This window comes from Simochromis diagramma, unplaced genomic scaffold (genome assembly GCF_900408965.1).
Source record: "Simochromis diagramma unplaced genomic scaffold, fSimDia1.1 OVJJ01000216.1, whole genome shotgun sequence".
Lineage (NCBI taxonomy): Eukaryota > Metazoa > Chordata > Actinopteri > Cichliformes > Cichlidae > Simochromis > Simochromis diagramma.
The window spans coordinates 9,962,467-10,034,555 of NW_024386883.1; the positions used below are offsets into that span (position 1 = coordinate 9,962,467).

The following is a 72,089-nucleotide window of genomic DNA, read 5'->3' on the forward strand; positions in this document are numbered from 1 at the left end:
CCATAGTTTTTCGGGAATGTAAGAAGGGATGAGAAGGTAAAGACTCATGGCTACTGACCTGACTCTGGTCTTGCAGGATTGGGGCTTTAGCACTTGATTAGGCAGTGACTGCCAGCAAACATTCACAACAGGTCGAGAAATACTCATTTTTCCTTAATGATCAGTTGTTAACAAGTTGTTGCCAACTATTCTGCATGCTTGTGTGTCTGTAGGTCCTTGTCATATGTCATTGGGGTGGCTGTGGCTCAGGTGATAGAGCAGGTCACCTACTAACCGGAAGGTTGGTAGTTTAATCACAGTCTGCTCCAATCTGCATGCCAAATATTCTTGGGCTAGATGCTAACTCCATGTTGCTCTCCGATGCATCCACCGGAGTATGAATGAGTACTAAGTAAGCACTTGGAAACAGCATAGATAAAAAAGTGCACGGGTGCAAGTTGTGTAGAGCACTTTGACTTTTCAGATAGAGAAAAGTGCTATAAGAACCAGTCAATTGTGTGGCTAATGGAAACGGTGTTTTTTGGAAAGCAATAATGAACTTTATATTTTAAATTTTACATAAACAACATACATTTTCACCCGAAGAAATATATATCTTAGGTTAAATAACAAATAAAAATAGATATATATTTATGTGATTATTAAGAATTTTACAGAAAACACTTACTACTTTATTTTCTAGTTTTTGGTACACATCAGTAGACAATCTAACTCCTTTTTTTAAAAAAAAAAAAATTCCATTAAAAAAACCTCATAGATCTGTGCCAAAATATTAATATTTTGGATATCTTACAGGGATCAAAGCACTGAGGTGAAGTCCTAAAAAGTGAGCCATGTGCAGGCTGCATTATTAATACAGGACTCCCTGTACTCCCTTCTCTGCACTGACTGAAGCGCTTGTACCTCAGTTGATGAAAGGGCTAGCTATGATGGCACGGTGCTGTGGTACATTGCAGACGGTTGTGTAATAATCAGAGGGATTCACTTGCTGTCCTTTGCAGCTGCCACCCTGCCCAGAGAGAGAGGTGCCAACACAGAGGCCCAGCAGCCAACTGCTGCTCTGTTTCAAGTGCACTTTCCTGGAAGGAAGAGATGCTGGACTAAACCACACTGTGCTACTATGTAAAAAAAAAAGAAAAGAAAAAAATGACACATTAAATAAAAAAAAAATAAGCTTCTGTTGGGGTTATGTAAGGCTTACATGAAGCATGTTAATACAAAATGCCCTTAGTTGTTTTTTAACTTAAAGCTAACATCATCATAACACAGTGCACATACAAAAATATACATATATACTATATATTTCCCAAAGCATCAGCCATCTCCTTTGTTAGAATTATAACAATTTGCCTGGATGCTTATCCATGCAACTGACTTGAAGTATCTCGTTCAGCCATTTGATGTAGATGACAATATGTGTTAATATGTGTCCACAATGGATGAGATAAATATGTTGTGAACCTTTTTTTCTGAGCAATTTACAGATTCACAGTTGAAATAAAAATTACAGTGTTTAACCTCCTAGATCCAAAAGACCCAAACTGTTCCACAGCATGCATTTTTAATTTCTCTTTGATATTTGGGCTGATTGGGACCCGATTAATGTAAAAACAAAGAATTACCAGATTTTTTTTTAACCTGATTTTTGTTTCTAAGAAAAATGAGAGCCGCATATGAGGACATTTGTTTACAATTTCGATAGAGCAGTGGCAGTATTATGTCCTCGTAAGTGGATATCAGGCCCTTGTAGTGCAAAATTGAGTATTTTGGTCTAAATAACCCAAAATGTGATGTCCACAAATGTGGATGCCAGGTCCTAGGAGGTTAATGTTTTTTGTTTGTTTGTTTTTTACAACTGAGTGGGGAAAAAAACAAACTGGTGTCTAAGTTTCAGGACTGTTGTAATATATTGCCCTTATATTGCCACCACAGCATTGTTGAAGATGACAGAACTTGCTTTAGTGGTCATACAAATATCAATATCAATATGATAATATAATATATAAGTGACATAATTTTACAGATACAGATTGTTTTTAATACTTTTGAGTAATTTACGTTTTAATAACCTGGCAATTATATGACTTGGCTACAGGTTTTGTTAGCCAAGAAAATTATTTTTCAATGATCATTTTAACTTCTGTGATTTCCCAGACTTGAGTTTTGTTGAGCTGACAGGTGCTTTCCTTCTTTTTAAAAATATGTCAGATTATTGATTTTGGCCACTATCCAAGTTGTTCTGGTTGCTCTCATGGGTTTCTTTTTGTTTTATCACCTTAATGATAATTGAATCAATATCTCTTTAGAGCCCGTGTTGAGAGTTACAGCAAATAGCTGACAAATACAATTTGGAATCAACTCCAGATCTTACATCTGCTTCACCTGGCCACAACACTGCTTTTTTTTTAGTCAAATCTTGACTTACCTTTGAGCCTCTGAAAATGAATAAATAAAGCTCTTGTAATTCCCAAACAGTTCATGTAGTGCTTTTGTTAAATCTCTTGAATAAAACCTGAAAACTTAAAGCTCTACTTCAATCACATCCACTAAAATCCACTTACATGGTATGCAGAGTCAAAATTACAATAATGGTGTGATTGTCCAATATTGTTGGCCTTGATTGTAACTTGCAGTAAGCAACCCTGCAAAATACTGCTTATTTTGCCATTGAGTGCTGCTTGATGTCGCTGGGCCCAGTGATGTGAACCTTGCCCTGCCCCACATGAAAAATGTTCTCCCGAGCATGGTTCAGCTGGACTTGGGCAAATTAAACATGCAACCCAAGCATGGAACTGCAAACAATGAGTGCCTCTGTAGAAATTGTTTTTTTTTTTTTAATGCATAAACAATACACGACCTGATAGTGTGTCACTGTTTCTACTGTTTTGGCACAAAATGCATAAAAACATGAACCTTGTGCTCTGCAAGAGCACTTTTAAAACTGCATGCGTGCGCATTAAAGAGAGCACGAGAAAGAGACAAGGTAAGATTGTTTACTAAAAGGCAAGCTTCCAAGAAACAATGGCAGCATCTTTATGCGAGGTGTAAAGGAAAGTGCAAAATTTCCCTAAGCACAAAAAGCTGTTAGAGAACAGCTGAGAAAAAGATACTGCCAAATACTTGCAAGAGGTGAATGGTGATGGCAGTAACTGAAAGTGCTGGTACAGTCAGAGAATTACAAAAGCAAGGGCTCCATTCTTGGTGGAAAAAACCCATGTGAGATGACTGAAATGTAACAATAATCTTTAAAAACTGGATAAGAATGATCCAGATGCTCAGTGATTACTTCAATAATTCTGTTGTTATTACAGGATAATTAACCCCAATATATAAACTGTGTGAGGACGGCAGAGTATTCAAGCAGGGGCAGGGAGAAGACACTGACCACTGTACACCCCACAATAATAACAACAACAACAGCATTAATAATAATAATAATAATAATGATAATAATAATAAATGAACCTGTACACACTGATAAATGCGACCATTTTATTGTAAAATTCCACAGCTATGTGCAATTTTCTTATGAAAAGGACTTTTATCTTCACATATATAATTTATTATGCAGATCCTAACAGAATTGATCAGTGCCCATTTTATACAATAACCAAATTTACATATATGAGAGACAACTATTATACTGTATGTATGGAGAATCGTGTGAAATGTGTTTAGCCTTAGAATACCTTTTACTGGGCTCTGTGATTCCAGCGCTTATTTTCTTTTCTGCAGTTTGACAAAATACACACATTAGAAAATATCAACATGTGCTGTTCACATATATGTCTCATTTGTGGGTCCCAAAAGAAATAAAATCACATCAAAAAGAAGTACAGTGTTAAGTGTCCATGTCAATGCAAGCAAAGGATTAAGGATTCACCTGCAGATGAGCGAGTCCCAATTCTTTGAAACGTCCCTTTTAAACCTCAAACATGTTCAGCATGCACGCTACTGAGAATAAACACACTTGAGTACCTCCCACACAATTTTCTATCTCTACATTTTCTGTAGAGCACACACAAACAACAGAAATCAATCAACAAGCATCTATTATGGAAAGAAAAATATTTCATAATATATATATTTTTAACCTCAGCACACGCTCTCATCAGCATTAATAAGGTACGTCACACAGTCAAGTAATTTCCATTTTACCTTGATCGTTTTTATTAGTTTCATGTTCATTCGAGCATAGCTGATGCTTTTGGTTCTGCATCATGTCAAATTTGAACTAAAAAAAAAAAAAGAAATCCAGGGCACCTGCTAATCCATCCCGCAGGGCAGCATTTTTTATTTTTTTTAAAGAAACCCCTCATCTTTTATCATGTCTTTTCTTTTACAAAGTAGTATATGATGATATTAAAGTTAGATATTCTCTATTCAGTGTGTGTCAGTTTGGCACTTTATAAGATGTAGTCACTCCATTACACTTCTTTAAACAAACACTGATGAGGACCAGTTTACATTGCTACTGACACACTTGGAAACCCTAAAGGTGTGAGAAATAGCATATGTATACACTGAAGACAGATTCAGACTACTGGGTGGTAGCTTTGTAACACAACAGGACAACCATTTAATACAAAAGGGAAAGAACTGTAAGAAATATGACATTATCTGGTAAATACATATATTTGTATAACCAGAGATGCTTTATTTATTTCAGATGTCAAGACCAAAGCAAACCAATGAGATGGCTGGAAAAGTGAACGCAATTAATAGTCATTTAGACAAGCAAATGTTCTTCTTCTGGTGGCTTGGGAACTGTTTTTGTATATTTATATATATATTTTTCATTAAATAAAGTCTACTACTCAGAAGATGCACAACAGGTAATGCTGCAAGCCACTAATTTAACAAATATAACAGATTGACAGGCTTTTGTGAGAGTAGTGTACACTGATCACAACAAAACACAAGATAAATAAGCTCAAGCTCCATTGACACACTAAACAAAAATGTATCTTTGATATAAATGACAGCACTCTGCGTTTCTTTTCAGGGGCTATATGAGCATAAAATGCATTTTCTTTCAAGAAATAAATAAATGCCAGCAATGGATAAATAAATAAATACCCCAATTCCCCCAAATATTCTACATGGTTGGTAAAACCATAATATAATAGGTGTGATATACTTTACGTTGATATAATAGCAATGCTGAAATGACAAAATATATACCCTTTACAAAATATCCCAAGGGCTTGACCAGTTTTTTATTCATAATTTATGTACACAATCAGTGAGCTCTCCATTAGTTGCATACTGGTGCCTGCTGTAAGGGATCTGTAAAGTGGATTGTACTGTATCATACATAGCATTTACAGTTCAGAAATGTTTCATTTATTTTCTGCTCTCTATACATTCAGACATTTTATTAATGGAAGAAAAAAAAATAATACTGAAACAATACCAGACTTCTTCTCAGCCTTTTGAATATATCCTCCCACTACGAATGAGTTACATTCTCAATGTGATTCTTCTCAAAGACACAGGAAATGAAATGCTCGATAAAAAAAAAAAGGTTACATCTGTTCTTACGCTTGAATAAAAGCCTCGTTTTTTTCTTGTAATCTTAGTAGAATACCAAAGAGAATGAACTTTTAACTGCAAAGATTGCACAATGCCCTACAGCTGTCTGTAGATTAGTTGAAGTATCCTCAAAAGTAAAACTCAGGCTCTGAATATGCTGCTGCAGTTACCACTCTGACAAACTTCCATAACTAAAAACACAATAGCGTGGTGTCATGTTGCAAATATGCACTTTTACAGCAACCGGAGAAAGGGATGAAGTGCAAGCTAGTGGCTGCAAGGTAATTGACTAAACCAGTTTTCTGCCCTGGGATGATCCTCCCACCTGTAATCGTGAGGGATTCCTCAACTTAACATTTTCACTGTGTGACTTTCTGAATTTTCATAAAAAAAGAAGAGTATCCTGAATGATTATTAGTGCTTGTTTTCTTATTTTCCATAGCCAACAGTAGAAGACCATAAAATAAGTTGCTTTTTGGCCCGAAAGGTGCATGCAATAAATGTAAACCACTATGCAATAGTAAAATATATACAGTGTCTGTACAGTAGAAGTCCATAAACAGCATCACCACACTTTGACCACACTAAACAAATAAATTTGAAAAAAAAAAAAAAAAGTAATATTCTCATGTCAGTGTCTAACAGCTCTGTTAAAGTGCTTCGGATTTTGTTTTTTAGTAAGTGAACAAAGAAGTATGAACATAATTAAAAGTACAGTCAATGCAAAAGATGTTATGTATTATTACTCACCATAAACTGGTCACACTCTTTTTGTTTTGATTTAGTAATAATCATTTATAAAAACACATCGATATCACTTTGATTTCTGCAAAGCACTCTGATCTTCTTTTTAATTGTCCTCTGAAACCTATTGACTTTTTCTGATGAATACTTGATCTGACATGATCCAAACTGCTGTTATTGAATTACTAATTGGTTCTTGCGAAATGATCTTTTATCTAATAAAACAACGGGTAAACCCCCCATTGAGACGTATCTTTCAAATTTCAAATTCAAAAATAAAGTGGTGAAAATGAAACAAAACTTTGTTTGATCCCTTACACAATCCATAGTCCCTCAACACATCTATAAACCTTTTCACACCAGTTAAATGTAATGCTACAACATTTGCAATGTCTGTCAGAGTTCTTTGATAAAATAAACGAGATTTAGTTGGATTAAAACAAAAGAAATAGAAGAAATGCTATAATCAAATCTCTGGGTATTTCAGTGGGTCCCCTCCTCCATAAAGTCACTCGTTGGCGCAGAGCATATGTAGAATGTAATGGACTGTATGATAAGGCTGGATACACACCTGCGCCTAGAGATAGAGATAGGAGACCCAGTAGACCAGGTTGAAGAGAGCAAATGCAGTGGGGAAAAAGATGCGTGCATAAGAGTCTATCTTGGCGATGCGAATGTGCAACCTGCCGTGCCGCCAGGCTCCGGAGCGACAGTCCTCGAAACAACAGAAGAAGCTAGTGCAGTCCTTTCCATCCAGACATTCATAGCCGTACTCCTCGTCTCGCTCCTGCATGTGCGTGGCGTTATTCATCTGAATGGCAGTGGCCGAGCGCGGACGGATGTCCACCGTGGGTGTCTGCTTTTAACAGGACAAAATGACGCAATTAGCCACCAGAACTTGAGAAAGCTCTAATGAAGACTTCACTGACATAACAGGGGACCTCATTTGAGCTACCATTTTCTGTCTTCTTCTTCATTTTCAGTCATTAGTCAGCAGAATGTAATTTGCACCTTTAACTTGCCAATGGACCCTTTTAGCGTCAAGAAATACAAATAGACCCATAACTACCACCTGTAGTTGTAATTAGTGAGGCTTAAAATGACAAAGGGTCTATCCCCATGGAACCCATGATGCAAATTACACCTTTGGGCTAGGGTGTAATAGGCAGCTGAAGCAATCAGTTAAATTTTAGTACAGTGGTCCATACTGCTTTACTTGCCAGCTATACAAAGCTAGTGCTGGGCAATGGGCCCTCCATTTCTTATTGTGATGCTCTGCATTCAAAACATTACATTAAATAATCCTACAAAATGTCAACGAAAGCAGATGATTATTCATATTTTGTTCTGTGACATTTTAAAGATCTTTTTAACACTCAGTGATTTTGGAACAGAATGGATGTTTTTCTGAAAATTCATTTAAGAGATATGTTGTAACTGGCTTATGATGCATCATGTAGCTAAGAGAAAGCATGTGCTGGCAATTATGCAGCACAAAGCTCAGTATTTTTCCAACCTACTCTTTCTGTAACTAGATGGGTTAAAATAAACCCTCTTTTCAATCTGTGCTCACCACTGCAGGGCACACGGCTTTCATTTGTTAAGGTTTCTAAAATAGGACAGTGACATCAGTCACTTGTTGGTCCTGTCATTCTAAAGAGAGACAATTAGTATTCAAATAGACCATTTTCATTAGCCTTTATCTTCAAATGCCATGTCACCTTTGCACAAATTGGAAGTCTTGCTGTTTGGCAGATTAAATGCTTTTCTTCCTTTTGACAAAAGTTTCCTTGACCTTGCTGATAAACTAGGGTGTCAGCCTCATGCTTTAAAAGGAGTCTGTTAGTTAAGTGTACTCCAAGAATTTCGTATGCTCTCCCACTGTAAAAACTAAAGATTTAGATTATTTCTCAGATATTGTCTCCATTATGGAGAGACTATAAATAGCTAACAGGGACGATAATCTATAATTTTGCAGTCCATATTTGGAGTGCCAGTGTAGTCTATAAGTGACTGCACTTACACTCCAATTATAGTTTACAACACAAATTCATATTCTGTTTTGTGAGAATATAAACACTTTTAATGAGTTAACAACCATCTCAAAACGGCGAATGCTTTTTGTTTTCATCTGCCTCATTATTGCTTTTGTTCCTTTTCAATATAGTATATAGAAAAGGCATGTTTACTGCAAAAGAAAAAAAATAATATAAATGCAATTTTAGTTTAATACACCTCATTATCTGCTGTAAGCATGCAACCTTAAACAAGCTTAAAATACAGCTCAAAATAATGTTCATTCCCTGAAACTGAAATTGCCCAGCACTAGTGCAAAAATCTGCTGACCCTTTGAAAAGGATACATAACCACAACAAAATGACGCACAGGTTAGTTTCAGCATTTTGTCCTCTTAACGGACCATATGTGAAGTTAATGACGGGATTAGCAGAGCAGGTTATGGCTCCATTCTCAAAGGGGGATTGGTTGCACTGAAGAAAGCGCAGTGGAAGCTCAAGCAGAAGGAGCATTAACAGCATCCCGCCGCATGGCCTGGTCAAGCTGGGCAATGCTGAGTCGGTGTTAGCAAAAGATAAAAAGAAATAAAAACAACGAACCAACACAGTGGCATTTGCAGCTTTAACCGACTGAAAGGAGACAACCGCTCTGAGAAGACAAAAGATTCAGAAACACTCAGGATTAATACTGCTTATCTAGCTTAAGCTGATAATTTGTAGTAGTGTTTCCACATTGCAAGTGGTGATTTTTAACAACACATTTAGATTCCTGGAAATCTAACTAATCTTACTTTAAATTATTTAGTCTAGTAAAGTATCAGCAGTTTGTGGTTTAAGCTAAATTTAAATCTTTGCTTGCTTTCGCCTACCCTGGACGCTTGTTAGGTGTCTCTGTCTCACTGTGTGTTAATCCTTTAAATGGTTTCCAATTTAATTTAGACCTAGCACACTGCATGGGTTGTCTATTTCAGTCTGTTAAGGCTCTGCTGACTCTATAGGAAGCGTCAGGTTGAGAAGCCCAACAAACACACAGGTATAGATTAACTGGCAGAAGAAGGGAAAGAAGAGGAAGCTATTGTAGCAGCTGCTAGTTCGCTGTGGTAACAACAACAACAACGAGTGAAACAGGACAGAGGGAGCCAGAATTAAGTCCACACTGAGCCTGGAATATTACATTCTTCCTGACATGGGATGTGTGGGATGCTTATTTGAATTTTAAACACTGCAAGTATGTCTGGCTGGCTGCCTCCGCACTGTGCACTGCAGAGCGCCCTTATTAATGCTATCTGTGATACCTATTTAGTAAATGAGGAGGAGTACAGTAAGAATGCAGGTAGATAAAGAGGGAATATAGAGAGGTGTATCAGCTTTAGAACAGACAGAAAAAAGCAGTGAGGTACTGGGGGCTCAGAGAGCCAAAATGCAGCAGACACATGCAGTCAGACACAGGCAATATACCTTTGAGGAAAAGAGCCGGAGGAGCTTTTGTCCCAACAGGAGAAAAAGAATATGTGGAATTGAAAGAGAGTAACACAACAGGACAAAACAAAACAGAACAAAAACACAGAATACATGTAAACAGAGAATTAAGAAAATAACCATAAAAAATAAAGAGAAACACAAAGAAAATGTGTGATAATTACACATACTGCACTATTTAACTCAAAATGGAAAGAGAGGATATATATTGCAAGGAGACATACATATTATGAACGGACACAGGGGGAGATGTATGGTAGGATACATGTACTTTACATGCTTCTTAGGCCAGCACTGCCTTAGGAAAACATTACATCCACTTTAATTCAAGCTTTACAAACTCCTTGCGACTGTGACTTCATCGTATCTTCAAGTTTTTAATTACACAGTATTTCACTAGCTTTGTAGTCGGTGTCACTATACGTAGTTTATTTAATTGTAATTCCTGAGAATATTTCAAATTCTTCAAAGGGTCATATCAAATGTAGCTGAAACAGCAAATAGTAATGAAATACTAAAATGGAAGAAAAAAAGAAAGCCTCTCTTTGCTTGACTTGGTCTTCCCCTCTGAAATAGCAAACTAGCACTACACCTTCCACTTCATTATTCCTTTATTCACCCGCAAGACATTCTGACTATATGCAAAACCTTAGTTACAGAGCCTACAGCTAGATCACCTCAATTTTCACCACTTTTCATTTGAATGATTCTCATCAACACATGGTGGTGTACTTGATTTAAGCTCTAATATCTTTCACTGAAAAGCCTTGTTAAAACAATTATTATCCTTCCCCCCCAAAAAACGGCTGGAACTTTGTCTTGCCATAAAGTAAATAGCACCAGAGGTATATTTAAACATTTTTTTAATTAAAAATTGTTCCTCTTACACAAATCAACTTTAAATGATTAGAGAAAAATTGCTAGTTTTGCTATATACCATAAACATCCTCCAAAATATTAGGTCAGAGATCATGGTCCTTAAACTGAGCTGGCATGATCTCTTGGGAGCTTAAGACTTGTAAAGTATGAGGCAACTCAACTGTCATGTGACCTGGATCTAAATTACAGCTGTAGCAGATGTGTAGAGGATTATGAAAGATTTGACCTGCTTGCATTACTCATTGAGTAATTTGGGGTGGCGGCCATTGGGAAAATACTGTCTTAGGAATTCTAAGCACTGTAGAGCTTTTTTGCACCTTATTCCAGTACTGTAACAGAGTGGGGGAGGGGAAAAAACATGTGAAGTGATAATCTGACCATTTATCTAACTAATAATTTAAAATACACATCACAGAAATAGTAAACACTTAATTTTAAAACGTTATTTGTGGTCTCATTGTTAATTCGAAGATCCATAGTTGAGAAACTCCTAATGATTAAAAATGAAAAAAAAAGTTCAGTTTAGTTTTGGAAAGACACCCACCGGATTCTTCTTCTTCTTGTCCTTTTTGGCACTCGGCTTTCTGTTGCTGACAAAGTAGTGCAGTGTGCCGTACTCTATAAGTGCGGCGAAGACGAAAATGAAGCAGACAGACACAAAGAGGTCCATGGCTGTCACATAGGAAACTTTTGGAAGAGATTTCCTGGCAATAGTACTCAATGTGGTCATGGTCAGCACTGTGGTAATGCCTGGTAATAAAATAACAGGAAAAAGGAAAACAATCAGACCAGTTTTAAATAATGACAGATTACAAGTTCGATTATTCTTGCTATGTATAATTTGCACATCCCAAGTTCCTATTATATGTTTAAAAATGCTCTCTTCATATGCATGATGTCTATGCACTGTATATTGTATCAGTATAAAAGGCTAAAAAAAGTGTCTTTTGATTTGTTAGCTCTTAACACTGGAATAGCCATGTGGGAATAGCGAGCAGCTGTTTTACTGTTGCCTTGATCCACATAGCTACTTACTGGTTGACATTTCAACTGCAATTGACCACAACAGTGACATACTGCATTGCTATATCCACCATCTGCTAACCCTTTTACTCACTCTGTTGGGCTCTAATGATGATGTAGATGGAGGCAGAGTGATGGCACATGACGAGGAAATGTGTTTGTAAGTACACATACACAGCAGATTACCAACAACACCATCACAATCCCCAAACACCAACAAAAAAGCAACTAACAAGCCCGCCTTCTTCCCTTTAAATAGACCATACGTGTTAGGGGACTCGCTTCGTATATAAAGAAGATGATTTATGTCTAAATTTAATGTGGCCTGAAGGATATCAGTCTGCGCCAAGATTAACACTGTAGTACTGTGAGTGAATTGATATATTTCTGGATGGCATTGAAGGATTACGAATTATGTCATCTGAATTAATCCGCTTCCTAGCCACCAGGCTCCACGCACCTTCTGCATCATGTTTTAAAAAGGAAATTAAGACATTTCACTCTTGGTATAATTTTAGCAGGGAATTAACTGTGTTATTACTACAACTGCAAATCACGTCTGGACTCCAGAGGCTGAAAGACAAGAAAACAACCTATTTTTAGAAAGATTAATGACAGACAAAGCAGTGATGGTAGGAAGGTGGAAAGGGGATTTTTGGCCAGAAGGGATTATTTTACATAAAGTTACTCCTGCTAATACTAATAATCACACCACATGGACTTCAGGTCAGGTTTTGGAGCCTCGAGGGTCTAAAAAAAGCTGACAAAAGAATATTTTTTCTTACTCCATCACAAGAAAACTTTTGAGAATGTCTATTAGGGCAAGTTCAAAACCTGAAAAATTCTCTTGAAATTCTCCTTTTTTCCCTCCCCTTGGTACATGCAGGGTGCCTCTTTGCATTCTGTGAGGAAGCCACCTGCATTATTATTGTGCTGACGAGGCATCTCTGCATCTTCCTTTCTGCATTGCATAATTAATGCCTCATTAAGGCATGCGTGCAAACATATGTGCTAGGACAGGCTCTTCTAATCAAGATGCACTAGATTCCTAAGCAGATGTGTTGCCCCTGACTGGAAACAGCGTATGTGAAAAGAGAAGACAAAATGAAAAGAACAACAAGAAATGGGAAGCTTGAGCAGACTGTTTTACAATATGAGTGTGCTGCCTAATCACCACAGAAGTCAGATGTGTTTTACCAGGGGGAGTAATTAAAGCAAAGATTGTGTCAGGGTTAAGTGGACTGATTGAAAAAAAAAAAAGAATTAAAGCAATTCTGATAAAGCCTTGTGATTTTTACACAAAGGAGACATATCTATAAAAGAACAAAAAAAGCAAAAACATTTCATTCATATTCATTTTTCTTTGCTGATGAACTTGCATACTTTTGCTTTAAACAGTCAGAGGCAGCAATGACATCATGTTTTTTTTCCTTACCTAATGATGTCCTGGCAGGCACTGCATCCTTGTTGATCCAAAATGAGACCCAGGAGAGGACAACAATAAGTGTGCATGGGATGTACGTTTGGATTGTAAAGTAACCCATTCTCCTGCTCAGATCAAAGTACACAGTCAGCACCACATAGTCTCCTGGACAGACATAAAATACAAGAAGAGGGTAAAAAGAGTGAGAGCATGGAAATGTATAACAAGGCATCAGGAAGATAACACACACACGAAGCATACAGTTTACTGTGTGCGTTATTTATGTTATCATGTAGTGTAAAATACTCAGAACTGAGAAGAGTGATTAGTATCAAGAACTGATTCACAGTCCATACAGAAGTACTGTAGGACCAGTGCGAGTTAAGCAATTTCACACTGTCTGCTTATGAAGAAGGCAGCTCAAAGAATGCTGTCAACACAGAAACACCAAGCATAGATTAGACAAACTGTTAGGTCTTCAATACTTAATGTTGTGTAACCACAGTCTTGACTGCATGTCTGCCCAAGGCAACCTGAGATCTAAAATGGAACAGAGCGATTCAGAGAGCTGAAGCTGGACTTGCTTGGATGCACAAACACAAACGCTTGTCTCCTGCCAGTATTTAGCCGGAACATGAACACCACCGTCCAGCTGATGATGAGCCATCCCTGGGCTGGCTAGCTGACTCAAGCAGATGTTGGGTGTTAAAAGGTTGAGGTTAGCTGAGCCCAGAAAGACCTGACCCTGACAATATGGATGATCTAGCCTGCCTGTTTAAAATGCATGCTAAGCATGCGTGCCAAACATGCGAGGACTCACAAATGCACAAATGTTCACACACACACACACTTTTCAAATGTGCATCTAACATCCTGTAATGAGGCTGAATTGATCATGATCATCTAAATAGAAAGACAGTCATGTTGGAACACGCACAAACACACACGTTGCCTCAGCTTTACAACACAGCTTTGCTTGCCAATAGCTACTGTCAATTTTTTTTTTTTTTTTTGCTGTCTACCAATGCACCTGTCTGTTTCTGGGAGTCTAATGACAGTTCGCTGCTGGCCTCCAGCTCAGTCAGATGTCTGCTAATTGATTAACATCACACAATTAACTGTGTCAAGAACCTCCCCTGGCCTCTCGCTATGGCTTGTAACCTGTGGGGCGGAAATATACTCTCTGATATATCTCTGTGCGTGTGTGTGTGTGTGTGTTTAAGCACCCATGGCACACCATAGCCTATGCAGCTGGGGAATGAACAGCTGGCTAATAATTTCTCTCATGAGAAAGGGCACACAACACACACTGCAGTGGAAAACAGCCAACATCTGTGTATTTTTCCATTAATGAGAGACAGAGAGAGAAAGCGAGGAGGCTGTCAGTGTTTATTATGTCTGTGGCCATGCGCAGGCTGTATATTGCCACAGACCTCATAGCAACTGCACAAGGGCCAAATCTTCCTGATGTATTCCAGCACACACCCCTTTCATTCACCTGGCCATCGATGGCGTCATCAAATAAGCACTGTGTAATAACCCCAGCAGCACAACTATAACTGTTCATATCGCCATGTGTGTTTTCTATCGGTGCAGGCAGGTGCACGAGATATTACAGTGCACTGACTGGATTTGTAAGATTACAGGAGAGACACGAAGGCTGCTCTCGGGGGTCAGGCGGCTCAGTGTTTTGTTTTTATTAACATTACATTAGCAGGGGCCCAAAACCGAGACCCTTGACAGCTGAGAAACCTCCAGTTTATACGCTTATTTCAGCTTTGTCAGCAGCACAAAGCCTCCTTCAGATTTTCCCAGACTCATAACAATAATGGACTTTCAACCACAGGGGTGAGGTCGGTTGGTGTAAGACCCTTCTGCTCCATGCTTCTCTTCATCTGTTTGCTGGTTTCATTACAGGCCGCAGCACTTGCCAAAAAGACACTCTGAGGAGGTGTTATCGACCGATGCCCTTTATTCTGGCAGCGCGATGTGTTAGTATCAGAACGTCTGCCATTACAGCCCTGTAGTATTGCAGCAGTTTGTTAATCATGTCTCTAGTCCACTCAAAACAAAATGGCTTCCAGCTCCCTGGCTAGTTTAAGTTCATGACGCCACAACGTACTTTAACTGTAAGTAAATTTAGTCCCTCAGATTTAAAGTCACAACACTCAGGTATATTGTTGTGCAGCGCTTTGTAAGCTTTGTCCTGAACATTGCAAACACAGAGGTGATGCTTGTATTAAATATATGCAAAATCAGTGTTACAGAAATATTTTCAACCCATTGTGACAGAGAATCAAAGTGGGAATAATAGTGTGAGAATTTTAAACTTGATCCCCCATAAAGTGTCATTCAGTGGTGTGAAGAATTATCTGTGGTATGAATCCACACGCTCATTGGCTAACGGCTAATCACACATCAGCAGCCAATGAGTGTGCGGTGTCACATGTTGCATTCTTAAATGTTCACCTCAATGCTTAAATACCAGAAATCCGTGGGTGACATTACAACAGCTAAGACCATCTTTTACACTGTCTATGTTGTTTACGTTTGTAATTACAAATGAGCATCTAATCCAACAGTAATTGAATTAGTATCACAGAATGGAGATTTTTGAAAATCTTGTAGGAGCATTTAAAAAAATCAACAAAGGAGAACCGGACTAATGCTTTAAGTTCAATTATTTCTGATATTTGTACCTTTTTACATTTGTTGCTGTTGGAAGAACAAAAGTTTGGTTTTGCCAGCATTCCTGCATATCTCAGTTTTTGTATACTTGTCCACTTGTGTACTCTCTGATATAGCTCAGTGTTTGTGTGTGTGTGTGTGTGTACATGAGGTTATATTCTACTGCGCTGGAGCTGGAATGTCAATCATCTAAACATCTATGTCCACTCTCCCTCTAACCGAGGTGCTCAAACTAATTTTAATTCAAACACATGAGGTTTTTTCATGAGGCTGTTCACACTCTATCTTCACAGTGTCTCTAGAAAGTGTTCCCTTTCTAACGCTGCTAATGCTACCGATAATAATACAGGTGTGATACTATTTATTAGATCTCACAACTTTCCATGTGCATCTAATAATATCCACATGTTCAGTGATACACTAAGTCTTTGATTCATCTTCATCATTGCGTTCAACGTCATGTTCTAACTTCTCCAGTAACACACAAATCTCACTTTCTCCTTTCTTTGCCACTCTTTCACTGACATTCGTGCCAACCCTTCCAGTCTTATTGCATAATTGCACCACTATCAATTCACCCCAACCTTTTCTGTTTATAATTTAGGAATGATGAATGGTGATGACAGCTGCGTGGGGGGAAAAAAAATCAACCACGCAGCAAAAAGCTCAAAACTATTGTTTACATTAAGATATGTTTTCACCTATTTTTATTAGGATCACACGTTTTCTTGGCAAAAGTGATTTACTTCGAGCTGATGCAATCTACAAAAAGCAATAAAAACTCGGCAGGTACGATCATTCATCAGAAAAGAGTGTTGCTTTATTGTTAAAAGCCGCAGAGACAACACACTGAATACAATTAGACGCACACAAGAAACAAAAAGAGGATCAGTCTTCCAGTATGAACCTTCTACTGTGGTGTAACAGTAGATACATTTTATTATAAACACACATTTGCTCTATCGTTATGTGTTTGATACACGAGTATACACAATCAGTGTGACCATACAATATTATAAAATAGCCCCAGTAGGTCAAAAGAATGAAACATTGTAATTCTGGATTGCTGACCTTAGGGGAAAAAGAATGTCATATGAGAATATCATTCTGCTGGCAGCCAGGCTTTAAATTGGTGTAGATATGGATGGGCAGGGAGGACCTGAGGCACATGCTGGCCATCCAGTGAAAGCAGACAAACCAGACGCACTGCAGAGCTGCTGACAGGCTGTCTTACTGAGCTCTTCTCCTGTCAAGGGTCATGTATATCAGAGGTGACAGCAGATGCTATTGTCCGTTTGTGAGATAGAAAGGAGTTTTGTTAATGACCAGCGTAAAGCCACGGCTGGTTGCCAGGGTCAAGAAGACGAACAGGCAATGTTAACGCACCACTTTCGCTGACATGACTACAGGTTATGTAGAAGTGATTAACTAGCTGCAATCCCTTTGCATTTTGCCTCCATAGCCTACAGAAGCTATTCTTCCCCGACAGTGGGCGGCAAGATGATGTCACAGGAAAAGAAAAGAAAAAAAAAAGGATTAAAAAAAGCACCGCATTGTCATGGTGAGTAACTGCGGCAACACAGCAGCATGATTAAACACCAGGCAGGAGTCTACACAGTTTGATTGCCTTGTTGTTAACATTGTGTTTACTGTGACAGGGACAGATGATTATCCCTCTCCCAGACACACTAATAGCTCTCAAATTATTGAGAGCAAGACTGTTTGTAGGATTTATGACAGGTAGTCAGAAGCTGGCGAACCTATTTTCCATAACATTATTTGGCCAGTTTAGCAAAAAAAAAAAAAAAAGAAAAGGGAAAGGTAACACAAATTAATAAAACTTAAAACACTAAGCAAGGATTTTCAAGGTATTTACCCAAGGGCCCTATTTAAAATGAGGCCTTAAGCTGAAAATGTAGAGGCTACATTATCGCAGTTTTAATTTTACATTTTCATTTATGCTTCAGTGGCTCGTACGAAACACATTTATAATTAATCAAATCGCCACAGCAGGTCAAGGGACAGCTGCCTATCATGCCAATTTGGTATTCCAGTGTGGGCTGCACATTTTTGTGTAGAAAGTATTTCATCTGAGGCTATGAAGAACATCTTGTTCATGTTTCATCCTTTTTCAAACCCCGTAAAATATTGTATTTCTCTAAAGAATCGTTAAGGCATCTAAAACGTGTGAGTTTATTTCTGTCATATCACATAATTAAAAACAAGGACAAGACATTCCTCACTTATTTCTTGGTCTCCCCTCATTTTATCAGTTTCCCAGCTTACCTCGTCTAAAAATGGCTTCATTATTTCTTATTCACACACTGAGGAGAGATGCGATTCACACTCATTACATAAGCTTGAAGTTCAAACTCTCACTCGTTTTATTCCAGTGTTTAATGCATCGCTTCCCCCCCCACCACCACCACCACCCCGAGTCTCATTTTCTGTTTTAATCACTTTTGGCTGGGTGACAGGACTTATTCGCACTCAGTCACGACACTAGTGGAAAGACTTATTTGTGTTTCTTCAAAAAAAAACAGTTTGACTACAATTCAAAATAAACAAGTCGTCTGGTAAAAGGTGACAAGAACAGAGATAGCACGGCTAATAATCACAGAGGACTTTTTCAGAAGCCATAAGTAAGGGGAGCTAATCAGTTTAGCTTCATATTTGTATTTTAAAAAGGAAAGTAAAGTCTAAAAACACACATGAATGAACTGTTGACTTGATACTTCTAGACATGTAGTCAGAAAGAAAAAAAAAAGCGGAGAATATTTGCAACTGTTCTCAGTAATATAGTAAAGCGCATATTTATGATTTAGCTTTTATGTTTTGCTTTGGTACACACACACACGCACACACACAGCAAAAATAACAAGTTGTTCAATTTAAATAATTAACAGCAGCTAAACTATTTTTATGTCTGAGTGTCTGAAAGCTTTCCGGCTAAATCTAAAATTCAAGGACATGGTGGCAGAGCATATATTTGCATAAGTAAGAAACAATCAAGTGTAAAAACATCAGAGCATTAACATTTTGTCATCAAATATTCAACTGAAGAGAAATCTATAGGTACCTCCCGATCCCTTTTAGAAATGCCAGCAATAGATTTAAGACTTGCTTTTAAATATCAGAACATAAAATGACACTGACAAATTTGGAAATTGTAATTTCCTTATTTCTTAACAGACTCACTGATCAGAGCAGATTCTAACCCCTTGCTTTTGTCCAAGTAGGGATTCACTTATTTACTTGAGTTTTGGACTGAAAACACTGAGAGCAGTTAATCAGCATTTACTAGATATTATCTTATCGCAGTGTCAGGTTTAAAGGATCATCGACTGCCTGAAAATTAAAAATAAAATAAAATGTATATATATATAGCAGGAATTTTCAGATATAATGGCACAATATACTGGTCCACAGTATATGGATGTTTAAATGTATATTGGATGGATAAGCTCAGAGAAATACTCTGTGAGACAAGACAATCAGTGCTCATTGTACTGCCAATAGCTTTGGGCTATTACAGATAAGAGCTTTAGATAACTGGTTTTAAGCTTTCAGTATTATTAATTATATCTGGCTTATGAACTTTATTGCCCAAAACTATAACACTAATTTATGCTTATGTATACTCAGTCTAAGTGGTGCTGTCTTAAATACCTTAACAATCTAAAAATCTTGCATGAAAAAACTTTCTTAAAAACAGCATTTTTATTGGAATATATCTATTTGGCAAATGTGCTCCGGGTGCTTAGATTTGCACATTATTCCAGTTATCTTGCATGTACATTGCGCCTCTTGGATAGTTTCACTGAAGCTAAAATATTCATGTAAAGAAAGGTTAATCCTCTTTGTAAACAGAGTCCAAGCTGGGGTGACTCGAGATTTAATTTCACTGCAACCTATGTTAACCTTACCAGTAATAGGTCTGCTTGTGTGTATTAGCCTTATTAGCATAACATGCTCCTTCCAAGGATGTGTATTGTAATATCTTATGCCACATATGACATATTGATACTAAAGAGTTTTGATACAGTAACAGAAAAAAAAACTGTTAAGTGGGTGCTTAGAGTTTGGATGAGGTGCCATGCGGTGTCACTATGATTATTATTCATGGGAGTCTGCTTACTCTGTTTTATGGCAACTATAAGTTTTATCCTCTTATGGTGTATATTAACTGGCCAGACACTGAGTATTTCACAAAAAATCTAGCCTTGTGGCTAATTACTTTGAAACACTAAGTTGCAGATTATTACCCAAGGCTAATAAGCTGACTGGGAAGAATAACTAGGGCTCTGGCACGAAACTTTATAACAGTTTATTGAGCAATGAGGGGCTTGCCCTAGGAACAATTGCTCCACAGAGCAGAACTGCTTTGAGCTGCTTTTAGCCTCCAGACCATCTGCATCCATCTAAACCGGGTCACAAGAAGAGATCCCAGAAGTTCATTTGCATTTTTACAATTAGGATTTAGTAATAGCTGCAAAATAGCTAAAAATCCCTCCTTCTCCACAATTCTTTGTGATGACCCAGGACATGAAATTTAAAGCAAGTTTCTGGCCATCCATACCACTACATCACACATAACGATCGATTAAAAATATCACTTTTTATTGCCCTGGCCTTAAAACTGTAGAAGGTAGAAATATATAGGCCTTTTTCCCATAAAAGCACTCTCTGAGAGACAAACTGGAAGGGTGCCTGCATGCACATCTATTTGTGTGTGCACACGCACATGTACACATGCATGTGCATTCTACCCCCCAGTCTCTCCATCCACCACATAAGAAAAATGAGCACAATAACGGTGCATGAATGTTGAGATTAATGCTCCAAAGGTGAAAGTATTGTGTTTAATGCTTAATCCCATTATCTATGCTACATCTTCTCTTACAATGGACTTTTTTTTTTGCTCTTCATAATATCTTCATAATTTATACTAATAGTTTTCTTTTGGTATTGGCTCAATCTTTTAAATAGAAAAAATAATAATGAATAATACTAGTGTTGTAGCATCGTTTGGCATCACTAGACGCAGTTAAAAATGTGAGAGGGCAGTGACACTCAAGTATTAATGTTAAGATGTTAAGACTTTGTCAGGCTGCATAGACGAAGCAATGTGCTGCCTTTGATAACATTATTCTGTCTGCCAGCTACTATCACTCACTGTCTTCAGTTCTTCTCCCTGTGTTCTGTATGGTCTGTCCACCACAAAATAACAACTATCTAGCACAGATTGGACTGACAATATAAAATCTCAGACAGATTTAAAAATAGAAAAATCTATTTTTCTAAATCTGCGTTCCTTTCATGTCCCCACAGGCAGCCTTTTACATGCAGGTGATCAATGAGGAGGGAAACAAGAGTCTTATTTTCTCAACGCAATCTCTTCTCCTATGGCCTATCCCCATTCCCTGTTTTTTCGTTTTTTTTTTCCAGGTGTTAATTACTGGCTTATTAGACTGTCGACTGAGAAAGGCAGAAAGAAAGAGAGCGATAAACAGAGGGGGAGGGGAGGATGCATACAAAGTAGGACACAGGAATACGCCAGGTCCAAAATAAAAATCATCTCTTTGTATGAGTGCACAAGGGAGAAGGGCTGGAGGCGGAGGGACTCTATAGAGCCAACACTCGTAAATATGAATACTGTTAGTGTATGGGGCAGGTGTATGGAATGTGTATATGGAGCATGGGGGAGGGGATGGGGAGAGTCCAAACTCGTATTTAACGTCACAAAAGGAGAATTCTGGCTGAGTCAGAGCATTTTCATTCCCACTCCTGCCCATCACACCCATCAACCAGAAGCAAGAGGGAGAACTCACAGTGAGAGGGGGTGGGGTAGGAGAGGATTAGGGAGAGTCGTTAGTACTGCAACAGAGTCACACCATGGATAATAGATTGTTTCAGTGCTTCTTAACCCTTTAGAAACTATAAACCTCTAAGCCTTCAGTCACACACGCTCTAGACTGGCCAGTGACCACATGTTATCAGGTTCTGGTTTGTGTTGTATTTTTGCAAGTTCAAAGCTGCTCAATGAGGAGTTGACAAATGTTTGCAGACAAGTAGGTATCTTGCATGCAAACTGTGGGTGACTGCTGCTATCTGCTAGTGACCATCATCCTCCAGCAGCCACTTGCTGACTGAGGCCTTAGATAGAACCATCGCCATATATATATATGTATATAAAGTAAAATAAAGTGAAATAATTTCATACAGCATTCTGGATCATATTGTGTGTTATTTGATCAGGGATTCAAAGTCCCAATTTAGTTAGTTTTATTGCCTTTTGTCTCATTCCATGTTTTCTTTAATTAAACCTGGGAGGCAGTGACAGGCATTCTTGTCTCAACTGTACAAGCTTCTATGAAACTTAGTCATTTTTCATCTTTACATTGCCTTGAATTTCTGCAGTTGAACCTATATGTGACATAAGAATAACCTTGCCTGATCTGGAATAGCAAGACATCAGTGCAACATCTTCACATCTTTGTCATGTTTCTTTAAAATATATTTAAAAAATAATTTTATCTATATTTAAAAATAAAACCCTGTTGAATGTGATTTACCCCTGACACAGAACACAAATATTAATAACTTCTAAAAAAAAAAAAAAACCTTTTGGGGGTTCTGTATGTAAGATGACTCAAATGTAATATGGAGAGAAGGGTGGAGAAAAAAGTCCAGATGACGTGGGAAAACAACAAATTTAGCATAAAATATTTTACAGTTCGGATCTGTTTCGGTGAACCTGTATTTTCGAGTTGTCAAGTTGTGGGTGCCTGAGGAATCGATGTTGAATGCCTTTTACAGAGCTACAGGGCTAAAGATGCAACACTGATTTTCTTTGTCATGCTATTAGCGGAAACCCTTATCACTTTAAAGCAACTGTCTGTATATGAATGTATATATGTGTTCTTGTGCATGTGTGTTTTCATGCATTTTCATTGCTGACTGCTTCCTCTTTCTAAGTCACTTCCTCTCGACCACAATGCCTCCAGATTTGCCCCATCAAAGAATCATCTTCAAACTGAGGAGCTCTGTAAGCTGGAGAAGGCCACTGATGTGTCCCTGGGCTTTCTCCACTCAACCTAAATCACACAGGCGGACGCACACAGACAACAGCACTGCACTGCACGGCATGGCTTTTGGAAGGTCACTCTAAGAATAGCTTCCAATACATAAAAAAAAAAGGCTCATATCCAGTTGGGAGCACACGCTGAAATGTGCATGCAAGCAAATGGACACAAAAAAACATGCAATAATTCATGGACAAAGGCACGGACCAAAGCACTCATACTGTCAAACACACACAGATATGTTCCACTGGCTGATGCACAAAGGGTATATTTGTGCTCAGCTAAAGGACAGGAAATTAACCACCTCATGTCCGGCCCAGAACGTCTCACATTCACTACTAAGGAAAGTAAAGTTAGCTGCAAAAAGGAAAGACGGCTAATGGCATTGATTTCCTTTATGCTTGGAAGGAAAAACACCTTGCCCATCTAAGAGACTTTATATGCCCATTTCTCTGACTATGGTTATAAATATTATTGTGGTGATATTTCACAGTTAAAGTAAATGCAACACACAGGTGATGTGATTTAGCAGAACTGGAATAAAAATCATTTCTTGATTAAAAGAAAAAAATCTTTACTCATAACGCAACATTTATCTCTGTTCTCTCGCTCTCTTCTCACACACTTGCTTCTCTAATGTATCAACACAGCCACACCCCTCTTGTTTAGCCACTCCCTGCACGCGCACTGCATATAACAATTAATCGCGATACGACAATATATCTTTATCTTGTTATGTTTTAAATAAGACACAAGCTCCCAAACTACAGTAAAGCCTCGCATCCCTGTGCACCTGATCTTTGCAAATGTGCGAATCATTGATTCTTTGCAATAATGTTTTACTGCAGACAGATAAATGCTACAACCACCACTCCGTTCCACCCTTCACTGCTCTCTATTTTGTTGTCTTCTCCTCCCCCCATTCAACAACCTTCAGCATCCTTACTTGCTGTTTTTATCTGCGCTTCTGATTATCACTGAACTCCAGCATGGCAGATGGGTGAATAGAGCTTCTGGAACCATGCTTAACCAGTTCACTGAGGGGTTAACTGTAAGGTTAGCTTTGCCCATAGTGCCTCGGCTGTCTGACATTCAAATCCTCTGCATCTATCTTTTCCCTATCCTGCCCACTGGTCTACTTTTGCTTGTCACAATAAAATATTTTTTCCTTGTATCCCTTCGAGTGTGTGCATGAATGTAAATGCATGTGTCTTTGTGTTTGTACATGCAGGTATAGGCTTGCAGGCGATACAGAGAGCCCTGATGTGACGTGACAAGTTGAGAGACCAAGCCTTTGGACACTGGCTGAGGGACAGAAGAAAAACCAAATAAAAACAGACATAGCCTTTATAAAATGATACAATGCAACTGCAGATGTCATGTGCCCCCAGCCCCTGCACTTACAATATCACTCAATCATTCTTTAATAATGCACTTTTTTTATTTTTTATGATCTATTCATATATTTTTTAAATAAAATACTCGGGGAAAAAGCAAATACATTAGTGTGGGAGAACAGTGCTGTGACAAGTTGAGCCTGGGAGAGATTGGATTGTCCCACAAAATGAGAGGCAATCTCTTCCTCTGGCTATTTGCTACAGTCATCATTGTCTGGAATGGGCCAATTCACCTGAATGCCTGTCTGCTTAGCTTACCATTATGTGTCCCTCTGTTTCCTTACCTGACCTGTTTCGACTCAGTTCAACTGATTCAACACAGAGCTTGAAATGAAATGAAAATAAGGTTTTAAAAGAATAACTGTAACTAACTATAACCCACCGGGGAGGGCAAAGACACATAATCTTTTTAGCCGGCGGCGATCCAACTGAAGGGCAGTCATCCTGTTCACTACACTTTAGTCTGCAGTCCACTGCTGCAATTAGAAAATGCAGCAATCGCCAGAGAAACAACGTCATGACATAAAAACGACATAAAAAAGGCAAAATATATCATTTGTAGGATATCTTTCGACCATAAGAAGGATTACACTAGTATAGTTATATTTATATATAATACATAAATGTCACATTCTACATGTATAATTATATATATGTGACATTTTAATGCATTTTTGGATAAAATAAAAAAGAGAACATTAAAAACGAAATGCTATATAATGAAATTCAAAAGTCAGAATAAAATCACGCATTGCTGTGCAAAGGCTTTTAGGCACTTGACATGTACAATCAGGAAGGTGTGCAAGCTTCATGTTGCTGCGTGACAGTGATCCCAAACATACAACCAGAGTCATAAAGGCTCTACCGACCCTACCTTGAAAAGCTGCGCCTCGGTGAACTGAACCTGAATGAACTCGTGCTGTTTTAAAGTCAATGGGTGGCTACATCATATTTATTCAAGACATTACTTTAGAGAGACTTCACTTTTAGTGTCTAGCGAAAAAGTAATGCACTGCATTGAACATCAAACGACTTCTCTATTGAATTTACTGCAGTGGAATTAAAAAGCAGACTCTCTACTTTCTAAAATCTACTTTCAAAGATGTGGATTTATAACTGCAACGATCAAGGGAATGATGCAGAAACAACTAGATCACCAGCTTTGGAGATTTCTAGAATCATTGTTATTATTATTATTATTTTCAAACCTAAGCAGAAAGCTTAATAGGGCTGAATATGATGCAGCATATATGCATTGCGTGACAGTTGAGATGAGTGGGTAATTATAATGCCCTAACTGACTGCTTTTTGAGACAGATGTTGTGTTCACGAATCTTGAAGCAGGTCAGATACCCAAACTGACTGCAAAATGAGACAAGAGGTCTCTCAGCCACAGTCAAGGTTCTCTGCTCTGACAAGAGAGCAGATGGCGGTTTGTGGAAATAACAACCCAGATCAAAAGGAGAGAGAGGCAGAGGACTCTGAAAATTCTCCACTACAGCTCATCCTCTTACATAGATTGCCTTTTCATGTTGTCACTTTAAACATTCATTCATTAAAAACGAAAAAAATAAAATAAATCCAAAGACTTTTCTTTCTTTTTTTTAAATTATCTTACACAAATACAGTTTAAGCATTTGGCATTGTGATGCACATCCTCTACTTACACCAGAATACTCTTTATGCTGCTTTGTGTGTCAGAGAGTGTGCGTGCACATAACACTCGGTGACATTCTGCTAAACTGTGGCAAATTATACAATGGCTGGGTGAATTCAGTTACTCCTGTGGGTACTTTGTATATGAGTGCATGCAAGTATGTATATGTCACAGAACAAGCTGAAAATAAAGATTTACAACAGCAGTGTGCATGCCGTCAGATAATTAAATGATTCTTATTTTATGAAAGTAATTTTATTTTGTTCAAAAGGAATGTGGCAAAAGGAAAGACAAAAAAACATTTAAAAGATCTGATGCTTCACGGTGTTTTGTCACAGTTTCTATTTGTCACATTTAGAAAATAATGGATTACCTAACAGCAGTAACAGCTTTTTACTCCCCCAGCAAGCACTTCAAAAACAATACACAATATATAACCTCCAAATTAACTGTTTGTCAGAGGAGAGCATTCCACCTCCACCATCTGGCATTATAAACTGTTCTAATGTTAGCTCTATAACTTTTAAAATGAACACTATAAACTGCACCTACCCTACAAAAAGAAAGAAAAAATAAATAAAAACAGAACAACAAAAGGTAGAGAACAATAAACCATATTTTAAGGGCATTTAAAACCAGCCATACTAGCTGTTTCACTTTACAACTTTTCTTCTTTTACTGCTGGACTGTAAAAACTGTAAAGCTATATGCCTACTGAGCATACCAAACTAGATGTCCTCATCTGCAAGCGATGATAAAGACAAGCAGACTTCAATTAAATGAATATAACAGGAGTTAAAGCTAAAAACTACTTGTACATCCATGTTTTTAAATAACTCTTTCAGAAACATATATTTAAAAGTTGACAGTTGGGGCAAATAGACGCTGCAATTGCTGCCCTTCCTTCCAAGCAATTTAACATTAGAGATTACAAGGGAATGTTTTAATTGCATTTAGAAAACAGACATTTACTGTAACTTTCAGTCCCTCTGGATAAAGCAGCTAATCTAATGAGAAGGAACTTTTCTCTGGTCTAAAGTTAATCTCTGTGGCAGGCATTAATGCATTCACAAGGATCGCATTTCCCTGCCAACCATTAAATACATCAGTCTCTCACTGGCATCTTATGAATATAAATATAGCCATAGATATTTCCAATCTTATATCTAAAATATGCAAGCAGGATGAAAATGTTGAATAGTGAAAAATGCTGAGAACTGACAGAAAACTTGAGTGAGCGATATTCCCTGAGATGAATGAGATGCCATCTTTGAATACTGTTCGTGTAAAACTGAAAAGTGCCATCCCACTCTGCAGCAAAAAAATTCTATTGAACGTCTGTCTATCGATCTTGAAGGGGAAGCGAGCCATAGGTAGCCCTTATGGAGTTTACTTGAAGCAGTGGGCTCTAAAAATGGATAAAATCCACGATGGATCATCCCTCTGTCTCTCTAAATGTTCACGCTGTACCCGACAGCAACAGCTACCAACACATGTGCTGTAACTAGTTAAAGATCAGTCAAGGACAAAGAGTGGTGGTTCTGTGGGAATGATTAACTTTCTATGGTAATACGATGTATAGATGTGTCCGCCAAATAAAAACACTGATGCATTCAAAGGTTTTTATGTATGAAATTCTACTGCACGTCACATGAGAGATTACCTTGCATGCTGGGTAAAGACTGATCATGATTTATGATGGGTGCTTGACTTGCAGTCCCCACATGCTAGAGAAACCCTGACTGTCCTAACTGAATAAAAGAGAGTTTTAATTAGAATTTTTCAGCAGCTTATTTTCTTACCAGACACAGTCCTGACAATCTCAGAGGTGTTCCTCAGGCCCACAAAGGAGAACTGGTAGAGCCTCCAGGAGCGAATGTCCCCAACCTCCACTGAGCTCCTTTTCCACTTGTACACAATCTCCTCCCTGGGGTAGCCATCTGAAAAAGGGAGGACATGGAGATTACTTCAAACTCATTAAAGGCAGGAGAGAAGCTCAAGACTCGACTGCATAGCTATGCTGTCTTTTATTTTAGAGTAATCCGTGTCCACCAAGTCGGCAAGCTTGCAAATAAAATGTTTCATGAAAGAAACATTATATAACAGACTCCAGCACAACATGTTGACAAAATATCCAGTCCATCTGTGGGGCGAAAACGTCTTTGTCACTAACATCACTTAAAAGCAAAGATTACAACACAGCTCTGTAGCTGGCGATAAGTTGGATTTCTATAATTTTATTACTTCCAGCACATCCTCTTTTATACAAATCATAACAACAATCTTAATAGAGTACAGCTGAGTCACTTAGACAAACAGATGCATTTTCATAATTAAATCATGTATGTGAGTATCGAATTTGTGTTCTTACCATCTCACAGTAAGAGTCTGTCCATCAGTATGGGTGTTAAAGTTGGGTGTTCTTTCAGCTCTATTTAAATTTCAGTCTAGTACAGTCTTCAGTCTAGTGATGAGCTGTGTGTAGCAGATGAGGGAGTAGTCTGAATAATGCACATGAACTGCTTTCAGAGCAAACTTGCAATGATTTTATCACTAAAGTGCTCTCAGACATCCAGTAATGTCTGACCTTAGAGGAGCAGGGGGATGAAAGGTGCTGCCCATTTCCCACATTACAGCCACAGAGGCTGGCAGACTTCATCTTTACTGGTAATGCATTCAGGACACATTATTGATTCAGACTTCTTTTGATAAGCTGGAACAATAATGTTCCTATGAATTCACTTTGGGCCTAGTTGTGCTGTCATAAAAGCTGCTGTAATCCAAATACTAAAATGCAATATATAGCAAACTGAAACAATATACTCTGCTCTGTGTGTCTGAAAAGTCCTGAAGCAAAAAAGTTTGGCCTGATCTCGGCTGACTACAGTCAAAATCGCCGCAAAAGAGGTCGCGCTGGAAAATCGACCATGCTTTGTTGCTTTGTGGCACATAAAATGTTCATAAAATGTGAATGCAAAGTGCGGCACACTAATCCATCTGCTGCTTCTGAGATTGAGCTCATACTGTACATCAAAGTTCTGAAAAACATCCATAGCTTTCATCAAATTTAAATGAAGGCTTGTGTTCCGTTTTTAGGTCTGCTTTCTTGTGCAGTGGAGCTATTTAGGAATCATTTTCTCTGGAGAGTATCCCCTGGTGTGTCTCTCCATATATCCACTGTGACTTCAGCAGATAACTTACTGTCCAGTCCTAACATGGAATGACTAACTCGTTTGGACTTGTATTACTTTTTAAAATGTCTTTTAGAACAATACTGACAGGTTTCAGGAAAATAAATGAATAGTGCCTTTGGCTTGAATAAATAAATGCCTGAATGGTTTTTTGAATCTTGTTGTTCATTTATTCCACATTATAACACATTCATAAGGTTTCACTTGCTTTCTATTGAAAGGCTGTTGTTGCTTTTTACCAATCTTAGACCTAACCAGTTACATTAAAGCATACTTTACATATTCTACATGCATAATTCCTTTCCTATTTACATAAATACACACATGACTCATGTGCCTTCTTTTAGGTAACTGGAGTGCTCCCAATGAAAATCTTAAATGCGTTAATTCCTTGATTTGGTCTGTTGGATAATCACTGCTTAAATTTAGTCTTTGCTCACATGTGACGTGTTTAGGGCCTTGCTGCGTTTGTGTGTGTTTGTTTGAGAAGACGAAGACAGGGAGGGGTAAATCAGTAGGGTTTCAGCATATGGTCAGACTTACAGCTTGAAAACTCCAGGGGGCACGAGTGTTCATCCATAGGGAAGTTGTTCAGTTTAAGCTGGCACTCGGCATCGATGGTCAACCTGCAGAGAGATGAAATTTAGCTCCATGAACACAAAAATGCAATATGTTGTACAATACTCTATATAAAACCTAATTTTTCAGTCTAATCACCAGGTCACCAGGGATGGGTTTTGTTTTATGTCATATTGTTCATTTCAGACGAAGTCTGGTACATTTTGGCATTATTGGTTTTATTTTTTTATGTGAAAATTCTACAAAAAGGGTAGCTCTAACCAAACCCGGGCCTTACCGCTAATCCTTATCATAAACGACACAAGAAATTATTAATTACAATTTCAAAAAATTTTTATTTTTTTACAGCTACAGTTCTTTTTCACACCTGAGGAAGTTTGAAGGAGAAGTCATTAAACTTCCTCTTAATGAGAGAATAACCTTAAATGACTTTACCCATCCACGCACTCTCTATTGTCTTGTATCATTGTGCACCGACTCACAGCGGCCATCCTAATTAACAACCAGTGGTTAAGTTCTGAGTCCCCTAAATTAATGAAGTGGAGAGGCAGTGTTCTGCATAGGGAAACATCCATCACAGCTCGATTGAGTCCGGAAGACTTCACTTACTCTCTTATTATCACTACTGATGTATCGTGGTGTCAGTGCAAATGCCCGCTTTATTTATTATGGTAATAAGAAAAAATAATATTTATTTTTGATCTATCAACCTATTTTACATATAGCATGCGTTAGTTTCATGGTTTTACAGTCAGAAACATTGTGAGTTATATGGTTTGAGACAAATTAAAGCAATTAAACTATTGAACGCTGATGTAAAATTAAAAGGCTTTTTTTAAGCTGCATGCCAAAGCAGGTGTTCCTCCATCTCAAAAGGCAATTTTCTGAATCATTCAACACAATGGATTTTTCTGTACATTAATTAATGTTAACCATAACAAGCAGGAAGCTAAAATTTCCCAAGGCGTGTTCAGGATAATCAGTGTAAAGATTACTTATGTAGAATGTCCTTACATGCAGGTTAAGGCCTCTGTGCATATTAGGAAGCTTAAAGGCAACATATGAAAATGAGAAATGAAAATAACAAAATACTAAGAGAACAAAATCCAAAATGCCAAAGACTCAGAATAATGAAACACTAAGTACAAATGATAAATAAATTATGAAATAATAGAAATAATTCAGTGTGATAAAATTAAGCTGGTGTCAAAGATTCCAAAATTCACTTTAATAAATCTGTCAGTTGTAGATGAATGAGAAACATGCAAATCAGAAGCTCCAGCATCACTGACGTTTTACCTCAGCGTGTAAAGTATTCTGCCGTCATTCCATATCCTGAGCATGCGATTGGGTGTGGTGATCCAGTGGGCATCGGCCTTCTTTGAGTTGCGAAAGAAAGTATCTGGGATCCATATTTTTCCAACCATGTTGCTGTTGAGACGTAGAACCTTCATTGTGCTGTTGAATTTTAATCTTCTGTCGTACCAGGTCTGAGCAAAAAAGATGTCGATGGTGTATTCCTAACGACACAAAACGCAGTTTCACTCAAACTGTCGTGTTCAATTTTACTTCAGAAAAACTGAACATGCTTCACATTACACAACAGATAAAGGTCTGATAAAAGATGTCATCTAGCGCTGTCAACAACATGCAGCTTCAAACTGTGAGATGCTATAACATCAAATTAAAAATGTGGGCTCAAAGAGAACTTTTTTCTGTCTCGAGGGAACTTTTCTATGCCAGAGGAAACTTAACGCTGAAATGCATTTGCATACAATTTTCTTAAAGGAGATGGTGTCTTTTCAGGCCGGGAAGTGCTTTTGTCGCAGCTAAAGAGCACTGTTGAAAAAAGACCAGCTTGACGCCCTCAACCTGAAAATTAAATGTTCAACGGGGCAATTAATAACCCCCATTGTTCGACTGAAGTATTACCCGACCTTATAACCTGCTGCCTCGACAGCACTTTGTCCTGAGCATTGACAAAACCTTCTGTCTCCTATTCAGTGCGGTGACACTATGCCAGCTGTGTTGGAACATATGCACTATATGGAGGAAAGCATAGGCAATACACATCTGGGAGAAGAAGAAGAGCAATAGGTGAAACGTGACAGGTGTAGCGTTAAAGGGAAAGGTGAAACATGAAAATAGAGAGAAAGAGAGCTATCATTCTGTGTTATTTATTTTGTTATTTGGATAGGCTCAGCGCTGAGGTTCAAAGTGAAGTACAGCAGGAGAGAGAAAAAAATCTGGGGATTTGTGTGTAAGAGGCCATAGAGGCATTAACTTTCTGACAAAGCTTATCCCAACAATAAAGTCTAAATCCTTGCCAAAGAGTTCCAAATGAGATTTGAAAAACATTTTCACAAGGCAAAATTCCCATCCTTTCAGCAGCCCTTTTTATCACAAGGGACAGACAAACAGTACAAATACAATGATAAGAGAAAGGCTGAATGACTTAGGATCTTCGAGGATCTTCATCTGCGCCCCACTGAGCATGATAAACATAAATAGTCTGGGATCTTTCAAGGCCTGGGAACTTTTTATTCTTCTTAGTATTCAAACAGCTCTAAAAGCAGCTCAGAAATGTTCAGGTGCAGCGGCTACAAAGCAGCAATGTATCATTCATTCTTTTTATTTTTCAGACCTTGACCTCTTTCCATCTGTTATACTGTTATACTGTCCCGTATAACTTGTTACTTAGCCATCTTAGATTCCTACTGCATAAATAAGAAATCAAAACTGTATTCATGCCAAGATTCACACCCCCGTACAATCAGAGTACTCTGTGCTCCTCAGAAAAACTACCAACCTAACAACATTTGTCATGTTATAGTGTGAAATGACTGGCCCAAGCACATGTATTACATATGAATACGAGGCAATCAGTCAACCTTTCATGTCAAAATGCCCTCTTCATAGAAGCACAGCCAGGCATGGTCGCAGACTTCCTAATTTGAGTATAAGCACACATTTTCTAACTGATACCATCATTGCATCTCTTCTTCCATCACTTTAGCCGGAGCGGAGTGGGTGTTTTAGCTACTTACCAAAATGGAATGGCATCACAGTGTAGAACAGATTGCTCATGTCATGAAATGATAACAAGGAGGATCAATCTCCTCCTTCTAGACCACGCTTCCCTACTTTGTTGTTACTTCTGCATTAAGGGGTCACCAATATGAATCAGTGAACATTCAGCATTTCAAACATTTTTTTTTCCACTCTAAAACTGTAACTTCCTTCTAAGAATCCAGCAAAGGGATTTTTGGAAGTTGAGAAGCTCTCCCACACATGTTGGCTGACAGAAATGTGAAATTGTGTAAGAGTAATGCGTCTCATGTTGGACGGACTTGTCTTGGCAAGTAACAAAGTACTTAAAAAAAACACAATTCTATTCGTTTTATTCTGTATTATCATTAAATTCACATAAGATCATAAGAAAAATATCATTATAACACAAACACACACACACACAGTAAACAGTATCAAACTTTAAGGAAAAGCAATATAGCAACCCAGTATTATGACAAAATGTGTAATAGACACACACTGGTCCACCGTGTTCATTTCACGGTTTGCCTCTCCAAAATGTGAAATGGACACACGTGCACAAGTCGCATTACTGCATGCAGAAACTGCATTACCATCATGGGGAAATAATACATTTAAAGCCACAAAATCTGTAGTGAGTAAAAACATATGAAGTACATTCCAGGGTCCTTTAATCACCAGAATCGATTAAGCTAGGATAATGTCTGTTTAAACACTTTCCTGTGATTATTTTCATGTTGGCTTGAAATAAATTATCTTCTTCTGCTGCAACTTCTGCATGCATGTACATTTCACGTTTTGGAGAGGCAAAGTGTGAAATGGACACGGTGGACCGACATGTCTATTACACGCTTTATTGTGATATCGGATTAAATAAAGGGCCACTGAAGATTAGTGTGAAGTCAATATCTCACCGAATGTGAAATATAGCCACAATCTTCCCCGCTGTTATAGGATTTATGACACTGAATAATGAACAGATTTTTTTTTTTTTTGAGAAAACATTATGATGTCCCAGTGTTTTAGAACTTTTGTATATAGCATAACAAACAAACAAACAAAAATACTGAACTGCATTAGAAACATTCATGAACTACTGCTATTGGTTAACAGAAATACATTTAGCAAAGCTATGGTATCATGGTTTTAGCAGCAATTTGTGATTCACAATCATAACAGATATGATAGAAATTTAAAAAAAAAAAGCCCTTGCCTTTAAACCAGACCCAAAGAAAATAACAAATTAAGTATATTTACTTGAACAAAACACAAAAAGCTTTGACAGTTGACTCAGATGCAATTCTTGGCATGTACAAATCCAGAATATGTCAGGATTTGCCAGTGCACACAGTCATATTCAAATATACTACTGTGAGATCTGGCATGCATGCTGAGCAACACAAAATTGTTACCTGTTATAATGTTTTGTCTTATTTAGACATATGAGGTGTTCAACTGCAACATGTTAACTCTTTTGTATTTGCTTGATTAAATTTAAAATAAAAATCTTTTATAACTTAATATTTCTTTATTTATTAATTTCTTACTATTAGAGATAAATAAAATGTACTTAATTTAATCATAATGCTAGACTACAATGACACTAATGACTTACGCATACTAAAGCACTCTCTACCAGCTTCACAATAATTAACAATAAAAATGTATTCACTTACCATATTGATGGCATTCACTGGTCCAATGCTGTTGACAAACATGTCTGTGTGGATCACTGTTGGCTTGACTGCAATGAAGAACAGGAAAAATCATTTTAGAGGGTAAAAATTATCTTTCATATGGTAGCACAAAATTTTCCAGAAGGGTTAGATTGTTTTATATGTCACCATCAAAGGGAAAAAGAAGGTGACGATTCCCTTTGCTGTGAAAGTGTGAATAGAAAGTGTTTGGAAAATATCAGTGTTCAGTTAGATGGCAGTGAGAGGAGAAACATGAACATGTTGTTTAATTCACACCTGGAAAACAGGTCATCTACACAGTCAGCACCAAGTTTGTTGAAAATTGAATATTTTGATGTGGATCTTTGTCAGGCTTTGAATTTGCAACATCTAATTCAAACCAATGGGAAAAAACAAACACCATGAGTACTCAATAATACATTATTTAAGGTAGATGATTCTATCCATCACAGAAGCTATGCAACATGCATCCAACCTTACATCAAAGTCTATGGGAAGAACTCAAAGAACCTATAAAACCTGAAGGTTTTGCAGGTTCCTTAGCTGACAACAAGGAGTTGAACCTAGATTATTTCAGTGTTATAAATGTTCAGACCTCCTTTCTCTAGACTAAGAATACATGGGCAACTTCCACATCAAACTGGTTTCTGAGAACCACACAATCATTCTCTATGTATTCACTGTTGATATCATTTTTCACAAAACAAATATATTACTTAATTTTACAATGAATGTTCAAAGTCTGATTTTTAATTAAGAATAATGCATTTCAAAGAAAACCTTTGCATGCACATGTTTTGCATGTATCTATCTTCTTTTGCACCTGCAGTTATACCACTTGTCCACCTTTTTATGTTTTACCATTGTGGCCTAATTGCCTTTCCTGGGTTAGCAAGTTAGGCAGCCAGGGACCAGACAAGAACGCTGGTGTCAAATGGACATTCATTCTCTGCTAGAGCCTCTGAGGTAGCCTGAATCAACTTGTACATGTTGCTATCTAATCTTCATGGATGACTGGCTGCTATGTCTTAGAGGACAGTCAGGTTAAAACTCAACCACCCTCAAGGTTTGATGTAGGAGCTTTAGTGAGTGTGAGAGAGAGACTGAGGAAGTGAGTGCAGGTTTGCATCCATTTCCCATGTCCCTCAAAGGCAAACATAAATGTGTGTTGCACTCCCACCCTACTGACATTGTTTGCATGTGAATGAACACAAACACATGCATGCAAAACAATGAGACACATATGCAATGGTCTCAAATATTGTTACCTGTAAATAAGTGGGGCGGGATATATCAATGAAATCATAAGGGACATAAATAATCATAAATTTAAAAAAACATCAAATTTTGGGACTAACAAAAAATATATTAGGACTGGGCGATATATCGAGTTTTTAAATATATCGATATATTTTTATACGAGATATGAGATGTGACAATATTGTTCATATCGATATAGTCTATGTCAGGTTATAATTATACTTGTGGAGCCGCGAGTTTGCCTCTCCTTCGTCCACTTTTGTAACCCCCCCTCCCCCATCGCTTCACCTGCAGGCAACAACAAGATCAGCTAATGAGCTAACAGCGCTCACGCGTTAACGCCATTCAGCCCCATGCACGGGGCTGCACGGCCTAAAATCCTTTCATTTTCCCAAAACTCGACAGTGCGCCTTATGTATGAGTTCTGGTTGTGCTTACTGACCGCGAACCGCTTTTATGTGGTACAAGGCGCTGTCAAAAAATGTTTTAGTACGTACCGTACTTCAACGTAAAATTACCGTATTGTGTGTGTTTAAGGACCACAAATGGCACCTGTTCAGAGACGTGGTTACAAAGAGGATTTCAAACTCCAGGCTGTCAGTCACGCAGTAGAAGTTGGGAACAGAGCAGCTGCGGAATCTGTCTTTGTTACTATGCTCAGCATCTTTTAATCTAGATTTTGACTGCACAATTGTGAGCTTTTTGTTATGCACAAAAACAACATTGTTTTATTTAATTTATGGAGCATTATTATTTAATAAATGCTGATAATTTATTTCTTAGTAATTTTTTCATGTACATCTACGCTGTATTTTAATAAAAGTGCCTGTGTGACATCTGGGACACAGTGTGACTAAGAACTCTCTTTTTGTTTTTACTTTAAGGCTTTATTCATACTTATGTGAAGAAAAAGAACTTGAAGTGATGGCGGTCATCCAGACTACTGTATATATGAGTCTAAGAACAAAGGATGCCATCAAATACTGTACATCTCATTTTATTTTTTGCATAACTTCAATAAACACTTGAATTTAAAAAAAAACAACAACAAAAAAACATCGAGATATATATCATATATCGCCATCCAGCTAAAGAATATCGAGATATGAATTTTGGGTCATATCGCCCAGTCCTAAAATATATCATTGATATAAAAATAAATGTTTTATTGTCTTCCTAAAATTCAAAACTTCCTCCTGGTAACAATATAAAACAAGCGAATCCATTATAGCTGAAGCCTAACATCATCTAACTTAGTGTACAACAACTCTAAGTCCTTGCTTCTGTTCTCCATATTAGTGGATCTTTAAAAAACCCTGATCGCCTCTAAGAGTCTTAGACCATTTTTTCTGTCTCACAGTCCAATTGCTTCAATTCTTTATATACAATACACTCTAGTTCCATTAAAATTAAATCAGCATCACGATGGACTTCCGATGGAAGCTATGGCACAATCAGCAATTAATCTAAATCCACAACTTTGAGAGCTCTGAGAAGTGGAGTAGAAACTTCACTTTGCCTTGGTATGACTGGTTGGTTGTTGGCTCAGATGACAGTACAGCCAGTTAATTATATCCCCTGTGTAGATGTGTAACTTGGTGGCAGCTGGAAGACTAGCGCTGAGAGAGCAAGATCACAGAACATTTGAAGATGATGGCTAAGACTGTGGCAGCCAGCCGCCCAGCTAAGCAGCGGCTCTCTTGGTTGCAGCTTCACCTCAAAGCACATCTAAGCTGCTCTTCAATTTATAGCACAGACCCACTTTCAAAGTATCAAGAATAATGACCATCCCTCATAAAACCTGTCACTTTATAGGTGGTATTAAATATACTGTAAAATATGTATAATAATGTACATCGTATACAGGAAAACATGAATACAGACTAATGTAAAGGATTTGTTGCTGATGCTACATCAACATTACTCTGCTACATTCATGCGCAGAATAAATTTATCATTTAGGTCAATTCATTAGTCATGCTTAATAAAGTTATGATTGAAATTAGGTCAAAATCTTTCTGGTGCTGTATTCCATCTGTCACAATGGACTATGACCTTTTGTTGCAACAAAATTGCCTAATGATGGTATAAGCTTTCACAAAGCAGAAAAGTAAGTAGTAAAGGATTTTTATAAACTATCCTTGTCATTTTTTGCCTGAATACAGCACTGGATAGTGCCAAATGTGTATGGATATTATAGTGGGTGAGCAAGCAAATTTTTATAGTACCATGTAGACTGGTGCAGCTTTATTATTTGACACTATGTCACTTCAACACTATTTCTGACTTTAACTGAGTTTCCCAGGAAACCACTGACACATTAATCAAGTATTCAAAGGTATTGAGTATCTCCCTTATCTGGTCTTGCAGATGGACGTGATAGGCTTCTGCAGACAAGGAGTCCTGCTCAGCTGTCTGTCAGACTCCAGAGAGTAAGATAGCTGTCTACAGGCTTGCAGGATGGTGACAGTTTCCCTGACCGTACTGCATGCATGTGCATTTTTTAAGAGAAGTAAGGGTCTTGGAAAAAAAAGACAGCTGGTATAAAGCTTCAACAGTATTTTTTCACAGTTTCTAAAGACTACTGAAATTTTAAGACTATGGCAAGGAAGTTTTACTTTCATTATCTATTTATTATGTTTGAAATGGCTGTGCTTTTTATGAGTGAACCAGAAAATGAATGCTTTGTTTTACTGAAAATTGACTTAATAATTATAACTACATCTAAATCTATTTTTTTTATTATGAATTATGTATTCAATGATTCATAAGGGTAATTCTGTTGTTAAACAGAGGTTATAAGTGTGTTTGTCTGGTTTGTGTTTAGTACACTGCCAGCTGCTTCATTTAAAGGTCTTTGTTTCTGGATTGTTAATGAAACTTTGTGCAGCCACTCTTACAAATCTAGACCTGGTTCAGTAGGTTATACATTTCGGTCTACAGTAACATCAGTGTAACACAAGTCACTTTTATTATAACTCTTAACCCAAAACCTAAGCCTAAGTACTGTTGACTCGTTGTTGAATAGCTCTAATTACAAATTTTGCCAGATATCTTTATGATTCTGTGACTAAACATATTATCTGTGAAAAATCAGCGCCCACCTCCGATGTCAGGTCTGAGTTTGTTGTCATATCCATCTAGTAGGCTGTTTAGGATGTGTGTGACATCACTCTCATACACTTTAGGAGTCAGCACCCACGTCTTGTTAGACACCTCATCATCGTCATCACTCTGGACGGAGCTGCAAGGGAGAGAGTAAAAAAATGCATATAATCAGCAAATTCTTTTGAAGGGATACAAAGTAGATTCTTTCCCAGTGGTTTCCCATGTGGGTTTTTTTTTTTAAAGCAGAAATCTTTAGGTGAGAAAGACAGAAAGAGAAAGGTATTTTAAAGATTAAAGGATTGTTTTAATATTTTTTTTTCGTTCCTGGTATTTTTTGTGTAACAAAGTACTTGCATAGTTAAATAAAAGAACAAATACAAGGCGTGTCCTCCGTGTAGGCAAATGCCTCATTTCTTAAACTTTCATGACATTCAGTTTCATTTGTTCTCACTGTAAAATCTGTTAGCTCACTTACTATTTGGAAAAACATATTTCTGTAGACATATATTTTCAATACCCTTATGAGATATTTTGAATATATTTGATATTTTAAGGCAGTTTTTGATGAGCAGCCTGCCGGTATTTACAGTTCAATCATTTGATGCATTTAGATCAGATAACTCGGAGTACAAACAGACTGCTTGCTTTCTGATATCTGATGTGAAAAGAATTGAATTTGTATGAACGCATTCATAAATGCAGATCTGCTTTTGCCATAATTTTGCTGTTCTCAGTCTTGTTGGAAAAAAATATTAATTGTGACCTCAAGATGAAGCGAGGGTCATACAGATATGTGCAGCTAAGATAATATATAAAAGTATATGACAGCTACAATCCCGTGTGGCACTGGCTTTAATCATTTATTTAGTCTTCCTGGAAGCCTTGTTCACACTCTGTCCCTATCAAGACATGATGTTCATGTTTAAAATATTGCAGTTTGATAGTTAGCAACCTTGTTAGTATTAGTAATACCAACTCACCATAGTTCAGACAGTTGTAACCTAAATAAATAATAATCAATTAAGTAACGATGACTCACTTATATAACATTTTGTTTTCTTCCAATCAGGAAAAAACAAAATCTGTGTGACAGATTCTTAAGGGATAAAAGTAAATTTCTATTGAAATTTGACCATTAAGTCAGTTACACTAAACCTCAAATGACTTTATTTTTTCTTTTTAGCAATGGATACAACTATGCATTGAGTATTTAATTCAAAATCCAAATGCAAGTTTTTGTGTTTATTGACAGCACATTTTACCATGATTGAAAGCCACAAAGAAATTTAAGGCTCAAGTGTTAAATCACCTAAAAGGTTTTTTTTGTGATGAAGGACAAAAACAAACTAAAGCCAACAACTGTCTAACAACGATAATACCATCTGCAAAATATTTTCTTTTTAAATGTAAGTACGTGTAAGATTTGTGTGTGCTTTTGCTGTATTTTTTTCCAGTAACAGCTAAAACTCTCCTTTAATTTTCAGGTCAGTGATTCTATAGAAACAATGAATAAATTCAAACAAGGGAATATGTCAGAAAAGCTGGTTTTAAGGAGCCCAAATATACAGGGAGTGCAGAATTATTAGGCAAGTTGTATTTTTGAGGAATAATTTTATCATTGAACAACAACCATGTTCTCAATGAACCCAAAAAACTCATTAATATCAAAGCTGAATGTTTTTGGAAGTAGTTTTTAGTTTGTTTTTAGTTTTAGCTATTTTAGGGGGATATCTGTGTGTGCAGGTGACTATTACTGTGCATAATTATTAGGCAACTTAACAAAAAACAAATATATACCCATTTCAATTATTTATTTTTACCAGTGAAACCAATATAACATCTCCACATTCACAAATATACATTTCTGACATTCAAAAACAAAACAAAAACAAATCAGCGACCAATATAGCCACCTTTCTTTGCAAGGACACTCAAAAGCCTGCCATCCATGGATTCTGTCAGTGTTTTGATCTGTTCACCATCAACATTGCGTGCAGCAGCAACCACAGCCTCCCAGACACTGTTCAGAGAGGTGTACTGTTTTCCCTCCTTGTAAATCTCACATTTGATGATGGACCACAGGTTCTCAATGGGGTTCAGATCAGGTGAACAAGGTGGCCATGTCATTAGTTTTTCTTCTTTTATACCCTTTCTTGCCAGCCGGCTGTGGAGTACTTGGACGCGTGTGATGGAGCATTGTCCTGCATGAAAAGCATGTTTTTCTTGAAGGATGCAGACTTCTTCCTGTACCACTGCTTGAAGAAGGTGTCTTCCAGAAACTGGCAGTAGGACTGGGAGTTGAGCTTGACTCCATCCTCAACCCGAAAAGGCCCCACAAGCTCATCTTTGATGATACCAGCCCAAACCAGTACTCCACCTCCACCTTGCTGGCGTCTGAGTCGGACTGGAGCTCTCTGCCCTTTACCAATCCAGCCACGGGCCCATCCTTCTGGCCCATCAAGACTCACTCTCATTTCATCAGTCCATAAAACCTTAGAAAAACCAGTCTTGAGACATTTCTTGGCCCAGTCTTGACGTTTCAGCTTGTGTGTCTTGTTCAGTGGTGGTCGTCTTTCAGCCTTTCTTACCTTGGCCATGTCTCTGAGTATTGCACACCTTGTGCTTTTGGGCACTCCAGTGATGTTGCAGCTCTGAAATGTGGCCAAACTGGTGGCAAGTGGCATCTTGGCAGCTGCACGCTTGACTTTTCTCAGTTCATGGGCAGTTATTTTGCGCCTTGGTTTTTCCACACGCCTCTTGCGACCCTGTTGACTAATACCAATTTTAATGAAACGCTTGATTGTTCGATGATCACGCTTCAGAAGCTTTGCAATTTTGAGACTGCTGCATCCCCCTGCAAGATATCTCACTATTTTTGACTTTCCTGAGCCTGTCAAGTCCTTCTTTTGACCCATTTTGCCAAAGGAAAGGACGTTGCCTAATAATTATGCACACCTGATATAGGGTGTTGATGTCATTAGACCACACCCCTTCTCATTACAGAGATGCACATCACCTAATATGCTTAATTGGTAGTAGGCTTTCAAGCCTATACAGCTTGGAGTAAGACAACATGCATGAAGAGGATGATGTGGACAAAATACTCATTTGCCTAATAATTCTGCACTCCCTGTATGTGAGGACAGGACATTTTTCCAGAGTTTACTTTCTCACCTCAGACTTATCACATATATCACATATACCACCACACTTGAGCTGTAAATGCTTTCCCTTCTATCCAACACCAAAGTATGATCCTGGTAAATTATATTACTAAAACAAAAGCAGTCTTAATGTAATATAAAAGGGACAATTAATCAGCTTACAACATCCTATACTTCAAAAGACCTTTCATTAACACGCATTTTTAAAATAAAAGATAAGATTTTTACTGCCAGTGGGCAAGATGAAGATATGTAAGTAACATACAGAGAAGAACAGAGAAGAACAGAGAAGAGGCATGTTGGTGAAAGAGATCACAGGGCAGATTTATAGGCATACAAGCACAAGCTAAATTTGCACTACATCTTTTCATTCAATTTGTGTGAGCACAATCTGTATGTAATTAGTGTGTGATTTACCAAGACAGCAGTTCATTATGCAATCAGTGGTTGGACTGCCCTCCAGAAGGTTTTTGTTCATGAAGGAAAAGAATACATAAAGAAATGCAGTTTGGTGGTCGGGTTTTCCTGAGATTAGCAGGCCAATAAGAATGTCAATGAAGATCTGTGTAAATACTGCAGCAAAACTATACAAAAACCTTTTAGCTTCTCTACAAATACATACTTGACCTATATCATATTAGGTGTTCAAAAGGGTCCCAAAGAAACATATATAATCTGCTTTAAAGCCGAGTGCTTTGAAAATAAGCACACAAAAACATTTTGGTCTAAAATTGATTTCAGACAATTTTTTTGCCTTCAGCCTATTCTGTTTTTATGTGTGTCTTTTAATGATGTTTTACTGGTCTTATGTCTAAATAATTTCTTTTTATGTCTGAATATTTATCAACACTTCCTTTTATATATACATACTGATTTAGTAAAAAAAAACAGGGAGTTGCAGATAAGAAAGCAGATGAGAAGATACCTAACTGGTTGGACACTTCCTCTCTTGGCTCTAATCCTCATACCATCACAGATCGGGATCACTTGGGCACCTCTAGCAACAGCTGGATTAGATCAAGGAGATGGCCAACAGACCAGAAAAGCAACCTTGAAATATTTGTGAGCTTTCAACGAGGCTTTAGATGGGGAGATGTCTGAATAAAATAGTAAAGAATGAGAAAGAATGAAAAAAACATGGTAAAACACAAGGGTAGAAGCACTGATAGCTTTCTTGTGTTCTTCAGTTGGGTGTGACTAATGTTTTGAACAGCAGTCCTCCTACATTAGATACCATTAAGAGCCATCTATTACCAAAACAAAAGAATGGGATATCTACCATAGATAGATAGATAGATAGATGGATAGATAGATAGATAGATAGATAGATGGAGTATGCAGTTTTTCAGATTGCTGCAATTTAATCATCTGTATTCATCTCACAGAATATCTCTGTGTATATGGAAATGTTCCAAATATGAGTAGATCAAAGGAAGAGCCATGTGTTCCTCACTACAGGCAGATCTAAGGGTTTGCCTATTAATTCTGTACCTGAAGGTCCACAGAGAGCCCCGTGTTAGTGCCTGCACATGCATGCTGCATGTGTATATCTGGGTTCATACTTATGCATGTGCACTTCAATAATTGTGCTGGTATTGACTGTGGTAACGACAGTATTGGAATTTCAATTAAATTCTCATCTCAAGTTTCATGCAAAGCAATAGCGAAGTATCTATCCTCTGCTGCAGTTTCACATATTCACAAGAGGGTCCAAGAACAATAATATCAGTAATATCAGCAGTATAAGCAGCTTTCGACCTCATCCAGTTTATCACTCTACCACATATGTTCCAAACTGCAGCCAATAAAGCAGCATGATCTAATGAACCTTCATGATCCTTATTACTCAACATGAAATTTATCTTGCACCTTTGGCAACAACACAACAAACTCTTCTGTACATGATGTTGTTGATGCAACACTTTTCACAGACTCTACCTTTAATGAAAGAAAAAATATACAGTTGTATTTTGTTAGTAATGATATTTTACTGACAAATCATATGGCTCTAAACGTTTCAAATATTATATTTTGTTTTTCCTTTAATCAACCTGGAAATTTAAATAAATGAACAACTGAAGTTGTGTTACTCACATGCTGTAATATTAACATCCAATTACCAGGATTTAACTGCTCTACTTAACTGCATTCTGGCATCCTAATACAACCAATCTATTTACAGACCACTCCACTGTAAACCACATTACAAAGATTAGAGCATATTAATAGATTTTGATCAGTGGGCGAATATAATGAGCCGTTTCTGTAATAATTTCACTTACATTAAGTTAAATCCCAGTCACACAGGCCTAGAAACCAGTTGTTGGCTCCATGGCAAACACAAGTACAGCGGGAAAAATTTGTATTCTGTGACTGTGATTGTTGCTGTCTGTCTGTGAAACCAACAGCTAAGGCCTGAGTCACGCTGGCCAAGACACTAAATGTTTATTTTTCTAGTCCACTGAGGTATATCACGCTACACTGAAAACCACGACGCAATTGCATTTTTGTTACTCAAACAATAAATAGAATTAATCTTCCAAATAAAAGCTGCTCATTTTTTCAACATGTGTTGCAGCTGAATGCAAACTACAGGTGACCACACTAATTACAAGAAGCTTTTTGGTACAGCACCCTCTTTGTGTCTTTGAGACCAATTTCACTTAGCAACCTCCAGCAACCACTTGCCAAGACACATTTTTCCCTAGCAACCAGAGGTTGTCACATGGTCTCTAGGCCTGTATGACTGAGACTTAAAGCGCCAAAATCTATTAATTTAGACTCTTTAAAAGTGAGTACATATATATATGTGTGTGTGTGTGTGTGTGTGTGTGTGTGTGTGTGTGTGTGTGTGTGTGTGTGTGTGTGTAACAACAGAAGGCCAAAGTGCTTCAACTTAAGCCCTCCCACCTTTATTCCAAAATTTCTTTGACTTCAATATCTACCAGAGTTTCTCAGTTTTAGAAAGATAACCATGAGTGTTGCCTGTTTCTTTTACTGACCTGTCAAACTGTCTTCACTATAGGCAGAAAAAATAAAATAAAATAAAAATGACAACATGTCTTTGCTATGAACTGACTTTTAGGAATTCTAAGACACAAATTCACATGATGCTAATTATGGAATACATGGCAGTTTGTCAAAACTCCTGACCCTTTCCAAGTGACAAGAAGCAGATGATGTATGGCAGTTTGGCAGACCATTTAATTCATTGTAGGTTTCCAATTCGATGGAATTCTGTCTAAAAATACTGACAAACTGATGAGAATCGGTGGCAGATAGGGATAATTGCATAGGGCATACTAACATACTAACAGCTACTTTATACAATTAGCATAAAATGTGTAGTGAAATGTTTCCCATATTATTAATACTTAACAGCAGCTCAAAAATTGAATGGACATAGATTACATCCTATGTACAGAAAATACGTCTGCCTGAGAGATTTTTGTAGTCAGAAAATGAACTCTACAAAGGCGCTAGTTAAATAAACAGACAGCATCAATATATCTTTCAACTTACAGTTTAATTTGCTTTTGTTGCCTTAGAAATCACAGTGCTGAATAAATGGCATTAGCTTTTTATGTTTGTTCCACAATGAAACACAGAAAGCCTTTAGAAATTACCACAGTGTGCGTTATAAATGTTATCTTATATATTCTTTCCATTTTTCTAAAATGTAACTGAAAGCTATAAGGTCATTTTGACTATGCTAGCAACATGTTTAAAGAAAGTTACGACAGGACCGTGTTTACCATTTCCTTCTATTAGCTCTTCTTTTATTACCAAGCGTTTGGGAACTGAAGCATTCAAGTTCAGCATAGTCAGGGTTTCTTTAGATTAGCTGGCTAGACAACACCTAGTCCAAGAATTAGATCAACGTAATGTCTTAATCAACTTTCTTTGTTAATCCAAGCATTCTTCTTCTTCAGGCCTTAAGTGCACTCACACAAAATGGATTGAGTGAGATATAATGTTACATTTGTTCTGTACAAAATGGATCAATTAAGTCCCACCAACTTCAGTGGGAGGTCAGGAAGTTAATAAATACTGATGCTAGAACACTGGTGCTGCACATAAGTTCAGAGGACAAGGTTTCAAAAATTAAAATATATTTGTTTTACCACTCATTACACTCTCAGTACTGCCCTTTATTTCTACCACAGCTACTCATTAGAAGTGTTAAATTATAAATAGACATTTAATCATGATATTTGAAAAAAAAAAATGCATTCAGGTCAAACAGTGTCCCATAATGATGGTGTTGTAGAAATCACATCAATTTTGAGTCAAAATAAGTCATTTTTGATGGTATTTTCTACCATATATGATATGATCTGAGCTGAGAATTTTCACATGTCCTAGAGCAGCTAAGGTTAGAACGCTAAAAATATAAAGCAAATAAATAAATTAGACTTATGTAACGAATTTCATCTGCTACCTAACACGCTTGAGTTTGCAAAATCATCATCTGGGATGGCACATAATGTAAGTACCACCAGACTTTGCTCAGACATCACTCCATCATGTCGAGGCCCTCTTCCCATGATCCCTCGCCTGAAAATCTTCTAGTGGATCCTAGTTATAGATCTGACACCTACCTACCCACGCATAGAAGAAAATACCAAAGAATCTGCAACCAAATTCCCCCTTCTTCTGCTTGAGGGTGTTCTGCAAAATTTGATCTGTGACAGTAATTGACTGCACTACCTGAGTAACTGACTGGGTTAACGTATTGTGATGCAGTCTGACATCACTACACATAGTAAATGTCAATGAGTCACAAAGTAGCACAAAATACTGAATGCATGCAAAGACCTTGATGTCTTATAAAAGAGCTTTCATACATGAATCATAAATTACTTCCTGTCAGTGGATGCATTTTAATCATTATGCCATACATAGGACCGAAACTTCTAAAATAGTTTGAGTCATACTTTAAGTGTGACCTCCGCACAGGTGTCTGCATATGGTCACATATTGATTAGCAGCATTTACTCAAGTGCATTGTATACACCACTTTACTTTTCCAGACAATTAGAAATACACAGGCCTAACAATGTAGATCTGGGCAAAGAGCCCCAAGGTTTTGACCAGCATGACGGTGATTGAACGTCGGTTGATTTATCTGCCTCCATTTTTCACCGTCCAGCAGCACAAGAGGAAACCGATGCGAGGAGCCTAACCATCCCCTTGCTCTCCAGTATTCTTATCTCACTATACAGGGATGAAGTCTTCACAGGAGCAGCCACACAGCTTTCTTTCTTCTCTTTCATTGTCTTTGTAACAAACACAATTTCGGCCCACAGTTAAAGCAGAAATGTCAGGTGTTTTTGGTTGTGTGCCTGTGTTGGGCAAGGATCAGTGCATATGTGCTGTCCATTTCCTTATTGTGCCTTCATACTTATATTCTCTGTGTGATTGTCTGCCATTTTGAAATGCTTATTTTTTTTATTTCAAATACGTGGGAGGAAAGGTTCCCTCTTTATCCTCAAGTTTGCCTTTATAACAACCGATTGTTTTCATGTGGCCTCTATTCCATTTCGACCTCCTCCGGCCAGTGCGTTCATAACAAGGCTTTGACTCTTAGAATATACTTGAAGACAGCTTAACAGACTAAATGTAGCCTTAGCTTCACTCAACTTAGCCTGCCACTATGCTACATCTAACGCGGGGCAGATTGAGAGGGAGACACTGGTATCGTCGTATAAATGTGTATCACTGTTATTCGCTTTTCAAAGCCAAATATTCAATCTGTAGATCTTTGTGGGGATTTTTTTTTAAAATTAAAAACACCAACAACACATTGATACACAGGGTGTAGCACACATACAATGTGCATGCGTGTATCGCTGAGGCAATTTTAATATTATTAACAATATTCCACTTCAACTGGAACCGCAATTAAACGTGCCACATGTACACCGAAAGCTCCGGTTTTTCCCCCTAAATACAAAACTACATCCTCTCAGCTACCCAACGGCTCAGGATCCCCTTAATAGCACGCCAGTGTTGGAATGGAGGCACTGCTATATTTGCTGATAAAAATCTGAAACATGCTGACCAACGGGCCGAAACACAGTCGTGGTTCTGAGAAAAAAATACGCGTTAATATCTTACCTTGTAGAGTGATTCACGACAATAAACACCCAGAAAAGCAGCTTCAGCGGGAGGGAAGGCTTCGCCATCGGTATCGAGCATTTGAAGGCTGATTTTGGCGAAGCCATCATCACCATCTTCGTCTCCTCTTTCTTGCAGATGGACGTGTCCGTCTATTTACTGTGTTTCCTCTCTGCGATACATTACGCACGCTAGCAGTAGCCGTTCTGCAAATCGAGACTGGAGGCGAGCGCGCGGCGGTGTGAAATCAGCCAAAACAAAATCGACGCGAGTCGAAAAGCTTCGTTTCGTATCGCCCGTCTTCGTGCGTGTGTGTTGCCGTTTCGACAGCACTGGCAGGGGCCTACAAGACTGGCACAAAACAGCGAAGCCCCAAGAAATAAGCTGCTCCACTATCGAGAAGCCAAGAAAGGCAGCGAAGCCTCAGTCTGAATGCAGATTAACACTGGGGTCAGAGAGGAACTGATGCACGTTGCTGCAGCACGGATCAACACATGCGTGGTTTCACTAAGCGGAAGCACCAAGTTAAGGTTTTGAATATATATGTATATATATATATATATATATATATATATATATATATATATATATATATATATATATATATATATATATATATATATATATATGTGTGTGTATGTATGTATGTATGTATGTATGTGTGTGTGTGTGTGTTAGACTGTTATAATTACAATTACACTAATGTATTAATATATTGAGATGAGATATGATTGTGTGTTTCTTGGTGTCTTACACATCTGCTTGGAATGGTTTAATATGCTACAGGCATGAGTCCAGGCAAATCACTCTATCAGAACCTCGGACAGCTCTATCAGTTGCGTCTGCGTTACATACAGAACAACCAATCAGCACTAAGGACAGATCCAGTCAGTTCGTTGCTGCTTAAAGTCAGATGAATACTGGCTGCATGGCCCAGATAACAGAAAACATAACAGAGAAAAGGTAAATTAATATCCTACACTTATTTATTATTTCCAAAATGATTGCTTTGCGTTGTTGCATGTTTGTACATAAATTGATTATATGACATGCAGCAGGTTATATTTGTATTCAGTTAGTAAGCTGACATGTCTAATAAACATGTTTATTATATCTTTCTTTATCTTAATCCAGTCTGGGAAGTTTTTTTTTTTTTTAGGTGAGATATGTATAATGCTTTGGTATCCATTTCAGTATCTTCGTGTAAGTATGCTAATGCAATATCTTTGCTAACTACAGTTCAGTGAATTCTTGAAAAGAAGCTTAAGAAGAAAAATATCATAATTCTAAATACAAAAACTGTAGCCTTTCCCTTCCTGACTCAGAAATCAATGACTCCGCTGCAGTACAGCTCTTTTCTTCTCCCTGTGCCATATCCCAACCATCTACAGAAATAGACCAGAACAGCCATTTCGAGAAAATGTTTGAATTATTTTTAAATGTTAATCCAGAAGAGCAAAGATAGAGGAAGTCAAAAAATAAAACACAACAACATAGAGAATTAAACCGGTTCTTGGGAAACTGACAGAAATGGTGGCAGGAAGATGAAGCCACATGTTCTCATCACCGATGTTTTCTTTTCTGGTTTTACTGAAACTTTTATTTGTATGCATCTTTAACCTGAGTTTTGTTTTCTGCAGTAGTTTACTGCATGTTTGTACAGTCAAATAAGTAAAATATTTTTGTCCTCACATTCTTTTGTCTCTATTCATCTGGAGTCTGGTTCCACTCTTTATATTAATTCCAGAGGTATTCAGGCATTCAATATCACTTTTTTTCTGCCCTAGTTTACAGTCATGGTCAACTATGGTCATTTTTGTTGTTCTTTTTGCCATACACTCATTGACCCAGAATGTTAATCACCTAAAGTCTGATTCTAGTTTTTAAGTATTAGTTATTAAAATTGGATTCCAGCAATCAGCACTGATTGCAGCTGGCAAGTGTGACCTGCATGGAAGATGAGGTGTACCTGATTTGAAAACATTATTATGTGTTTATTTGTGGCAAGAGGAGTTCCATGTAGACTAATCACCTTAAATAAATTGGCAGATGCTTCATCAACCCTGCAACATTTCTCAAAGTGGAATAAATTGGCAATCACCTAGATTCTTCTATGATCAGTTGGATGTACACTTGTTTGACCATACTCAACTGTACTGAAGAAATCCCCCAAAGCCAAACAGGGATTTTCATTTTATTTATTTATTTAATTGTTTGTTTGGCAAAGGCAGATTGGAAACCTTTCCAGGGTGTACCCTGGCTCTCTCCTTATGATAGCTGGGATATCCTCCTGAAAGAAAGGGGTTTAAGGTTATTTGTTATCAGCTCATGTGCACGCGTACGCTCACACACGCTCACACACACACACACACACACACACACACACACACACACACACACACACACACACACACACACACACACACACACACACACACACAGCATCTCTAGGGACCAGTATCCCTCTTTCCTCTGCAGTCATATTAATGCAGTTCTCCAGCTGTCATAGGCTCTGGCCTAGCGGGCCTTGGCCCAAACGTCACCATCAGATAATCTGTTCAGCACAAGGAGGTATTGATCTAGTTTAGATGGAAGTAGTAATTTAGATAAATGCTGATACACCCAACTGCCACTAAAGTTAAACAGTCAATTAAGTCAAAGGCAGACGGATATTTATTTCACTACTGGAAGACATTAAACTAGATTTTCTTTTTAAGTGCACACAAAATAGACATATTGACAAACTTATTTCAAACATTTATTGTGGAGATGCAAGGAAGCCAGCTAAAATCCCAATTTCTCTTTTTTTATACTGTCTCTCACATAGGCAGAGATGTCAGGTTAGATCCACTTGGTTCAGTAGTCACAGCAGAAATTTGAGCCAAACTGGTGCATCCTCGTGTCAGTGATGCACCTGGTCTCCACTGCAGTGACCTACCTCAAAAAATTCTATTCATCTGGGTGTGTTTGTCCTGTTATGATTTAGTAACCTCATACTGGCAAGTATGTGGACCCTGATTAACACATAAAGTAAGTGTTAAACAGCTACAGCTACACACATCTTCCACAACATGAAACATAGCTACCTAACATTGTTTAGGTCCCCCTTGTGCAATTAAAATACCTCTGACCTGTCAACACTTGGACAATGAAATGCCTGGAGAAATGCATGGTGTCTGTGTTGAAATCAGGTGTGAACAGTAAACTAGACCCTCTGCGGTTTACTCATAGACAGAGGTGGGGTACAGATGCTGTTTCTGCTATTATCCATTTGGTTTTACAACATCTTGAGGACAGTGCAGCTTATGCTCAGTTGCTTTTATTGCCTTCCACACCATTTTTAACACTCTCCAGCCCCATCATTCAGAAGCTTAAACAGTCTGATGTCAACTCTATGATTATCCGGTGGCAAATAGGACTCAGTGGGTTAAGGTCTATCTCAGCCTTAAGTTAGCACTGGAGCTCCACACACCCATGTTAGCAAGCCTGTTCTTTTTACTCCACATGCTAACAAAAATGGCTAGTCTTCCAGCCATGCAAAGAATTACTCAGATGATTGTGATTGCAATACAGACATTCAAAAATGAGTAAGTTTATCAGATGGTGTACTAACCACCTAATTTTAAAGGTGAGCAAGACGGAGATAATCATTTTTTGACAAAAAAAAATGCTGTTGATCATAGTCATGTGGTTATTCATAACCAACTAAATCTAGAAGCCTACTCATAAAATTATCTTGGTGCCCACACCTTAACCTTACATGTCCTTGTTGACTGGGTATTTTCTCAACTCCTCTAGAGACAGCATATCCTTTGCAGACTGCACCTGCATGAAGTTGAAAAAGAAGTTTGTTTATGCTTTAGAAAGTGAATGATTTGGTAACATTCATTGAAATCTGAGTTAACACACTTGGTTCAGACTGAAATGGAAATTATTGGTCAAAAGGATCATTATCATCACCATCTACCCCATATCCCACTCTCAGTATGAGTTGCTAAATATCAGGCAGAAAGTATAAAGTTCAACAGCACAAACTAAACTGGTTTAAGAACTCATTTATCCCTCTATATATTATAGCTTAAAATAATCTAAACTGAGGCAATGTAGGTTGCAGTACAGGACATCTGTCTATCTATTTACCTATCTGTCTATCTATCTGGGATCTGAAACTGTGAGGGTTTCTGGCATCGGCACATTGGCAGGAGATCCTTTGTTTACTGTGGGTTGCAAAATAAGGCCTCCGTGGATCAGGCTTATTCTGGCGCACCTCACAGGCACTCAATCCGATTGTGATCTGTGGAGTTTGTAGGCTGGGTTAACGCGTTGGACTTTTTGTCATTTAATGAAGCCTTTCATGGGCACATTGTCCAGCTGGGCATTGCCATTGCCAATAGGGGGTGTGCTTGGTCTGCAACAAAAGTTGGTAGACCTTTTACATTACACAGCATAACTGTCACCGCAGTTATGCTGTATTATAATATACCCATTTCATTATTTCTATAATAAAACGGGTACATTAGGACAGTGACAGCACTGGCATGTGAAGGCTTAGTTTAGTTACATGTCTGCTTGAAAAATTTCAATAATGATCTCATCTTTAATGGCATCCATTCTCTATCCAGACAGGGTGACATGTGTGAGTCTGGCTGTGATAATATGTTGTGTCATCTTTAGATAAGAGCTGGGGGAGGTATAGTCTTCTATAATGGCAACACTGAACACACAGATGCCCAGTTCCACTATCATTCCAGTTTTACAACCCACACATATGCTGTCACAGCCCCACTTGGTTAACATCAAGCTGTGAGAACAGAATGATCTACTGTAACCACTATTGCATATTAGAAACAATCTGGCAATTAAGACAAAACGATGTAACATCAAAAGCAAAAAATCCAAAAACAGTAGAAGTCAATTTCACGTAACAAAATCTGAAACTTATTCTAGTTAAAATAAAGTGAGAGCCACCACCCTCACCACAAACAGCCAGAGTAAAAGGCCAGATAGGTGTTCTGTTTATTAAGCCTAGAAAATGTGCAAACACATCCATCCATACTGAGCACTTTCGGACATGAACACGAGAAAGCACTCTCTGTGGTCTGACAATACTAAAAATTTAAACCACATCTGAATTGGGGCCAGACTGGAAACCACTCAAACTAACATTCACTCTTTGTTTTCCTTGTGTTTTATAAGGCAACGTCTAATATTCTTTCAAATATGTCTTTACTAAAACTCAACAGGAAATTGCTCCTTCATCTATCAGCGTGCCATGCTGTTTCATTTAGTGATCCCTGCTGATATAATGAGGGCCCCCCTTAAGAGGAACATCTCCAGGCCTCTTGATTTTCTGCAGTTTGCTTTTACCTTCTTGCTGATGGTTTTTTCTTAACACATAAAATGTGTCATGCCTGTATTTTCTGGATGAAAGAAACATGATTTTAATAAATTGACTTTCTTGGAACTTTAAAGGCACCTGTGAGTAGGTGACCTGTCCAGGTTGTATCCTACCTCTCACTAAGTGACAACTGAATTAGCCTGCAGCTCACAGACTGACACTCCTCATTAAGGAAATGTTCAAGGAGCCCGATGTTGAAACTTGAGGACTATTGCACACTGCAAAAGGCATGACTGAATTAGCTATGCATTTTTCCATTATTCTATTCTTTCAGCCTTCATATATTCGTGGTAGCTCCTTTGGGCTAATGATAAAGATACTGCGAGCATTCAATACTGTGAGCATGAATACATCTCAAACCACATACAGGTGCAGCTGCAAAATTAGTGCTAAAAAAATGCCTTTTTGTTGTTTTTCTTCCAAAAAAGAAAATAAGAAAGGCTACACCATCTGCGTTTGGCAAATGATCTTGAAATCAAAAGGGGATGAGAGGCAGTGAATAAAATATAAACAATATCTTTTATTGAAGTTTTCGGGGCCTTGAAAAAAGTTCAAATACACAACTTATTTTGTTCTGTCTCAATTGTTCTGATCCAGACTAAGCAAACAATAATAGTTATTTAGAAATTCAGTTTGCTATGTATCCCTAATGGGCAGATTCGATGATCTGCTGCCCATGAGCCTTACAAATGTCCCAGAAATGTGATTTATGACGTTCATGCCAGCATCTAACCTCTCCACTGTGATTCGGGGCAAATTCAGCTGGCTGAAATCATGGCCTCTTTGTATGGTATTTGGTTAGCTTGACGTTAAGCAGGTATAATCTCCACTCCCAAAGGTAGATCACATTGAGTTCCTGCTTTCAGTTCTCGTATTATTTCGGAGGCTTTTTTGTTCTCTTCTCGTCAAAGCTTTATCAAACACAAACTGTATATGAACCCAAAATCACTGATGCAGACACTATGGATGCATACAAGGGGAAAAAAACAGGGATGCCAGAATGGAAGTGTTGCAAGTTGCTTACATAGCACTGCCAAGTAAGTGAAAACAGGAGGATATTGGGATATGCGGAGAGGTTTTAAAACATTTTTGTGTTCATCCATTAGGAATTTGTCTCTTCATTCTAAACCCTCTTTGAGAGAGAGAGAGAAAGAGGAGAGAGAGAGAGAGCGGAAGTGTTAGAAAGCTGTAATACACAAATGTTCCCTCCCCCCATACACACACACACACACACACACACACACACACACACACACACACACACACACACACACACACACACACACACAGATGTGGAGCTGCCAGCGTATTTATCTGCTTTGAGATGTACTTACAGTGTGATGCATTTTTCTATCAAAAGTAAATCTCCCCATCATTACACAACAGTTGCCATCAAGATTAGCTGTTCCTCTGGCAGAATGTTAATGCACTGGGAATTCAAGCACTACTCTCATTGCTACAGAGAACAACTTTATAGAGGAATTCCTTTCTTCCCGTGGCTGCCATCACATCATGATGTTCACCACTTAAAGAATTGCAGGAGTGTTCACTTCCAAATGGTCTTCTCTGCTTTACTAAAATTTATACTTCATGTGTCAACAAAAGATGTTACTGCAAATCAATTTATATTATCTTGAGTCCTTTTTATAAAATAGCTAAAAAAAAGATATGTTTTCTATAGAAAAAAGCCCCAGTGGAGCCTACTGAGTGTCCTTGCACTTGGAAAGCGCAAGGACACTTGTTGTAACTAAATGGAAAGTCCCTAGGAATCACTTCACCATCACATCAACCATCAGCCATAAACTCTTTTGTCTTAATGACATACAAAGCACCACACCAGGAAAAGAGCCATTTTGCCTATTTACTTCCTCTGTACTACTATACATTCTGCATCCTTCTAGACACAGAACTCATCACCTAAGCCGTTAAGAAAACAGCAGGGAAACAGGTTCTCAAGGAAATTGTTTATGTCGCATTCTGATAGTATTAGGGTTTCCCAATGATGTCCAAAGGCTATGACTCAGAGCACAGAACTACATCTTCAGTTATTTCTGGCCAACATGGTTCTTTTGAAGAGTCCCACCCTAACTGGAATTTAAAATTCTTTCACACATAGAGTATAAATGTTATTTTAGTATATAAAAAAAATATATGAGTGCCTAACATATATTGCAATGATTAATCATACATTATTACCTGTAAGAAATGCTCAGTATAACACCTGGTTTGACTGGAAACGTTATTACTAGTGTAAAACAATCCCTTTTGGAGAATAAAAAAGAGCCAGAGAATAAAAGAATGAGCCCAGTTCAGAACTACAGATTTACTTTTATGAATCTTGGTCCTACCTTGTCTAGTCAGTGTGGTACGTCTTTGCATACCTCAGTGTTTTATAATGCCATCTATGCATCCTCTTCCACTTATCCTATTATCCAAAACTCAACACAGACAGGCCCCAGCCACGTGGTGAAGACGAACTGTTGCATCTGCTCCTGTGTTTTTTAATATCTTTAATTTCAATTCATTGTGCAGGAGAAGGCCTTGTCCAAAGGTCATCACTCTTTTCTGCATCTCCATTGGGATGCTTACATAACATGTTGTTCAGCCAAAGGACATAAAACTTTGACCCATTGTGCACAGCCGGCAGGACTCATAGTAACTCACAACAACCACTGATAATTACTGAGCTGTGCTAGCTTGTTGGTGAAGGGGGTGTCCTAAAGGAGGCATTTTATTAGAGGATAGAAGCCAGGGCTGGCCTATCTATAGACCTTCCTGCAACTGTCAAAGAAATGAATTGCACTTAGCAGGTAGTCTGCTAACAACCAAACATTTCATGTAAAAATCTGTCAATAAATGGCTGAGCTATAAAACCCAGAATACCAAAATGCAATAAAATGCTGGAGGAACTTTAGTTGTGGCCCATATGTTTTTACAGGTTTGTCATTCTTATTACACATACTCTGTGACTAATTTTGTGGTAGTTACTTTTTCTTTTTAAATAATTATAATACAGCCTTGAAAATAATAAATGTTTTTGTTTAATGTTCAGGTGTCTTTAAACAACGCGCAGACCCTCAAGGATTTATACAACCTGTAGTGTCATGGATACCAACTTGTATATGTCTACACCACCCTTAAGATTCTGGCGTTAAATCTAGCAAATGCAGGTCTTTGTATCTTTATCCTACTCTACCAAGCAGTGAGAAGTCTATGAAAAACGATCTCTCTGCTCAGCAGACTTAAAAGAGCCTGGCGGGAGCCCTGATCTCAACCCTGCTTAGTGTATGAACTCAGAAAGAAAAGCTGTAACCATATCTTTTTTTGGTTTTTTTTTCTCTTTGACTTCAGATCCTTGGCTTCCTCGCACAGAAATATCACCAATTTTAACAGAAGTAAAGTGTGCTGGAGAAGTTTTATTTAGAAATGCACCAAGAACAAAACTGTTTTTTGTAATATGAAAGGCATATCTGTCAGCGGTTAGTCATGATAAAAACATGGAAATGAGAAAAGGGATAATATAAAAACTGATGGGTAAAACTGGAATAAAACAATATGAAGTGAAAACAAATTAGACTTCTTATTGATTTCTGGATGATACCTGGAATTACTGCAGCTGTCATACTTTGACTTCTGTGTCAAAGAGTTTAAACTCTAGGCCATCTGCTTTTATCTGGGAAGCTGAAGCATACTTATTATATAATTATAATTTAGAGAGGAAATAAAATACGATTAATTTTTGTTTTCAAAAAATATTATTCTTAAATTACATGTTATTCTTTTACAGTGTGTAAAATTTTCCCTGCTAGATGTCAGTAGAATTGAGTTCTGTTTTCCTACCCCTCTAAATGTAAGCATAATCCTTGCTGCTATAGGACAAACATATTTATTTAGCCAAGAGAGTTCAAAAACAAATACATTTAGACTCAGCTGTAGCTACTACTGTTTGGACCAGCCCATGAGTTTTTCCTTTTCTGTGGACGGCTGTGTTTGCTGTGAGAAGCATCCACATTTAATTACTCTGGAAGAGGCTGTAAAATTTTGTGAAAGGAGTCCATATGGACCATATGAGTCAACGAGTCAGAGAAGTTCACTTCTGACCGATGACAGCCATACTGAGGTGAGTTGTTGATGCTGTGGTTAACTGGCAGTAAGCTCTGCTATTTTTGCCGTTGTAAGCTGTTGTTCGCCTGGCATTTGCTTATTTCTTTTTTTCAGGTGGATGTAAGATTGTTGTAGGCTGATGCTTAGTGAATAAACTCTCAAGCTGTGTGAGTGTAATCAAACTGTTTATCACAGGGAAAGTGTGATTTTTACAACAGGCGAGTTTAACATTAGCTTGCTTAACGTTAGCTTATAATCAGCTAATGTTGCCTATTTAGCAACTACATCGCTATATTTAGCGAGTTTTCAGACCCCCTTAGCGACTTTTTTTTTCTAAAAAGTGACTAGCGACAAATCTGGCGACTTTTACTGGTGTTATTGGAGACTTATGATGACTTTTTGATGCGAAAGCACATATCGCTCTTACTCTCAACAAGCAGCGGGTGCTGCCGTGGGCACTTCGCCCGTTCCAAAGCACTTACAGGCAGCAGATAGTCCTTGCAGCAGTTGCCCCCAGCTGCTGTCACAGCAGGAGATGTTCACACCTACAGTCCAAACTGCAAATGAATCGTGCATGAGTGAAGCCGCTCCTGCCCTGAGCAGTTAGTTCTGCTTTTACTGTTACTTTTTGTGGATGACAATGTTTTAAATTACTTAAGAACACACACACACAAGTAAGTCTGCCAGAGTGCCTGTTTCAGTTCTCTTTTGCCGGTCCCAATCCCCGATAAAGGAGGAGGGTTGGAATTGTGGCATTAAAAAAAACACAATAATTGCTAAAATAAATTTCATTTGTAGTTCTAAATATTTTCTAAATGCATTTAGGGTGTTTTTTACTTACTTTATGTCTGGTTACAATTACATAAGCATGACCAATTATGCAAATTGGGCGATGACATCGACTTCTAGACTTTTAGGACAGCCAATAGCGATTTGGCAACACTGTAACCAGCTAATGTTGTTGTTAAGCTGGGTTTTGTCAGGAGGGTCACATATCTAATCTGCAAACAATAAGTACGTGTGAAAATATTAAGAATAAATAAGCATTTTTATGCACATTTTTGTTTGTTCAGGAGACTTTAAGAGATTGAAGCTTGATTTGAAGAGGAAGATGATGACATTTTATTAAGATGCCGGTTGCTTTACCTGTTTCCTTTGCGTTTTAATTTTGCTGATCAGGGGGACTCTTTCTCCACTGATAAAACTTAGGTATGAACCTTCATATCTTGATTCTGATGGCACAAGCACAAATTTAAATGTCCCTCCACAGCAAGCAAGCACATATGTTCTCTCCTCTGCCTTTGGGTACTACTTATTTGGTCTCTAGCCACATATGTAAGACCCCATTAGTTGGAAGAAAGATGTCCTTCCTGGCCACTGTATTCAAATATGGTGAGGGAACTTGGTGGCTTTCACAAACCACAAACCCGCTCTTATGTATTTTTAATAATGTAATTATAAGTTTATGGGAATGCATCTGTTTTTTTTTTTTGGAAGATGTAATTACATGCTATTATTATTATTATTATTATTATTATTATATGTTTATTTATGAGCACAGTATTCTTGTTTCTATTAAATAACCTGAAAAAAATACTAACTGTACCGTTAAAAAATCCAGGCAGAACACTGACTGTTCAAATCAGTGCTTCTTTGCACAAATATATAGACAGTCCAGCATAATACACTGTCACATTATTGTAATAAACACCTCTTAAACTTATATTGCTTTCTAAATTACACATAATACACTGTATTAACTGTACCTTGTGTGAAAGCATCCACAGAGCCATGCCGTGTAATGACACTGAATATTGATTTCACCATAAAATCATTAAACGTGACAAGTAATACCTTGTCTGAAATACATTTCTAATAGTTATTAACCTTAAGAAATATGCCCTAAAATTAGGCCAGTGACAATGATGTCATCACGGTTATAGTTCCTCATATTTGAGATTGGGGGACTGACTTTGTAGTCTCTGTAGAGAAAACAAACAAACAGTGTTTTATACCCACATTTGTTTCTGTGATAAAAATGTTGAGCGATCCAAACCCAAAGAATTACCAGTTTCCCAAGAAAGTCCCACTGAGAGCTGTCACATTATTGACAAATTTGTTCCATCCAAGCAAATGGAACAGCTCCAGGAGGTATTCTGTGATGACATCAAAAGTCTTCACTTTCTTTTGTGAGCCTTTCACATTTTTTAATATTTGCAGAGATGGGTTTAAAGAACCAAGGTCATAGAGACACAGTGTACACTTAAACAATATTTGATTTAATCCACGAGTGCTTTCAAAGTTTGTCAAAGAAACCACAGTGTTCATGGTTTAGGCTAATTCAGAGGAGAGATATAGAAGACATAGTGAGAAAGATGAAGTTATATTTTAGCTGTACACTCGCTTTGCTGGGTAACAAAAATATCTAATATCCCGGTTGCATGGCAGTAACTCAACATCCTGCAAAAGTTCAATCCCAGCATCAGAATGCGGAAGAAAGGTGATTTAAATGACTTTGAACATGGCATGGTTGTTGGTGCCAGAAGGGCTGGTCTGAGTATTTTAGAAACTGCAGATCTGCTGAGATTTTTCCACACGCAGAATGGTCTGAAAAGAGAAAAAGAAGAAATAGAAGTCAGCGGCACTTCACCGGGCAAAAAAGCCTTATAGTTGTTGATGCCAGAGATCAGAGAAGAATGGTCAGACTGCTTTGAGCTGACAGGAAGGCAATAGTAGCCCAAATAACCACTTGTTACAACTACGGTATACGGTAGAGAACCTTTAAATGCACAACATATCAAACCTTAAAGCAGATGGGCTACAACATTAGAAGATCACACATGGAGCCACTGAAGCTACAGTTCACACAGGTTCACCAAAATTGGACAATCGAAAATTGGAAAGATGTAGCCTACTCAGACAATATCAGATCATCTCACACTAATATCTTGAATATGCCAATGATGTCCCTAGCCTCTAGAGCTCAGTCCGGTAGAAAACCAGATTGAGATCCTGTTAAACACTTGTTGAAGAATTAAAGAAGTTCTGAAAGCAAACGGTGGTCCAATCTTTTAGCAAAGTGAAGTTGCTGGTGAGTGTTTATAATTGTAGTACGAAACATCTTGATGTAATAATTTACAGTACTAAAAGTAGTACATATAATTTTATAATGATATCCTGACAAAGAGGCTAAATACATGTATAGCTGGGTCCATACATTTTTAGACAATGTCACATTTTGGTCATTTTGCCTTGTAAACCACCACAGTGGATGTAAAATCAAATCATCAAGATGTGATTGACGTGTAGACTTTCAGATTTATTTCAGCTTATCTGCTTAGTTGCTTTTGTGCAGCTAGTCTGGTGTGGCAGGAGTAACTAAAATGTTAATTTGTGGGCGAGGAATGAAACTTGATCAAACTGAATACCTGAACACAAATCAAAATGTAGAGACACTTTATGAGTTCACTGCTGTTGATGTTCTACATTGAAGTTGATGAGATTCGGTGTCCATTTATTTTTTAAAGATTTTCAATTATGCAGTGCTCCCCTTTGATAGGCTCCATGTAAAGGTCAATTTGGGCTTCACACATTGAAGGTTTGAGTAATTCATTTGCTATGGCACAGTCATTTTTCTTACTTGTAGCAGAACGAATGAGAACTAATGTGGCCTGCCTGCAGTATGGTGTAAATTATGTTGCATTGTGTTATGTACTATATTTCTTTCAAAACTATAAATTAAGCTGTATTAACTTTTAAAAAAATGTAAATCGTAACTTATAGAAGATTTAGTATTACATTATCACGGTCCAATGGCAAATTCGTCTCCTTTCTAGACACCAGTAGTGATACTCAGTAGATTATTGGCACTGTATTGAATGGCCTACATAAAAGTGTGTAAGTGCAGTGCAGAAACACAGAAGCACAATCAGTAAATTTTGCAACTGTAAATCAAGGTAATCACGTCATCATCATCGCTGTTGCCAATTATACTGCTGTCCTTGTTGTTTTGGCTTTATTAGAACTTCATCTCAGAAACACAATGCTGGAACCCTCCTCGTGGAGTGTATTGCATTATCAACATTATAAACATCATCATCTCATCAATACTTCATCCCTCGCCTTTCACTTTAACCATCCCCTATCTCAGACAGATGGAACAGGGTGAGCCAGCATAGAAGACGGAGGTTGTTTTTCTAATGTGAGAACTATTACCTGGATGCATGATTTGATTTAGAGCAAAAAAGCAGCCACATCCTGTGAGGCATAATAGATTTATCGAAGTAACTCCTTAATGCATTTTCTGGAGAGCATTCAAAAGCCCTATTGGATTTTTCACCCTCCCTCTTCTTTTGTGTTGTCTCTAGCATTCCCTACATAATTGCTCATGCTCATCCCTTCCTCTGTCTTGCTGTCCCCTACTTCACCCATGCCTCCCTTGTTGCTTCCATCTGGCAGTAAGGTTGAATCTAAAAATCATTGGATGACTACACGACAGCAAGGAAGTGTCAGTGGGGTATATGAGATAACAGTGGTCTTACTTTGCCCTGCCAATGATATATCTGATGCTGTGTCAATCAGATCTTAACCTACAGTGCACTTGAGATTCAGTGCACAAAATACTGTACCTTCAGAAGAGAATACATTTAAATGTCTTCTTCCGTTTCAGTTCAGCTTTTGCTTTTATTCATGTGACCGAATTTGTTGTTCTTTTTTTGTGAAGATAATTTTGATTATTTAACAATTCCATAAAATGATTTTTAGACTGTATTGCTTTTAGTCGGGGAGGTAGTGACAATAGGCAACCAAGTTCAAGGTAGCAAAGCTGACAATCCAAAAAGTCCAATTGTAACAAAATGACAAGTCTGGGCTGCCATGGTAATCCATTTTTATTGCCAGAGTGTCAAAATACCACAGTTTTTCAGAGCACAGCTGGTGTCTCAGAGATACAGTATGAACAAAGTGCCCTTTAGCAGTTGTTTCTTTGCTCACCTGGTTCAACAATATTGGAATCTGAGAGCAAATTGTCCTGTTTGACAGACTGGAAAAATCCACTTAAAGAGATAGGATGGGTGGCCATGACATAATACACTTAACTGCTTTCAAGTAAGGTGAGCAATTCCATATTCAAACTTTTATAATTACTTTTAAGAGTAAAAAAAGTTTTGATTAATTTAAGGCATCATAAAATTTGCATTAAATGTGATTATATTTGCTGCACTCAATTAAATAAATCTTTGTTACACAGAAACTTAAAATTACCCAAGTTTGTCAGCCACACTATCAGATAACGTCTGGATCTGAACCTGACAGATATATTACGCTGAAGTAAAGAACATATTTTGGTTTAATTTTTTTTTCATTTAAAAACTTATACCATACTTTTATACCACAAAATATATTCTTCATTTGCTTCTTGCACTCCCTTCCTTTCCTTTTTGTGGTGGTTTATTTATTTTGCTGACATTTTCTATGATAACATGGCTTAAGAACTGGTGTCGCTAAATGAAGGATAGGTGATTCTAAGTGACTTGAATGCAGTTACTTCAGGCTGTAAATGCCCTGCCTCATTATCATTACCCTTTCTTCAGGCATTAGACCTTTGTTGATTGCAACTGTTGTTATCTTGACCAGAACAACCTTGCAGAAGGTCTCAAGAGTGATAGTTTCCTAGTCAAATAAAGGTTAATTAAAAAACGAAACAAATAGGGACCATTTTAAACACTTAAAGATCATCTTTAATAAGGTCATTATATATTTTTTTAACAATTTTTCAAAACACATTATAAACTGTCTTGTGTAACATATCTGTATGACCTTTTTAATGCTTTTACTTTTAGTCTTAGTAACGAACATGAATGTCTTGTTATTTAATCTTGTGATATTAATAATTTCACTAGTGCAAGTCGTTACCAAGTATTTGCAGACTTGTTACCACCTTCCATGGAAACTGCTGGTGACTGGAGTAATCTTCTATCTACCGAAGCAATACTATTTTAACAGTAAAAAACACAAAAAACCTTCTGTCATGGTCTCCGTGCCTGCCCGGCCGGCCCCACAAGGCTACATTTGCTGTTTCGGTTCTCTCCCTCTCTGCCTGGGTGGAGCTCACTGTGGGCTCCCGCCCTTGGCCCACACACCTGACGACAATCACCTGTCATCACCGGGAGCACTATTTGAGGCTGGAACACAGATCCTCTCGTCGCTGGATGATTGTACTACTGACGTTAGTGTTCTCACAGCTCTTGTGAACTTGTGCTTCGTGATTTGTGATTAGTTTGTGACTTCCCTTCTGCTTCAGACCTCCCCCCCCCCCGGACCTGCGACCTCCCTGCCGTGTGAACGTGTGTGAGTGTGGGCAAGAAGACGTGAGCAAGTGTGAGAGAGCTACCCTGTGATTTCCTGGAGTTTTGGATTCCCTTCACTGTATATATATTGTGCACTGGAACTGTAAATAAACTGTATTTTGGAGACATCTAACCGCTCTGCGCTTGAGTCCCTACAACCAGATCGTGACACCTTCACCTTTGGAAATGTCACTGCATTCATGCTGAAGGTGGATTTGTCAAAGAATATTACATTTAAAGATATGTATATGAAATGCTAGGTGATGGTATTAATCTCAGGTTGAAGTAAACATAATGAATGAAATTCATGCAGGCTCTAACATGTGATATAATTGTAGAATGAGGAATATGTATAAAGATAAGAAATTACCTGTATAAAGCTGCTGTATTTGTGGATCTATTGACTGCATACAGAGTATAAGAAAAACATCTGGTATTGTTTTTGTTTTGTTTTTTTAAACCCAGACACAGTAACACTATAAGCATTTAAGATCACTGGCTTTCCTTTAAGTTAAAACTGAAAATAGTGTTTTATGTTGCATATTTGTCCATCTAAAAATCAATATTAAACTTTCATGCACAAATTATGACAACCTCAATCAGTATTTTTATTCATCTTTAGGCATGAAAAAAAGATTTTTTTACATTTTGAAACATTTTTGTGTACTTACACTGGCTGAAAAGTGGGTGGCAGGGTATGGAGTGACACATCAGTGTCCAATGTAGTGGTTTATGTGCAAGTATACCATCAACACTGACACAAATACAAGAAAACAGCCTTTGAATAGCTGTCCACTGGGGTGACCACTACGCATGAAAGGGTTAAGCAAGAACGAAAGAAATCGAATGAAAGTTATTGACTGGTTGAAAATATTAAAAATAGGTTTATACATGTGTTTACCATCATATTAAAAAAGTAAATAAACAAATTACACTTAAAAGCAGAATTTTAGGATTCACTTTGAAATCTGATTTGGAACCGCAAAGCAGCAGAGATGGAGAGAGAGAGAGCGAGGCTTGATAGTGGTGAATGTTTTGGAATGCAACAATAATTCATTAAGTGCTAAAAAAAATTCATGTGGCCAGCCACAAAATGAATAATAGCTGTTACCCAAGACACACTATAGCCTGCAAGTGCCTTGGCTATGTGTTAATAATTTAGTAAAGAAATGAGACTTCATATCAGCCTTCAAAATGCCCACCCGTGAGAAATGAGCTGCTTCTTGTTTGTTGTGATTTTGATGTAATGGCAAAAGTTCTTTTTTTGTGTATCACATCATAATCTTCATAACGGACTATGTATTTGTTTGTGTAGGTGTGTGTGAACGAATTCTTATATTATATAATAGCCTCAACAGATGTAAAAGGGAAGACTAAAAAAATAAACAGGGAACTAAAACGTCACCTTTACTCTAAATGAAACAAATCATAACTTCTAAACTAATTTCATTTACTGTAGCAACAGCATATCTGCTTTGAAATTTTAGAAAAGGTAGAACAACAATTTGTAATAGCTGGAAAATGAATAATCATTTACTAATTTGTTAATTAATTTAACTGTAAACTTGCAAGTGGCTTTCTTTTAACTCAAGAAAAATATTTGCAATAAACACTTGAATGAATGTAGAAGTTAGTGTACATACAACAAAAGGTTAATGAGACATTGACTTGTTTTATCTGTTTCGAATATTTAGGAATTCCAAAGATACAGATACAAATGTGTTTTATACATGAACCACATATTTTCTGCTTTTTAATTCGTGTCGTATTTCATCCCAAGCTGGTTCATATCCAGCCAAATCAGGCAAGTGATTCAAGCTACAAATCCCAAGAGGGCACAAAAGTGAACTTCAGGGTCAGTGGGTCAGTTAGCTTGTAGTAATTTCATTAAACTGCTGTATTTGTATGTGTGATATTTCATGATTAGCTGAATCACAATAAATAGAAAAGGCCTAAAAACATTTTATCAGTACCTTGGATAATTCTTTTTTTTCTGTGATAGTGGTTGCCCATTTGACACAACAATCACACTCTGTTTGATAAAGATATACAGTTCTGTCTTTGTTTTGTTTCATCCTGACATCCGTGTCCCTCACTTCCTGCTTTCATTCGGGCAAAATGTCAGAACCTCCCGGGTGAGGGGAGACATTTCATGGTTTTAAACAGGTCTTTTTGCCATTCTGCTCCACATTTGCCTTTCCTCCAGCCAAGTGAGTCAGATTTGCACACTAAAGAAAGAAGACAGAGTGATATATTTTTATGGCCTATAGAGAGACAGAACAGACACATAAGCTCTCTATTCAGTATCAGATTACTCTATTAGGGATGTCATGCAGGCTTTGTATTCCTTTGTTTGAGGAACGCTTCTCAGGTGTGAAGAAAAAGTTGTACACATTTGTTTGTAAGTGGGAATGAGATTATGTAGTTGACTGGCTTCTTTCAACAGACAGGCAGAAAACCAACCATATATCGCAACACCTCCCCCTGCTGGATCTACTGCAGTGAAATGAGCAGATGAATAATGAAGGGGCTGTCTCTCTGTTTCTGCATATCTCACAGCTTCTCTCGCTGTCTTATCGACTGAACTTTTCCCTCGTTTTCATAGCCCGATATTGTATATGTATGTGTGTATGTATCTATTTATCTACTTGGTGGGTGGGATCAAATGAACACAATGAAGTGCAACATCATTAGCAGCATCTCTGTGATACAAACACACACACGCATGCACACACACACACACACACACACCCTCAAATGAATGATTTCAAAAACGATTCATTAAAGATTATAAAATATGTGGAAGACTGACCACAAAATTATATGTAAGATTTTATCATTTTTTTGGTCTTTATTGTCTTTTTTCTTGTGCAATATGGACAGCATGCCCACATGAAGTGCAGCCTGCAAGGTTTTTTTTGCATGAACGCACTCATGTAATGTGAAATTGTTGCTCCAAAACAACAGTATTACATCTGGATTGATTAATCTTGAAGTTTTCTCTGTGGTGGTTTAAAAAAGAAATTAGATGCAGTAATGACATAGCACCATATTGCTTATATCTTAAGTCTGCTATCTTTCCCATTGTGATGAATTGAATATGGTAAATTATTTCATTTACAGTGCACACTATTAGATTGGTTTATTTTATTTTCATGGCTTTAATAGACAGACCAAATACTATTTCGGTTTATTCAATTCTATTCAGCTTTATTGCCAAATAACAAGGCGCTTTATATTGTAACATAAACCCCACAATAATACAGAGGAAATAGAGAAAACGCTAACAACTGTACGACCCCCTATGAACAAGCACTTTGGTGACAGTGGGAAGGAAAACTCCCTTTTAACAGGAAGAATCAGGCTCAGGGAGGGGCATCCATCTGCCACAACCAGTTAGGGGTGAGGGAAGGGAGACAGGACCAACACGTGCTGTGGAAGAGAGCCAGAGATTAATAGTAATACTGCACTGAATGTACTGAACATTTAGTACTAAAATATTGGTCTTGGACTGCACTGGACTCCACAGATTCAAGTTAGATTTACATTATAACCGTATGAGCACTATTATAAAATGAAAACAAGGGATATGCTGACAAATGCCATACAAACAGTAACCCCTGATTTTATTGAAATATAAAATTACCTTGTGTTAATTGTTTGGAGAGAAGGATTTAACCAAAATAAGTGGTGTTACATTCGTACCCTATGAATAAAGTATTTTCCCTATCAAATCTCATGTTAAGTTGTGTCAAGTAATGCCCGATTCAATCAGACAATATTTTTGTTTGTTAAGAGAGTGTCAGTGTAGCTTACTGTACACCCTAAATGTGGCCATTACTTTACAGAGACACATGAAAGATTATACATCATCTACCAATCAGACCAACCTGGTAACTGCTGATGGATGCTTTAGAATTCCATTAGGAGGTTATGTGACTTATATGTCGATTCAGTCTGTGCTGTCAATCAAATCGTGATTTATAGTTACACAAACAGCAGTATGTGTTGCCTATAATACACAAAAAAATCTTACAAGTGAAATGGAAGAGGTGCAATTTGTCTTTTTCAAGTATTTTCACTTTTTTCCCCCTCACCACTGCATGATATAGCTTAACTATGAAGTATCTCACAATGCGCTTCCTTGGTAACACATTAGCTTGTAGGTTCGTCATCCTGTAGGTTCTTTATTAATTTATGTTTAAAGGCTGAAAGGCTAATAGAAGGCTAACAAACTACTGCCCTGCAGAGGAAGTTAAATGTTTTACTTCTACTCCAATATATTTAATGTGACATCTGTATTATGCAATAACTTTCATAGTGCACAAAAATATTTATAAGAAGAAACTGTGATGAGAGGGGGAAAAAAGAACATTTAAGTTGCTAGTTTTCTTTCAAACATAGCATGTCATTGTACAATGCTGTGATTCAACTGCAATGTTTGGTCGATGGAAAGTCAGACTCACTGCCTTATGAACTACAGAGCTTCTCAGAGATAAACATGGTAACAGCTGCTTTTGACAATGAACATCCAGAAGGCTTTGAAGATAGTGGGGAAATTGGGAAGGATAGGAGGAGACAGAAAGAAAGAACAAGGGAAAGGGAGGTTAAAAGAACATGGCAAGAGAAGAAGGAATACAAGTGATTCCTTCAGAATCCCCAAAGGGTGAAGAAGTGGTCAAGCTGAACAGGGTACAAGACAAAGAAGAACTGAAACAAGGTGATACTGCTGACCATAAATATGGGTTTGCTCTGTGATTTATAGGAGTAAACAGGATATCAGCACAGCTTTATGCTGGACACACACAAACACATGAATATGAACACTAGCATATGCACATGAAGCACATCTTTACCAGTCTCAAACAGAGAAATATCATACCTTTAAACTGACCAAGGTGAAGCTAAAAATTTATAGGTAGAGTTTGTTGGCAGTGTGAATGGGAGTATTAATAGATGTCTGTCTCTCTGTGCACTGTGATAGACTGACAGCCTAGCCAGGGTGCACCTTTCCTCTTTCCACATGAAAGCTGGGTAAGTCGTAGCCCCTCGCAGGCCTGGATAAACAGTTAAGTAATGAATGGATGGATGCATGGATGGATGGATGGATGATTAGTCAGCTTTATACGTACCTTTGAGCAAGTGTGCATACAGCCAGTGCTCAACAAGCCTTCTGGGTGTGGTGCTTCAGCTGCATTGTATCTATATTGCCAAATAGAGGTTACATTATTACAGCTTTATGTTATGACAGCTGGCAGCATATACATTCTGATAAAACCCTGTAAAGAAAGTAATTTCCAAGCAAAAGTACTTCCAAATTGCCCATATTGTCCACACTGGATCCAAGGATATTTATGCTATGACCTTCAAGAATTAGGCAGTGTTCATCGACTGTGTACCCTACTAGCTTACAGCAGCAAAACTGAAGCCAGAGCCATTGTTTGGAAGAAAAGAATTTAATAACCGCAAACAGGCTGAATTTGCTCCACATAAATCCAGTTGTATTGCTATAAACAATGGATTATATCCTGCTGATATGGTGACTGAATACTGAAGTATCACCTTCTTGCTGTACAAACTCAGAAGAGAATAGCAAGTAGAATGTCTACAGATAACTTGTCATGAGTGTTTCTCATTACTTGCTGCGAAAAATGTCTTTTCATGAAAACAAAACTAAATACGGTTTAACTGGGTTGAAAATAAACAAACAAAAAACAAACAAGGGCGCTCTATGTGCCTCTGCATGTCTGTGACTCTTATGAACGGGTGAGTTTGAAATAGCATTTCCAGAAGTAGTCGGGAAATAATTCCACATGAAAGCCCTCACTAGCAATTTAATAGAATAGGATGCATTTGATGATGTAAGCCAAATAAATTAGTCTTCTGTTGTCTGGAATTAAATATAACCATGAATTGCAACAAGCTTAAGACCTCTCTTGATTTAGGATGCTTGGCCGGCAAGTGAAAAGCCCATAAATGTAATCGAATGATGGTAAAACAGCAACTTTTAATTATATTACATAACTGCCATTATATAAGGCAACACTGCAGATAAATTGAATGTATATATGACATAAAAAGGAAAGTGTTTTTTTGACATTTTAAAGACTAGTAAACGTATTTAGGTTTGGCAGAAAAGGTGTTATTTATGATTAGGAAAAAGCATGTCTCCACCCCAGCAGATTTCAATAAGTCAATAAAGAAATCAAAGAATAAAGAGGTAAAGTTTTCGGGAGACAGGCTTAATATCATTGTAGCCACTGGCTAGAATTATACAATACTTTATACAAGAAAATCCCATTTTTTATTCAGATTTATATTTCCCTATAGTTTTGTATTCAATACTGTACAAGTGGTTTTATATTCTGCATACTTTCTGTACACTGCATCCCTGCTGCATCTGTTCCTATTCCTGCAGAAGCTCCAAGTTCTTATGTGCCCTTCTATCAGCTCAATGTCATTTTTTCCCTCTTTTATGCACATCTTTTTCTGCCTGTTGCCTTCTTTCATATCACTGTAGTCCCTTCCACAAATTCCCAACTTTTTCCACTTCGATTTTCTCAGTAATTACTCTTGTTTTTTTCATTTGTCTTCCATCTATTTTTTTTCCCCTTTCTCTCATATCCTATATTTTTCTCTGACTTACTCTGTCTCTTGACCCTCACTTACTCTTGTTGATCATCTCTTCCTTTTAATCTATCTTTTTAAATGCCCTTCTGCAACCTCTCCTTCTCCCATGCTACACCGCTCCTCCTCTTATTTCAGTTACTTGTGCTGTCTGCCCACCGTACCTCATTTCAGTCTTGGCAAAAGTTGACTTCTTCTGCAGAGGAACAAGCAAAAAGCCTTCAAAACAATAAGGAACACGATGAGAGGGAAAATAAACATATAAACAGAATCCACGGTAGCTTCGTATCTAGTTTATCAAAGTACATTTAAATGTGAATGAGATAAAGGACAAAGGCCTTTGTGCTGTGATGCAAGTTGGAAAAAAAATGACAGTATGATGATGACATAATAATTGCCTGAAGAATAGTCCCATTCTTATCCCTACCATCAACCAGTCTGTCTTCTGGGCTGACAAGTCTTGCCTTCAGCTGCTTCCATGATCATTATCTGGTGCCCAGTGTACTGCAGCATTCAACCAAGACTTAAAAGCTCATTCACAAAGATGGCTGTGCAAATCTTACATGACTAACATTATTCGCTTTTCAAAAGAACAGCTTGTAGGCTAAAGTCTGCATTGCGCCGCTTCCACAAGTAGGTATGGTCAAGGGCAGTTGTTTTTGGGCAACATTATAACTGTAAATGTTAATATCTCCCAACAGGAGCTTATTTTATAATACTGAAATATGATCCTAAAACTTGTCTGTGGGGTTGTTTTGTGTTTTCAGAATTTTAGGGAAATCTCATACAGATCAATAGTATTCATCTGAAAACAGTGCTACCGTCTACGGAGGCTAAAATGAAAAAGCACAGTTCTTGTGCTTAATTTGAGGTTGAATATCACTGGCACAGTCCGTAGTTCTGAAAGTTAAAAAAGTATTTCATACATGTATTATGCTTATGTCATACATTTTACATTTCCTCAGGGAAATAAGAAAGCCTCTATTGATCAAGCTTGACTATGGATGATTTATTCTAGTTGTCCAAAACAATTGTTTTGGGACTATAGAACCCAGTCCAGCAAGGATACATTTGTATATGGTGGCCATTCCAAATGAATTTCACTTATTTCTGCACCTGATTCTCTGCTGATGCATTCATCAATTTCTTTCTTAGTCTTTAGGTTGTCAGTCAGAGTACTATTCCACATTGTGCAAACAGTGGCAATGACTTCAAGTTGATGTTGAACACATACAGACATCTTTGTAGCACATTTTGAGGTGACCAATGACTCCCCACCCTGATGCTGGCTCTTCATTTATGACACCTCAGCCTGAGAGCATATTCACTGCCTTCCCAGTGAATATGCTAGGAAGGGAAGACCGGCCCTCTTTTTGCTGATGGCCAGCCCAAAGTGATTGGAGGCCTTCAAGAAGTAGTTTAGCGACCCGAGGTTTTGGCTGGATGTGTTACAGCTGCTAACAGTAGGGACTCCACGCCACACGTGCTTGTCCTGACTCTGTGATGGGCAGTTTGGGT

General features: G+C 37.7%; 1 protein-coding gene across 3 annotated transcripts; it reads right to left on the bottom strand.

Annotated features, from left to right (window-relative positions):
• Positions 1-2,409: 2,409 nt before the first annotated feature.
• gabrg2 (gamma-aminobutyric acid type A receptor subunit gamma2) lies at positions 2,410-48,591 on the bottom strand. Of its 3 annotated transcripts, none has more exons than XM_040032199.1 (10): positions 48,096-48,591; positions 38,808-38,947; positions 34,423-34,490; positions 30,995-31,215; positions 29,660-29,742; positions 27,728-27,865; positions 13,111-13,263; positions 11,197-11,402; positions 9,753-9,776; positions 2,410-7,138 (listed from the first exon to the last, which is right to left on the bottom strand). In XM_040032199.1, the coding sequence occupies exons 1-10, from the start codon at positions 48,209-48,211 to the stop codon at positions 6,857-6,859; spliced, it is 1,431 nt and encodes a 476-aa protein (XP_039888133.1). In that variant the 5' UTR covers positions 48,212-48,591; the 3' UTR covers positions 2,410-6,856. The 3 variants fall into 3 exon arrangements, with proteins under 3 accessions (XP_039888133.1, XP_039888135.1, XP_039888134.1); XM_040032200.1 differs by having other exon boundaries at positions 6,857-7,135; positions 48,096-48,211; XM_040032201.1 differs by lacking the exon at positions 9,753-9,776 and having other exon boundaries at positions 2,410-7,135.
• Positions 48,592-72,089: the final 23,498 nt, after the last annotated feature.

Excerpts from the sequence above, each read along its gene's own strand:
- gabrg2 (XM_040032199.1), bottom strand. The coding sequence starts at position 48,211 with ATGGTGATGATGGCTTCGCCAAAATCAGCCTTCAAATGCTCGATACCG. Across the intron at positions 9,777-11,196 it reads ACAAGAAGAAGAAGAATCCG|CTCCTCCGGCTCTTTTCCTC; the intron begins GTGGGTGTCTTT and ends TTGGGACAAAAG. Across the intron at positions 7,139-9,752 it reads TCCGGCTCTTTTCCTCAAAG|CAGACACCCACGGTGGACAT; the intron begins GTATATTGCCTG and ends TCCTGTTAAAAG.